This window comes from Mobula birostris, chromosome 2 (assembly GCF_030028105.1).
Source record: "Mobula birostris isolate sMobBir1 chromosome 2, sMobBir1.hap1, whole genome shotgun sequence".
NCBI lineage: Eukaryota > Metazoa > Chordata > Chondrichthyes > Myliobatiformes > Myliobatidae > Mobula > Mobula birostris.
Window position 1 is genome coordinate 239293448 of NC_092371.1, and position 60948 is coordinate 239354395.

Sequence of the window (60948 nt, forward strand, 5' to 3'; positions counted from 1 at the left end):
CTGCAGGCTGAGAATAAACGGGGAAGACATAAAACAAGTACAGAACTTTTGCTACTTAGGAAGCTGGGTGACATCAGATGGCAGGTGCGACATGGACATCAAAAGAAGAATAGGGATGGCAAAAGACACCTTTACGAGAATGAAGAGTATACTGACCAATACCAAACTAGGCATGACAACCCACCTCAGAGTACTGAAATGTTACATTTATCCAGTTATGTTATATAGCTCAGAATGTTGGACAATATCTAGCAACATGAGGAAACAAATTGAAGCAGTAGAGATGTGGTTTTTGAGGAGGATGCAAAGAATATCATGGACAAAACGAATATCTAACGAGGATGTCATGAACAGAGCAAACAAAGAAATAATATATGAGATCACGAAAAGGTAATGTAACTTTTGACATGTGATTAGGAAAGAGGAGTTAGAATGCACGGTAATTATGGGAAAGATTGAAGGGAAGAAAGCAAGAGGAAGACAAATGATGGAGACAACACATCAAAGTTGCTAGTGAACGCAGCAGGCCAGGCAGCATCTCTAGGAAGAGGTACAGTCGACGTTTTAGGCCGAGACCGCAGCCAGAGAACTGGAAATGAATACCAATGAATTGATCCACTTGACCCGAAACAGGATTGTGTGGGCCATGGCAGTCAAAGCTCAAACTGGGCACGGCACCTGATGATGATGATGATGACCTACAGGAAAGATGTAAATAAGATTGAAAGAGTGCAGGGAAAATTTACAAGGATGTTTCCAGGTCTGGAGGACCTGAGTTATAAGGAAAGATTGAATAGGTTAGGACTTCTTTCCTTGGAACATAGAAGATTGAGAGGAGATTGATTGAGAGGTATACAAAATTATGAGGGGTATAGATAGGGTTAATGCAAGCAGGCCTTTTCCACTGAGGTTGAGTGGGACTACAACCAGAGGTCATGGGTTAAGGGTAAAAGATGAGAAGGTTAAGGGGAATGAGGGGAAAATTCTTCACTTGGGATCATGAGAGTGTGGAACGCGCTTCCCAGTGCAAGTGGTACATATGAGCTCGGTCTCAATGTTTACGAGAAGTTTGGATTGGTGTATAGAAGGTAGGGGTATGGAGGGCTATGGTCCTGGAGCAGGTTGATTGGACTAAGCAGTTTAAGTGGGTGGGCATGGAATGGATGGACCAGAGGTCCTGTTTCTGTGCTGTACTTTTCCATGACTCTAAAATACTGGAGGAACTCAGTGGTCAGGCAGCCTCTATGGATGAGTATACGACATTGCAGGCTGAGAGCCTTCATCGGGACTGGAAAGGAAGGGGGCAGAAGGCAGAAAAAAGTGGGTCCCAGTATTGTTGCCAGGGTTGTTACATATTCATTTAGAACTCCCAGCAAATCTGAAGCCTCCTTCGAGACACCCACAGTTGTTCAAACTTCAGTGTTCAAAGTAAATTTATTCTCAATGTACATATGTCACCATATACAATCCTACATTTTCTTGTAGGCAATCACAGTAAATACAAAGAAACAGAATAGAAACAATGAAAAACTGCACACAGCAAAGACAAACAACCAATGTGCAAAAGACAAAATTGTCCAAATACAAAAATGTTACTGGCCTTCTCTACCTCTGATCCCCTGGTGTGAACTGGCTCACGGCCCTTTGAGTTCCTCCTCCTGTGGTCAATAATCAGCTCTTTAGTTTGGCTGACATTGAGTGAGAGGTTGTTGCTGTGGCACCACTCAGCCAGATTTTCAATCTTCCCCCCATGTGCTGATTCACCTTTTACTCGGCCAACAACAGTGGTGTTGTCAGCAAGCTTAAATATGGCATTGAAGCTGCACTTAGCCGCACAGTCATAAGTTTGTTAGATTGTTTGTCTTTGTTTGTTTGTTTATTTATTTATGGATTGCGTAAGATACAGCATGGAATAGACACGTTGCCCAGCAATCCCCTGAGTTACTTCAAGCCTAATCATTAGATAATTTAGAATGACCAATTAACCTACCAACTAGTACATCTTTGGGTTGTGGGAGGAAACTAGAGCACCCAGAGGAAATGCACATGGTCACGGGGAGAACGTTAAAATTCCTTACAGACAGCAGCAGAAATTGAACCCCGGTCACTGGTACTGTAAAGCTTTGTGCTAACCGCTAAAGCGAGAACAGTGGGGCCTAAGCACTTAAGAACATAAGAAATAGGAGCAGGAGTAGGCCATCCGACCCATTGAGCCTGCCCTGCCATTCAATAAGATCATGGCTGATCTGTCTGTAAACTCAGCTCCATCTACCTGCCTTTTCCCCATAGCCCTTAATTCCCCTACTATGTAAAAATCTATCTAACTGTATCTTAAATATATTTAGTGAAGAAGCCTCAACTGCTTCCCTGGGCAGAGAATTCCACAGATTCACCACTCTCTGGGGAAAACAGTTTCTCCTCACCTCCATCCTAAATCTTCTCCCCTGAATCTTGAGGCAATGTCCCCTAGTTCTGGTCTCACCTACCAATGGAAACAACTTTCCTACTTCTATCTTATCTATCCCTTTCAAAATTTTGTATGTTTCTATATGATCCCCCTCTCATTCTTCTGAATTCCAGAGAGTATAGTCCCAGACGACTCAATCTCTCCTCATAGGTTAACCCCTTCATCTCTGGAATCAACCTGGTGAACCTCCTCTACACTGCCTCCAAAGCCAGTATATTCTTCCTCAAGTATGGAGACCAGAACTGCACGCAGTACTCCAGGTGCGACCTCACCAGTACCCTGTATAGTTGCAGCATGATGTCCCTGCTCTTGAATTCAATCCCTCTAGCAATGAAGGCCAACATTCCATTTGCCTTAATAACCTGTTGTACCTGCAAGCTAACTTTTTGCAATTCATGCACAGCCACTCCCAAGTGCCTCTGTACAACAGCATGCTGCAATCTTTCACCATTTAAATAATAATCTGCTCTTCTATTCTTTCCAAAGTGAATGATCTCGCATTGTTGTATTCCATCTGCCAGACCTTGGCCCACTCATTTAACCTATCTATATTCCTCTGCAGATGCTCCACCTCTGTATAATTTGCTTTTCCACTCAGTTTAGTGTAAATCAGCAAATTTTGCTATGCTACACTGTCACCTCTTCCAATGTAAACGGTAAACAGCTGCGTGCCCAGCACCGGCCCCACTCACTACTGACTGCTGTTATGTACTCCGTAACTGGGTTGCCAAACAAGCAGAAATGGAACACTCGTTGAAGTCCGGATTACTAGGTACTAATAAAGTTTTATAAAGAGCTAAGTAATACAGTACTCCAATCGTAAGGATATAAATGTAACAGTTTAGCAATGATAATACACACCTATACACAGAACTAGGGTAATAGGAATCAACCAAGCTCTATCGCAGTCTAGGGATAAAATGATCAGTCTTACAGTGACGCAGAGTTCTTTTCAGCTTAGTGCAGTTTGCAGTAATCGCTGTTGTACCATTAGAGAGAGAGAGGGGGGATGTAATTTGGTTCAGGCAGACCTTTGACTTCTATCCCGCTGTGGTCACCGACTATGACCCCTCCGTTCCGGATATGATCATTCTTCCATGGTGAACCCGGCACCCAGGCTGGGGCGGACACACACACTAGGTTCCCACCGATCGTACCTTTTCACCCTGTGAGCCTATGGTCAGTTCCCATGGACCGGACCTCCAAACTCCCACCACTTGTGGGGGCACACCACTCTTTCTAGGGTCTCGTTGTCTCGTGGTGTGTCGTGCCTTAGCGAACCTGCTCTTTTTATCCCCCTGCTGGGGTATCTCCTGTCCATCAAACTTCAAACAGTTCAGGTTCAAAGCAATCGGTCTGTCAATATTCTGAATTGTTTCTTTTCTGTTCATCCCTCTCTCCTCTCATTAGCATTTTGAATGTTTCTCCATTGTCTCTCATCTCTTTCATTAGCATCAATCGTCCGATAGCTTGGTTTGGCGTCACACCCCTACCCTTCAAAGGATTTTTACCGGGGTAAAAATCATGGGCATGAATGCACATTATTAGATACACACTAATATACAGGGTCATCAGCTATTTGGCTAATACAGAGAACTTTAAGTTTCAACACCTTGACAATCAGCAATCACATTGTCCGTTCCTTTTGTATGTTTTATTTTAATATCAAATTCCTATAAGACCAGGCTCCAACTTAGTAACCTTTTGTTTTTATCCTTCATAGTGGCCAAAAACACTAATGGATTGTGATCAGTGTAAATTATCAGTGGTTTCCGCGCCAGACAAATATAAACCTTAATGTTGTAATGCTAGTATGATGGCTAGTAACTCTTTCTCCAGTGGAATAATTTCTCTGATGGACATTAAACTTCTTAGAAAAATAAGCCACTGGGTGGTCAATCTCCTCTTTGTCTGTCTGCAACAGCACCGCCCTGGTTGCTTCGTCGCTAGCATCTGTTGCTAGGGAGAAGGGTTTTGAAAAGTCAGGCGCATTCAGCACAGGATGGTGACAAAGAATCGCCTTCAGACTCTCGAAGGCCTGTTGACAAAGGTCGTTCCACACAAACTTCGCATTCTTTGGCAACAGCTTAGTAAGAGGGAGGGTAATAGCTGCAAAATTTTTGCAAAACTTCTGATAGTACCCCACCATCCCCAAGAACCTTCTCAGGGCTCTCTTGTCTGTTGGGGTGGGGACTTCAGAGATAGCCTGCACCGGTGCAAGCTGCCCCTGTCTGACCACAAATCCCAGATAAGTCACCTTCGTGCAGCCGAATTCACTTTTTGCGAGGTTCACTGCCAGGTTGGCTTCAGACAGCCGTTTAAATAGTTCTTCTACTGCCACAATGTGCTCCTCCCACGTGTCACTCCAGACCACCAAATCATCAATATATGCTTCTGTGTTCCTTAGCCCTTTTATCACTGAATTAATCATCCTATAGGGGTGTTGCTTATTTGGCTGACCTGATGTGACCGCAACATTATGTACCATCCCTTTGCATTGCCTTGGGACATCTGGACATATGTCTGCACGTCGGTTAATTAGCTTAATCAGCAGCTCGCTCTGTTCGGAGGTTAAGTGAGAGACCTTATCAGCAAAGTTGGCCAAAAAAATAGAGTTCTCCAATCTGGTTGGCATCATATTTATCTTTTCAAGATGGGTTTTCCCCTTATCAGGTGGCACCCCAGCCTCATTAATTTTTGTGATAACACTGACTAGGTCTGCTTTCTTATCATGGTAAGCTGTTAACATATTAATAGGCTCTAACTGTGTCGGCTCATGTCTACAATACTCAATAATATTCTCCCTCATGCTCGGCCAGTAAAACTCTTTCATAATTCTATCGACTGTCTTCCTGACCCCAAAATGTCCACCGAGGGGTATCTGGTGGGCCAGGTTAAAAATCTCATCCCCATAAATTTTTGGCACTACCACCTGGTGCACCACCCTCCATCCCTCATCTGCGGGCACGGTACTTGGTCTCCATTTTCTCATTAGTACTCCCTCCTTCACATAATAGCCCATTGGCTCCCTTGTTAATTCTGCTTCAGAGAGAGCTGCCTCCGCCAAAACCATCAGCTCCTTGTCTCGTTCCTATGCCTGTACAAATTCCTTCCTTGCTAATGATAAGTCTACCTCAACTCCTTCACTTCCTTCCACTCCACTATGCTCCTCCTCACTTTCTAACCCCCCTTGGTACAAGGCTGGTAAAAGCATCTCAGCTAAATCTACATTTGCTTTGGCAGCCTTTCTCGACATGCGCTGGGTCACTGCGCAAATGGAATAAACCTGTGAGCCCATGGGCAGGTCCTTGATCCTGGCAGGCTTGCTTGTCAGCTTTACTGCTGAGCACACATCGCCGCCTGCAAGGTCATTACCGAGTAAGACCTCCACGTCTTCCATCGGTAATTCGGGCCTCACCCCTATCGTGACTGGTCCGGAGACCAAGTCGCTTTTTAGGTGTATCTGGTGTAAAGGTACTGCTTCAGTCCCTTTCCCAATACCTTTTATCACACTGACCTCCCCAGTCTCGGTCTCTGAACTAAAGTCTAACGCACTCCTTAAGATCAATGACTGACAAGCTCCAGTGTCTCTCCAGATCCGTATGGGAACTGGGTTTGAGCCCCCCTTCACTGACACCAATCCGGCTGAAATAAACTTCTTGCGCCCTTCCTGAACTCTATCAGACCTCTCCTCCCCTAGCAGTTTGTTTGCCGGCTCAATACAGCCAGTTGGAGTCGTCGTTTTTCCTTTCCCCGTCTCCTTTGGGGCAAAGCACCTGGATGCAAAGTGACCCGCTTTCCCACAATTATAGCATACGACCCCAGGAGACTTCCTACCAAATTGCTTCCTGTCTTCCTTATCCTTCTTACTAGTCCCCGGCTTACTTTCTGGCTTTTCCAATGGACTCTCTCTGCCCTCTCGACTACCCTTCTGGTAGCTTTTACTCGGGATAAACTTCGTTTTGTGTGTTAACGTGTACTCATCCGCTAACTTAGCAGTTGCAGCTAAGGTTTCTGCTTCTTGCTCATCTAGATAGGGCCTCATACCTTCAGGGACACAACCTTTAAAATGCTCAATCAGTATTAGCTGTAGCAGTCTGTCATAATCCCCATTGACCCCTTTCGGGGCGCACCAACGCTCACAGTACATCTGCATCTCAGGGCAAACTCTAAACACTGCTTCCTCACATTCCGGAACCTCTGCCGGTATGCCTCCGGGACCAACTCATAAATCCTGAGTATCGCCTCTTTCACCACATCATACCTCTGGACATCTTCTGTGGACAATGCCAAGTAAGCTTGCTGAGCCTTCCCTTTAAGTACACTCTGAAGCAAAACAGTCCACTTATCCCTTGGCCAGTCCTAACTTGCAGCGACCTTTTCAAAATGTAGGAAGTACTGATCAACATTGGCCTCCTCAAATGGAGGAACCAGCCTAACCTCCTGGGTTGCCCTGAGCCCTCCACCTTGGTTCGGCATGGGGCCCTGCACTAGTGTCATCCTTAACTTCTCCAGCTCAAATTCCCTGTCCTTCTGCTTCTCTCTCTATTCTTGTTCTAACTGCCTGTCTCTCTCTTCTCGTTCCAGCTGTTTTACCCGGAACTCGTGTTCGAGTCTCAATTTTTCCATCTGCAACTATACTGCTCCACCAGGTTTGCCCATAGATACCACCTCCAGCTCCCCTTGGGGAAACACACCTTTAGATACATAATGCTCAATGATAGCTCTGTGCATCTCCACTCTCCTCATTGTCGACTTCCCCTTAAAAAGATTCAACCGTTTGGCAACAGTTGCCAATTCTGATTTGCTGGCATCCTTTAATGCCACCAAGGTTGGCGCCTTTAGAAATTCCTTAATCTCCATTTCTGCTGTTTGCCCTTTCTTTCTTTTGGGAATTTTAACCCAATCAATTTACCCAGTCCCAAATTTGGCATTCAAAATCCTGGACGAGATCCCCACTTACGTTATGTACCCCATAACTGGGTTGCCAAACCAGCAGAAATGGAATGCTCGTTGGAGTCTGGATTACTAGGAACTAATAAAGTTTTATTAAAGACATAAGTAATACAGTACTCTAATCGTAAGGATATAAATGTAACAGGTTAGCAATGATAATACACACCTATACACAGAACTAGAGTAATAGGAATCAACCAAGCTCTATCGTAGTCTAGGGGTAAAATGATCAGTCTTACAGTGACGCAGAGATTTTTTCAGCTTAGTGCAGTTCGCAGTAATCGCTGTTGTACTGTTGGAGGGGGGGGGGGATGCAATTTGGTTCAGGCAGACCTTTGATGACTTCTATCCCGCTGTGGTCACCAACTGTGACCCCTCCGTTCCGGATACGATCGTTCTTCCGCGGTGAACCCGGCACCCAGGCTGTGGTAGACACACACACTAGGTTCCCACCGATCGTACCTTTTCACCCTGTGAGCCTATGTCGGTTCCCGCAAACCAGACATCCAAACTCCCACCACTTGTGGGGGCACACCGCTCTTTCCAGGGTCTCGTTGTCTTGTGGTGTGTCATGCCTTAGCGAACCTGCTCTTTTTATCCCCCTGCTGGGGTATCACCTGTCCATCAGACTTCAAACAGTTCAGGTTCAAAGCAATCGGTCTGTCAATATTCTGAATTGTGTTTCTTTTCTGTTCATCCCTCTCTCCTCTCATTAGCATTTTGAATGTTTCTCCATTGTCTCTCTTATCTCTCTCATTAGCATCAATCGTCCGATAGCTTGGTTTGGCGTCACACTGCCAACTGGAGAAACACCCATTCATACCAACTCTCTGCCTTCTATTGGTTAACCAATACACTATCATGCCAATACACTTCCTCCGACTCCATGCATCCATATCTTATTTATAAGTCTCTTGTGTGGCACCTTATCGAACGCCTTCTGGAATTCCAAGTATGACATCCACCTGTTCCCCTCTATCCACCACACTCATTGTCCTCAAAGAACTCCAGCAGGTTTGTCAAACAGGACCCGCCCTTTCTGAATCCATGCTGTGTCTGTCTAAATGGAACCACTCCTTTCTAAATACTTCGCTATTTTTTCCTTAATGACAGCTTCCCGACTACAGATGTTAAGCTAACTGGCCTATAGTTGCCTGTCTTTTGCCTAAATCCTTTTTTAAAAAGTGGCATGACATTTGCTGTCTTCCAATCTGCTGGGACCAGAGTCTAGAGAATTTTGGTAAATGATTAACAATGTGTTTACTATAACCTCTGCCAATTCCCTCAGTACCCTGGGGTGCATCCCATCAGGACCAGGGGACTTATCTACCTGCAGGCCCTCTAGTTTACTCATCACTTTCTCTTTAGTAACAGTGATTTTATCGAGGTCCTCACCTCCCATTTCGTCCATAACATCATTCTTTGGCATATTAGACGTGTCCTCCACCGTGAAGACCGACACAAAATAGTTGTTCAATGCCTCAGCCATTTCCTTATCACCCAATATCAATTTCTCCTTCTCGTCTTCCAAGGGACCTACATTGACTTTAGCCACCCTCTTCTGCTTTATATATTTATAAAAACTTTTGCTATCTGTTCTTATATTTTGTGCTAATTTACTTTCACACTCTATCTTCTCTTTCCTTATTTCTTGTTTAGTTGTTCTTCGCTGCTTTTTAAAGTTTTCCCAATCCTCCAGTCTCCCACTTTGTGACTTTGTACACGATAGTAATTTGATACTATCTTTTATTTCCTTCGTTATCCAAGGTTGGCTCTCCCCACACTTACTGTCCTTACTTTTGACTGGGATATACTTTTGAGCACAGTGAAAAATCCCTTTGAAAGTATTCCACAGTTCCTCAACTGTCCTACCAAATAGCCTGTGCTCCCAATCCACATTAGCCGACTCCTCCCTCATCCCCTCATCCCATTGTAGTCCTCCTTGTTCAAGCATAATACACTAGTTTTAGATCTAACTATTTCTTCCTCAATCTGTATGCGAAATTCAATCATACTATGACCAGATTTTCCAAGAAGATCCCTGACTACAAGATTGCACAGGACGAGGTCAAAGATAACATTTTTCCTTGTAGGTTCACTAACATGCTCCTCAAGAAAGCCGTCATGGATGCATTCTATGAAGTCCTCCTCAAGAACTCCTTGACTAACCTGATTCACCCAATCTATGTGGAAGTTAAAATCCCCCATGACAACTGCTGTTCTGTTCTTACAAGCCTCAGTTATTTCTTGGTTAGTTGCCTCTGCCACTGCAATATTTTTATTAGGTGGCCTATAGACAACTCCCACCAGTGATTTTTTTTTTTCCCTTTACTATTCTTAATCTCTACCCAGATGGACTCAACATTCTGTTCTGTAGACTCACAATTGCCCTGATCTCATTCTTAATTAAGAGCACCACCCCACCTCCTTTGCTTTCCTGCCTATCTTTCCGTATTACCTGATACCCTTGGATATTTAATTCCCTGTCATCTCCACCTTGCAACCAGGTTTCTGTAATGGTCACTAAATCATATGCCTTGGTACTGATCTGTGCCACAAGTTCACTACCCTTGTTTCTAATACTATGGGCATTTAGATAAAGTGCCCTTATACTCATTGTCCTTTTAGAATCTAGTGACCTTTGCTTTTTACTTTTATGCACTCTACTCTTACTTCGTTCTTCACTAACTCTAGCTTTGGTCTCTGCATCACTTCCCTCTTCTTTTCTGTGTTGGTTCCCATCCCCCTGACATATTAGTTTAAAACCTCCCCAACAGCACTAGCAAACGATCTCCCTAGGACATTGATCCTGGCCCTGCCCAGATGTAGACCATCTGGATGGTACTGGTCCCACCTTCCCCAGAAGTGGTTCCAATGCCCCAAGAATCTGAAACCCTCCCTCCTGCACCACCGCTCCAGCCAACTATCCTGCTATTCCAACTCTGGTAGCACGTGGCACCGGTAATAATCCTGAAATTATTACCTTTGAGGTCCTACTCTTTAATTTATCTCCTACCTCCCTAAATTCAGCTTGTAGGACCTCATCCCACTTGCTTCCTGTATCGTTAGTACCTACGTGCACCACGACAGCTGGCTGCTCACCCTACCCTTTCAGAATGCCCTGCAGCCTCTCCGAGACATCTCTGACCCTTGCACCCGGGAGGCAACACACCATACAGCCCTGTGGTGCACCTGTGCTGATGGAGGAGATCCAAACTGACGGGTCTGCAAGTGAGGAAATTACACAAGGAGGTATTGAGGCCGATGTCTTGAAGCTTATTGATTAGTTTGAGGGGATGATTATTTGAATGTAGAGCTGTAGTCAATGAAGAGCATCCCGAGGTATGCATCTTCACTGTCCAGATGGTGCGTGCTGTACAAATAGCAAGTTAGGGGTTCATAATATGGAGATGGTAGCAACAATGACAGAGTGGAGGGCTGCCAGGTGAATGAAGGAATACACCAAATCACACATCCAGCACAAAATTTGTTGCTGCTTTAGGACTAGACTGAAAGAGTTGCCTTACAATTTACCTTCTTGAAATATTCCTGAATCTGTTAATTAAGTGTGCAATAGTCCTTATTTACACTTCTTTTAAAATGGCTTGTCTTCTCAGAGACAAACTTGAAATAATCTTTTCAGACAAAAAGGTTTTATTTGTGTGTTCGAACATGACTCAAGGGAGACTGTGTGGGAGAAATTACCCTTTCCGAACCTCAGTCTTATTCCACTCAGAGACACAGAGCCAACTTTCCATTCTTTCATCAAGAGTTCTGCCAGTTAGACACTTAACTGGCCTGTCATTGCCAACAAGGGAGAATAGTTTAACTGTGAGTAAGCGGTTTTAATCCTGCCGTCTGGAAGTGCAATCTCTCACCTCAAAGGAAAATCAGCCTTGCATGTTTCCCATTTAGCTTTATCAGGCAGATGTTTTATGAAAGGCTTACGGGAAATTCATTTCATCACAGTAATATAAAGTTAACAGTTTAACATGTGACTCTTATCCTCTCTGATTTACTGTAAAAAGTTATAACTAGTTTAAAATTCCTTAAATTGAGTCAATAATTATCATTAAAATACACTCAATAACCACTTTATTGGAATAGATTTATTGGACGTAGATTTCATCCTTGCTTTCATGTTATGTATGTTATGTGTGTTATGTATACTACAGTGCTTTACACCCTGGTTCAGAGAAACACTATCTCATTTGATAGCATAAATGTATATAGTGAAATGACAATAAACTTGACTTGATATACTTGTACACCTGCTCGTTAATGCAAGTACAATATCTAATCAGCCAATCATGTGGCAGAAACTCAATGCATAAAGCATGCAGCCATGGTCAAGAGGTTCAGTTGTTTAGCCCAAACATCAGAATGGGGAAGGAATATGATCCAAGTGACTTTGACTGTAGAACTATTGTTGGTGTCAGACAGGGTGGTTTGAGGATCTCAGACAGTGATGATCTCCTGGAATTTTCACACACAACAGTCTCTAGAATTTACAGAGAATGGTGTGGAAAAACAAAAAAAAAAAAAAAAAATTGCATCCAGTGAGTGGCAGTTCTGTAGGTCAAAATGGTTTGTTAATGAGAGAAGTCAGAGGACAATGACCAGGTTGGTTCAAGCTGACAGGAAGGTGACATTAACTCAAATAACCACACGTCACACCAGTGTTGTGTGGAAGAAGTTCTCTGAATGCACGACATGTTGAAACTTGAAGTGGATGGGCTACAGCAGGAGATGACCATGAGCATACAGTCAGTGGCCACTTTATTAGGTACAGGAGTTATTTAGTACCTCAGTAATAAAATATAAAGATAACAGGTTGCTGCAGCTACTGTGCTATACAAAATGTACACCAGCCACAGCCCTGCAGACCTTCGCGCCATACTGCCTTCATCTTACGAGAGACGGCGCACCACACGATCAAGTTTATCTATACCTGCTCATGCTGTTTCTATGCCTGATGCGAGAACCTACACACTGGATAGAAGCTTCCTTCACTGCGCTATCAGAATTTGGAATAGCCTCCCAGATGCTGTGGTTGGAAACATCTGCGACGATGGGGTCCAAGCCTTCAAGAGTCGAGTGCACAAACACCTATCATCTCTGGGAAGGAAGTCACATGCTTCTTCATAAGCTGTCATGAGGGGGACCAGGATGGCAATGCTTGGTTGTTGGTAGGTAGGGTTAATACCTGACGTTCAAGAACACTTGTGAGTTATGGTCTGGCTGGACTTAGTCCTTAAACTGTTGGAGAACAGTGCGGAAAGAACAGGTGCTGTTTTCTCCCGGTAGGGATTAGTTTTGACTTCCAAGAGTTCCTGCCACGTTTTGTCACCCTGCAACCTTATCCTTCAATCTCTTTGAATTATGGAGGACAGCATGTGTATAAATGTCTCTCTCCAGCAGACTTCATCATGATCATCATGACTCCAGTATTTCTACTATTTTTTAATGTTTCTTAATTGTACATATGATTTTTTTGTGTTCTATCGCTGAGCAGCAGTGAACCATCTGATTGTCCTATCAGAGTTCTCTTTGGGAACTAGTTGACTTGATCAGCATTTCTGATCTGGCTATTGTTCACGATTGCACTTAATAAAAAATAGCATAATAAACAGTAAATTTATCAAGCAGTTGAATGGTTTATTGCTGTGTAACACAAATCCTGAGTCACTGACAAACATATTAAGGTTTTAAATCAGAATCAGGTTTAATATCACTGACATGTGATCTTTTTGTTTGGTAAATTTGTAGCTTTGTGGCAGTAGTACATTTCTTAAGTTAAATTAGTGCAAAAAGAGTGGGATAATGTTCATGAGTTCATTGTCCGTTCAGAAATCTGATGGCAGAAGGGATCTGCCTAAAGCTTCAGGCTTCTGTACCTCATCCATGATGGTACCAAGAGAAAAAGGAATTTCCTGGGTGATGGATGCTGCCTTTCTGAGACATCGCCTTTTGAAGATGTCCTTAATGTACGGGAGGCCAGTGCCCATGATGCAGTTTTTTCCAGTCCTGTGCAGTGGCCCCTCCATATCAGATGTTGATGAAACCAGTTAGAATGCTCTCCACGGCACATCTATAGTAATCTATGAGCGTCTTTGGTTCCTTTGGTGTTTCTTACATATGTTTATCATCATCTCAGGAGATGCCCACAACTTTTTTTGAACTGGTAACTTCATGAAAGTCAGAACTTGTGACTAGTTAGGGTATTGTTTATAGAAATAGCCTACGCTCTTTTAGCCCTTTCTCTGATCTCCACTTCAATCTAGCAATGAAATCCTCCTTAATTTTACCCTCTTTTGCAATTCACATTATTCTGTCAAAAAGTGCCAAGAATTTAGTTCCAGTGGGCGTAGATGGAATTAGTCTGAAGTAGATTTAGAACACATTTCAGGAAAAATGCCTTTACTACATAAATACAGAGACTGTGAGGAAAGTACCGTTTTTGACTTAAGTTCTTGAATAATAGGCACCTTATTTTGTTTTATTCCTTGATGAAGATTAACGTGTACATCAAAATATACTGTGAAGTGTGTCATCTGTGTCAAATCAGATCAGTGAGGATTGTATTGGGCAGCCCACAAGTGCTGCCATGTTTCTTGTGCCAATGTGGCATGCCCACTGCTTACTAACCCTGACCCACATGTTTCTTGTGCCAGTGTGGCATGCCCGCTGCTTACTAACCCTGACCCACATGTTTCTTGTGCCAGTGTGGCAAGCCCTGGTGAGACCACACCTGGAGTACTGTCTGCAGTTTTGGTCTCCAAATTTGAGGAGGGACATTCTTGCTATTGAGGGAGTGCAGCGTAGGTTCACAAGGTTAATTCCCGGGATGGTGGGACTGTCATATGTTGAAAGATTGGAGCGACTGGGCTTGTATACTCTGGAACTTAGGAGGCTGAGAGAGGATCTTATTGAAACCTATAAGATTATTAAGGGATTGGACACGCTGGAGGCAGGAAGCATGTTCCCGCTGATGGGTGAGTCCAGAACCAGAGGCCACAGTTTAAGAATTAGGGGTAGGCCATTTAGAACTGAGTTGAGGAAAAACTTTTTCACCCAGAGAGTGGTGGATATGTGGAATGCTCTGTCCCAGAAGGCTGTGGAGGCCAAGTCTCTGGGTGCTTTCAAAAAAGAGATGGATAGAGCTCTTAAAGATAGTGGAATCAAGGGTTATGGGGATAGGGCAGGAACTGGATACTGATTGTGGATGATCAGCCATGATCACAGTGAATGGCAGTGCTGGCTCGAAGGGCTGAATGGCCTACTCCTGCACCTATTGCCCACCGCTTACTAACCCTGACCCACATGATTTTGGAATGTGGAAGGAAACAGGAGCAGCTGAAGGAAACTACGTGATTTCAGGGAGAATGTACAAACTCCTCGCAGTGGCGGGAATCAAACTCCGATCTTCCAGCCAGCACATGGCAAAGTGTTGTAGTAACTACTGTGCTGTCCCTGGACTGTTGTTATAGCTGGATAGATTAGCTGCCTCAAATGTCAGAACTGATCCCACACTTAAGATCTCCATAATCATTAAACCACATTTCACTTCTATCTGTCAGGGTTCATAACTTTGGCATTTTAACCTCCTAGCAAGATCAAAGCCTCCCACTCAACAGTCTTCTAATCTGCAGAGAGGGGATTTCCTGTGTGTGCACGTGAACCTAAAAATTCATAACGTGCACTGAAGACAGCTTAGCCACTGAAGACATTGAAGTCTGCTAAGAGGGTCATTGGGTGGTCTCTTTTCCACTCAGCCAAGATATTTATCAGGAATGATGCATATGCAGGGCTCTTTCCATTTCAGGGATCCATCCCACAATCTCCTTGACCCCCTACCATCAGGCAGCAGGTGCCATATCATTAGGACAAGGACTGTGAGGATGGGAAACAGCACTTTCCCCCAGTCTGTGAGACAACTGAACGCCTTGGCACCACCAAGGTCTCATCACTCATGACATACCAGTAGCATTATACGTTTTACCTTGAGTTGTAAATGCACTTCCTGCTGATATTGGTCTTCTGGAATATATTATATTACTTGCTAACTTAGTTGTGGTAATATTATTTTATGCGTTGTGTGTGAGTTATATATTGTGTGTCGTGTACCTTGGTCTGGAGGAACATTGTTTGGTTTCAGGATATACATGTGTATGGTTGAATGACAATACACTTGAACTTGCTGTAAAATCAGCCTCATGATGCTACAATATGCAGTGTTGCTGCCCCATAGCTCTACCAATTCAGGGTTGATTTGAATCTCTGGTGTTTGCTGCGTAGAGTTTACAGGTTTTCTCTGAGGTTGCGCAGTTTTCTACCCACACTCACTCCATCCACAACTTGGTTTCTTCCTGCACCCCAGAGACGTCCGACCCAGGTTCAATTCCCACCGCTGTTTGTCCGTTCTCCCCATGACGTGTGGGTTTCCTCCGGGTGCTCCGGTTTCCCCTCACATTCCAAAGATGGGTGGTTAGGATTAGTAAGCTCTGGACGTGCTCCATTGGTGCTGAAAACGTGACACCTGATGGGCTTCCCCCCAGCACAGTCCTTGGACTATGTTGGCCATTGACGCAAACAATGCGTGTCACTGTATGTTTCGATGTACATGTTACAAATAAATAAAGCTAATCTCTTAATTTTGTGGGCATGTGGCCAAGTGGTTAAGGCATTGGACTAGCGACCTGAAGGTTGTGAGTTCGAGCCCCAGTGGAGGCAACGTGTTGTGTCCTTGAGCAAGGCACTTAATCACACAATGCTCTGTGACGACACTGGTGCCAAGCTTTATGGGTCCTAATGCCCTTCCCTTGGACAACATCAGTGTGGAGAGGGGAGACTTGCAGCATGGGCAACTGCTGGTCTTCCATACAACCTTGCCCAGGCCTGCGCCCTGGAGAGTGAAGACTTTCCAGACGCAGATCCATGGTCTGACAAGACTAACGGATGCCTTACTCTCTTAATTTTAATGGGGGGGGGGTGGTAGGCAGGTAGGATCAGGAGGGCGAAGTAGAAGGAAATAGAGTAATGCATGTTGGGGTGTAGTGGGTGAAGTGTGTTGTGCAGGAGTTCTTGATTGGATCGGAAAGGAACAATGGGTTACCCAAAAACTGGAGAATTCATTGTTCATGCCATTGCATTGTAAAGTACCCAGGTAGAGGACGAGGTGCTGGTCCTCTACTCAGTGGAGGCTGAGGGCAAATAGGTCTGTGTGGGAATGGAGAGAGGAGTTGAAATGTCTATGTATGTTCCAGTAAAGCCATCTGCTTCTCTGCACACAATGAGGCAACCCTGACATCATATTAGTTGATTGCCACTATGGAGTTCTTCAGGTGAGACTGAGTCAAGGGTCACAGCGTACGGGTGTGAGGTGAAGTCAGGGTGAGATCAAGGCATTTTTGAACCAAAGTCAGGGTGAGCGGAGCGGAAGAGAGGCCGATTTGAGACCCGGCCACATAAACTGAGAGTGAGCTCTGATCGATCTAAGTGAAAAGGTCAGGTACTGGCTAAAATGTGGCAGTGGGGTCTAGGCCCAGAGCATATCGATGTGACAGGACCCAGGTCTTAAAACGGGGAACAATCCAACGTTCAGACAATTTAAACACTGGGCCAGATGGATTGAAAAGGCCTGGTGTCAGGTCTGGAGGTGAGGGTCGGGCTGGTTCTGCTCACTGCTCTGTGATGATTACTCGGCTCTGCACTGCACTGAGGCTGGGGTTGTGGCCTGTTCATGCTGCTCCGGGCTTCGTGGCTGAGGACTCACTTTCATTCTAAATGCACGCGCTCTCTCTGTCTCTCTCTGTCTCTCTCTCCCCCCCAGTTGGATGATTGTCAATCTTCTTTCTTTATGGCTTCTTTTGGGTTTCTTTATTTTGTGGCTGCTTGTAAGGAGACGAATCTCAAGGTTGTATAATGTATACATACTTTGATAATAAATGTACTTTGAATTTTGAACTTTGGACAGCGAAGAATTGTGGTAGACCTACTTGGAATGCCTTTCACCCATACTATGACATTAGGCAAATTAAACCTCTATTTTGGGACATGACCCTTTAAACTTTCACTTGTTTGTGTTCTAGATCCCAATCCAACCCTCTGAGAGACAATGTCTGCAATCAGTCTGACTTTTGGGCAGGGACCAAACTAGGAAAATAGTGTAGAGTCACGGCATGTGTGAAAGACATTATGTGAGCTGATATGCCACAGTTCAATGCTGTTTAATTGATGACACATTCAATAGCTCTTGTGGATGTGTTAATCTACTGTACATAATACATTATCAGGCCTGCAGCAGTTTGAATTTTTAGTTTTTATTGCTCTTGCCTTCACTATACCCACCACAGATCGACACTGGTAATATCACGGTAGCGTACCGGTTACTGCGATGGCTTTACAGCATCAGCGATCGTCGATTGGTGTTTGATTCCTGTTGCTGTCTGTGAAGAGCTTGTACGCTCTCATCATAACCATGTGGGTTTCCTCTGGGTGCTCTGGTTTCCTCCCACGTTTCAAAGATGTACGGTCAAGGTTATTGCGCTGTGGGCATGCTACATTGGCGCTGCTCCATGTGGACCACAACCTTGTTGTGATTTGGAGGCTTACGTGCCTCAGTGACCCGGGAAGCTGTGTTGGCCGGAGTCAGGGCTTTGGTTCTTGGTAGGGTCACCCATGCCGAACAGGTCAAGGGTAGAGGCCAGACTAAGAGCGGTCCACTTGTCTTCTAGATTTGGGGGTTCAGCTCAGAGCTAACAATCCTGACTGTTCAGGAAACAGCAATGAAGAGTCCTTCTACATCTGAGTGGACAAAGACAGAGATGGAGGACCTTCATTGTTGCCCTGAATGCCAGCAGACATAACAGACAGTAAGTAAATATGTCAGTGATGAAAATGTGACACCTGTGGGTTGCCTCAGCACAGTCCTCAGACTGTGTCGCTGAGCAAAATGATGTATTTCACTGTATGTTTTGATGTACATGTGACAAATAGTGGGAAGTGCAAAGCACACAGGTCCACAGATAGTTAATCACTGAATTTGAGTGGCAAGAAGATTAAGTGTTCTTGACCAACTTTTCCTTTTCAGAATTGCAACACTGAGCTCTCAAACACTATTACTGGCTTTTCTGCATATTTTCTCCATTCATTCACTTCCCCCGATTGATGTTTTCCTCAGTGCTTTCATACCACACAAGTCACCACAGGGCTGGTTGCAAAATTCGACATAAACCCACAGCTGAAGGGAAGATTCTTGAACACTGACTATTGAAAACCATTTTCAATTGGAGTTTATTTCCTAAAATGTTTACGGAAAATTCAAATGACAAAATATTGTCCCACAAATGCATAATGATGATCGAAAGTCAGCTTACAGGAACAGAATAAAGAACTCCTGGAAATTGAAAGTGATCATTTACATAATAGTAAAGGCAGAATTCATAAATTTCCATATAGAACCTTATGATCTGGGAGTGGATGTTAGGAATATGTGTACAATGAAGGATGTTCCATATTAGACTAATTTAGTGAAATGTAGCATGCAACATTTCAAGATATCAAACCTAGAGAAGTGAAATTACCTTACCTTACTGTCCAATATGTCACTGGTGTTTAGAGAAGTTCCATCTCTGTCTGCCTTCACTATCAAAATCAATTTTGGTCTTGGTCTTGGTGTGTTCAGGACTTCCTTCCTCATGCCAGTTGGTTCTTCTCAGTTTTCGTTGCTATCTGTCATGCAAGTCTCGGATGGAGACTCAGGAAAACCCATCGGACTCAGATGTAGAAAGACTCTCCATTGATGTTTCCATAACAATTTTGTTTGACCAGTCAGGGTTGCTAGCTCTGAGTTGAATGCCTGAAACTGGAGGACCTGTGGACCACTCTTAGCCTGGCCTCTACCCTTTGACCTGTTTGGCACGGATGATCCTAGCAAGACACTGATAAGCACAAGGCCTGCCTCCAGACAGCAAAGCTCTCCAGGTCATTGAGGCATGCAAGCCTCCAAACCCTAAGACAGGGTTGTGGTCCTCTTGGAGGGAAGATGAAATACCATGCGTTAAAAAGAAGCACACACAAAATGCTGGAGGAACTCAGCAGGTCAGGCAGTATCTGTGGAAAAGGATAGAGTGAGTTGACAGTTTGGACTGAGACCCTTCCTCAGGTCCTGAAGAAGGGTCTTGGCCCGAAAAGTGAACTCTATACTCTTCTCTATAGATGTTTCTTGACCTGTAGAGTTCCTCTGGTATTTTGTGTGTATTACTCTGGATTTCCAGCCTCTGCAGAATCTCTTGTGCTAAAGAGAAACATACTCAAATAGGCAGTTATATGAAAACTTGACATTTGAGCAGGTGTATTAGATGAAGAATGCAGTGTCACATGAATCTGGTAACTCGATGGCCATTCTCCTTGGATGCATAAAATATTGTTCATGGGCTTCATACTTATCTTGGAATTATACTGGCATCACACCAAGAAATTCATCTATCTTAAAATATAGAACACACACTCAGTAGAGCACGTTATTAGGTACTTTCGGGACCACAAGATCATAGAACATGGGAGCAGACGTAAGCCATTGGCCCCTGCTCTTGCATTCCATCATAGCTGATTTATTACCCTTCTCAACTCCATTCACCCGCCTTCTCCCCATAACCCAATTACCTGATTAATCAAGAGTATATTAACCTCACCCCATGACTTGGCCTGCATAACCATCTGTGGCAATGAATTCCACAGATTCACCACCCTCTGTCTAAAGAAATCTTTTTCTCATCTCTGTTCTAACTGCATGTCAAGACCTTTCAATATTTGATAGGTTACATTGAGATTACCCCATCATTCTTCTAAACTCCAGCAAGTACAGGCTCAGAGGCATGAAACGCTTCTCATACATTGACCCTTTCATCCCTGGCATCATCCCCGTGAACCTCCTCTGGACCTCCAATGTCAGCATATCTTTTCTTAGATAATAGGCTCAAATTTGCTGCCTCTACTCCCACTGCTATCTGATAAAGCCTCAGCATTACATCTTTGCTTTTGTATTCTAGTTCTTTCGAAATGAATGCTAACATTGTACTTGCCACTGACTCAACCTGCAAATTAACCTTTAGGGAATCCTGCATGAGGTCTCCCAAGTCCCTTTACACCGCTGATTTTCAAATTTTCTCCCATTTAAGAAATAGTTCATGTCTCTGTTCCTTCTACCAAAATGCATGGCCATGCACTTCCCTACATTATAATCCATCTGCTGCTTCTTTCCCAATTCCTCCAATCTGTCTAAATCCTAATGCAGACACCCTGCTTCCTTAACACTACCTGCCCTTCTATGTATCTTGGCCACAAAGGCATCAATTCCTTCATCCAAACCATCGACCTATAATGTGAAATTTAGCCATCTGAACACAGACTTCTGTGGAACATCACTGTGGGAGCCAACCAGAAAAGGCCTCCTTTACTCCCACTCATTGCCTTCTGCCATTCAGCCAATCTTCCATCCGTGCTAGCACTTTTCTTGTAATATCATTGACTCTTGCTAAGCAGACTCATGTATGACACCTTGTCAAAGGCCTTCTGAAAGTTCAAATAAACAACATCCTCTAACTCTCTGTTGTCTATCCTCAAAGAATTCTGTACATAATAAAGTGGCCACTGAATGTATGTTCGTGGTCTTCTGCTGTAGCCCATCCACTTCAAGGTTTGACATGTGCATTCAAAAATGTTCTTCTGCACACCTCTGCTTGTAATGTATAGTTATTTGAGTTACTGTCACCTTGAACTACTCTGGACATTCTCTTCTGACCTCTCTCATGAACAAGACATTTTCACCCACAGAACTGCCACTCACTAGATTTTTTTTTCCCGCACCATTCTCTGCAAACTCTGTTGTGTGTGAAAATCTCAAGAGATCAGCAGTTTCTGAGATACTCAAATCATCCCATCTGGCACCAACGACCACTCCACAGTCAAAGTTACAGACCACATTTCTTTCCCATTCTGATATTTAGTCTGCACAACAACTGAACCTCTTGACCACGTCTGCATGCTTTTATGCCTTGAGTTGCTGCCACATGATTGGCTGATCAGATATTTGCTTTAGCAAGCAGGTATACAAGTAATAAAGTTGCCACTGAGAGTATGTTCTAAGATAGTCCTATCCTAGATGAATTGATCTTATAACATAAAACATATCATCTATCTTGCTCTGATAATTTCTTACAGTCCTGTGTTACTTACATTTTATCGAGTTCTTTATTGATATCTTCATCATTTTCAAAGTCTTTGCACAGTTGTTGTACAACAGTTCCATATGTGAGTATAATAAGCTCGATGCCCTGCAGATTAACAACACTTTAGCAAACTAACATTTTGATAGAAATAATTAATTTATTATTTTTGTAAATGATGTAGATTTTGCCAGTCAAAGTCCTCAATGTGTTACAAAATAAGTAAGGCTCACCTATCTAGAACATAGAACATCGCTTTGATAGTGCAGAGTTTGCTGAGCTCGGCATTTAGCGTGCAGGTGTTTCATCACTAGTTGAGGTGACATTCTCAGTGCGCAGTTGTTGGAGTTTCTCTCTGTGAGTGCTCGTGTTTATATAGACCCCTGTCCACTTGGCTCGGTCCTGATTGGCTATCCGTTTAGTTGACCTTGATCTCTATTGGCTTACATTTCTTTGGTTCTTAGAGGTTCACCACCATCCTACAGAACATTACTGCCTAGAACAGGCCCTTCAGCCCACAGTATTGTGCTGACCTTTTAACCTACTCTAAGATCAATCTAACCCTTCCTTCCCACATAGCATTTTCTGTCATCCATGTGCCTATCTATGTGTTAAATTCCCTAATGTATCTGACTCTCCCAAGACCTCTGGCAGTGCATTCCATGTAGCCAAATGTCATCCCTCCTGGAACTTGTCAAGATCTGACATCCTCCCTATACTTTCCTCCAATCATATATTATACCTCCTTGTGTTAGCCATTTCTGCCATGGGAAAAAAAGACTCTGACTATCTATGCTGGAAATGGCCCATTGCCAGGACTGGGCACACACGCCTATACTAACTGGTTACAGATGGATGAGGCCTCCTGATCTGGGAATAGTCCAGCTCGATGTTACTTGGCCTCTGCAGTAACTCAGTTTCAGGGATATGATTCCACTCAACACCACCCCCTGATCACCCTGGTGGGATTTGTCAAAATGCAAATCCGAAGATAGAACTTTGCCTTCTGCCAAAGATATTTAGAAACTATTCATGTCGATGGTTATTATATTAAACATAGAAATATTTATTAATCAGATGTATTAAACTGAAGAAAAACAATTAAAAAATAAATCAATTCCCTGCATTGCAGCCTGGTATGCAAACACTGATGCCCTTGAACGATGGAGAATTCCACAAAAAGTAATGGGTAAGGCCCAGTCCATCACAGGTGAAGCTCTCTCCATCATTGAGCACACTGTCGCAGGAAAGCAGCATACATCACCAGGGATCCCCACTACCCAGGTCATGCTCTCTTCTCACTGCTGCCATCAGGAGGAAGGTACAGGAGCCTCAGGACTCACACCAGGTTCGGGAACAGTTATTACCCCTCAATCATCAGGCTCTTGAACCAGAGGGGATAACTTCACTCAACTTCAGTTACCTCATCAGTGAAATATTCCCACAGCCTATGGATTCACCTTCAAGGATTCTTCAAATCATCTTCTCAATATTTATTTATTATTGTTATCATTTATTTCTTTTGTATTTGACCACCTTATTGACTTTTGCACGCTGGTTGAATGCACGGTTGGTGTGGTCTTTCATTGATTTATTATGGCCATTATTCTAATGGGGGACAAAGAAATAGATGAATTTAATAACGCAAACAACAGGAATTCTGCAGATGCTGGAAATTCAAGCAACACACATCAAAGTTGCTGGTGAATGCAGCAGGCCAGGCAGCATCTCTAGGAAGAGGTGCAGTCAACGTTTCAGGCCAAGACCCTTCCTGACGAGGGTCTCGGCCTGAAACGTCGACTGCACCTCTTCCTAGAGATGCTGCCTGGCCTGCTGTGTTCACCAGCAACTTCGATGTGTGTTACATGAGTTTAAAAAGTACTTTGTTTCACTCTTTACTATGGAAGACACTAGCAGTGTGCCAGAGGTCCGTGAGTGTCAGGGAGCAGGAGTGAGTGCCATTGCTATTACAAAGGAAAAAGTGCTCGGCAGACTCAAAGGTCTTAAGGTGGATAAGTCACCTAGACCAGATGGACTACCTTCCAGCACCCTGAGAGAGGATGCAATGGTGATGATCTTTCAAGAATCACTTGATTCTGGCATGGTCCTGGAGGACTGGAAGATTGCAAATGTCATTCCATTCTTTAAGACGGGAGGAAGGCAAAAGAAAGGAAATTATAGGCTGGTTAGCCTATCTTCAGTTGTTGGGAAAGTGTTGGAGTCCATTATTAAGGATGAGGTTTCGGGGGTTCTTGGAGACTAATGATAAAAAGTCAAAGTCAGCATGGTTTCTGTAAAGGGAAATCTTGCCTGACAAGTCTGTTAAAGTTCTTGGAGGAAGTAACAAGTAGGATGGACAAATGAGAGGCAGTGGATGTCAATTACTTGGATTTGCAGGAGGCATTTGTGCCACACAGGAGACTACTTACATGATCAAATCCCACGGCATTACAGGAAAGATACTGGCATGGATAGAGGAATGGCTGACAGACAGGAGGCAGCAAGTGGGAATAAAAGGGGCCTTTTCTGGTTAGCTGCCAGTGACTAGTCGTGTTCCTCAGGGGTCAGTATTGGGACTGCTAATTTTCACGTTGTTTGTCAATGATTTAGATAGTGGAATTGATGGCTTTGTGGCAAAGTTTGTGGATGATATGAAGATAGGTGTAGGGGTAGATAGTGCTGAGGGAGTAATGCGATTGCAGCAGGACTTCGACAGATTGAAAGAATGGGCAAAAAAGGTGGCAGAAGGAATACAGTGTTGGGAAATGTATGATAAGGCATTTTGGTAAAAGGAACAATTGTGCAGACTTTTATCTAAATGGGGAGACGGTTCAAACATCTGAAGTGCAGAAGAACTTAGGAGTCCTTCTGCAAGACTCCCAGAAGTTTAATTTACAGGTCAAGAAGGCAAATGCAATGTTGGCATTTATTTCAAAGGGAATAAAATATAAAAACAAGGAGTCAATCCTGAGGCTTTATAAGATACTAGTCAGGCTGCACTTGGAGTATTGTAAACAGTTCTGGCCCCTTATCTCAGAATGGATGTGTTGTCATTGGAGAGAGCCCAGAGGAGTTTCATGAGAATGTTTCCAGGAATGAAGGGGTTAACATATGAGGACTGTTTGGCAGCTTTGGGCCTGTACTCACTGGAATTTAGAAGAATGCAGGGGGATCTCATTGAATATTACTAAATGTTGAAATGTCTAGATAAAGTGGCTGTGGAGAGGATGTTTCCTATGGTGGGGTTATCCAGAACGAGAGGGCACACCTCAAATTTGAGGGGGGGGGGGCGACCTTTCAGAACGGAGGTAAGGAAGACATTTTTTGCAAATGATTGATGGATCTATGGAATGCTCTGTCACAAACTGCGATGGAGGCCAGGTCCGTGGGTATATTCAAAGTGGAAGTTGATAGATTCCTGATTGGTTGGGATCTCAAGGGATATTGTAGAGGGCAGTGTATGGGGCTGAATGAGAATTGGGATCAGTCATGATGAAATGATGGAGCAGACTCGATGGGCTGAATGGCCTAATTCTGCTCTTACATCTTATCTGTGGTCCACATTCTAGCTTCTGTTGGGAGGCCTATACATAATTGCCATCAGGGTCCTTTTACCCTTGCAGTTTCTTAAATCAGCTCACAAAGATTCAACCTCTTCCAACCAATGTCAGATCTTTCTACTGACTTGATGCCATTCTATACCAGAAGAGCCACACCACCTCCTCTACCTACCTTCCTATCCCTCTGATATAACATGGATATTCAGCTCCCAACTACAACCATCCTTTAGCCACGACTCAGTGATGTCCACAACATCATACCTGACAATCTGTAATAGTGCCGCAAGATCATCTGCCTTATTCCTTATACTCCGGGCATTGAGACCTAACACTTTGAGTACAGTATATGCTCCCCTTTTGCTTCTGTATCCCTAATGCACTGATACTCACCCTGCTGGCTGCAATTATGTCCTATCATCTGCCTGCCCTTCCTGACAGTCTGACTACTTGCTGTCTTTGCTGATTGAAAGTTTTCGATGTCAGTAAGAAAAAAGATAAACAAATAAAAAATGCTGGAGGTACTCAGCAGGACAGGCAGCATCCACAGAGGGAAATGAATAATCAGCTGACGTTTAGGGCCAAGATCCTTCATCAGGACAGGAAAGTTACCATTACTCGAGAGAGGGTTCTTGGGAAACTGAAAACTCTGAAGGTAGACCAGATGGCATATAGACCATAGTTCTGAAAGAAGTGGTTGAAGAGATTAAGGAGGCATTAGTAATGTTCTTTCAAGAATCACTAGATTCTGGAATGGTTCTTGAAGACTGGAAAATTGCAGATGTCCCTTCAAGAAGGGAGGGAGGCAGAAGAAAGGAAATCAGAGGCCATTTATTCTGACCAGTTAGTCAGTGGTTGGGAGGATGTTAGAGTCAATTATTAAGGATGAGGTCTCAAGGTACTTGGAGGCACATGATAAAATAGGCTCTAGTCAGCATAGTTTCTTCAAGGGAAAATCTTGTCTGACAAATCTTTGAAGAAATAACAAGCACGATAGACAAATGAGAATCAGTGAGTATTGTGCGCTTAGATTTTCAGAAGGTCTTTGACAATGTTCATCACATGAGGCTGCTTAACAAGCTATGAGCCCATGGTATTACAGGAAAGTGTTGCAACAAATGAGGTGAACCCAAGCGCAGGACACAGGCATGGAGGTTGCGTTAGGATGTAGACGCTGGTGTGAGCGTTTAACAGCAAACAGGAGAGAGTGCAGGAAGGCAGGGAACAGGCAGAACTGATCTTGACATGGAGTGTAGAAAGGGAAACAGCAGACAATACTTTTCTTAGTACGGAGAGACGGAGTTACACAGGTAATCCTCAGTGCTGAGTTAAAACTTAAAAGACTTATCTTGACACGGAGAGACCGAGTTTCACAGGTACCTCGGAAAGGATGCGCTGAAACTGGAGAGATTTCAAAGGAGGCTAGTGAAAGTGAATCCAAGATTGAATGGCTTCTCACATGAAGAACATTTGATAACGTTGGGTCTGTATTCACTGGAATTTAGAAGAATGAGGGGTGACTTCATTGAAACACACAAAATGGTGAAAGGCCTTGAGAGAGCGGATGTGGAGAGGATGGTTTCTATGGTGGGAGAGTCTAAGACTAGAGGACACAGCCTCAGAATAGAGGAGAAATAGCTGTTGGGGAGGGTTTAAACTAATCTGGCAGGGGGGTGGGAACCGGAGTGAAGGGACTCAGGATAGGACAGATGGTAAAAAAGTAAAGATAGCATGAGTCAGACTGTCAGGAAGGGCAGACAGGTGAAGGGACTTAGTTGCAGCCAACAGGCTGAGTGTCAGATCATTAGGCATGCAGAATCAAAAAGGATAGCAAATATGGTACTCAAGGTGTTGTATCTAAATGCGCATTGTATTACTAATGATCTTGATCTTGGTGCAATATTACAGATTGCCAGATATGATGTTGTGTCCATCACTGAATTGTGACTGAAGGATGGTTGTAATTGGGAGCTGAATGTCCAAGGTTACATGTTTTATTGGAGGGATAGGAAGGTAGGCAGAGGGGGTGGTGCTGCTCTACTGGTAAAGAATGGCATCAAATCAGTAGAAAGGTGACTTAGATGTCAAATCATTGTGGGTTGAGTTAAGAAATTGCAAGAGTAAAAGGATGTTTGATGGCAGTTATATACTGTACAGGCCTCTTAGCAGTGGCTCTGAGGTGGACCACAGATTACAACATGAAATAGAAAAGGCATGTCAAAAGGGCAATCTTTGGTAGTCATGGAAGGTTTTAACATGCAGGTTGATTGGGAAAATCAGGTTGATAATGGATCTCAAGAGTGAGTTTGTTGAATGCCTAAGAGATGGCTTTTTAGAGTAGTTTGTCATTGAGCATACTAGGGGATCTGTACTCACTGGAATTCAGAAGGATGACGGAGGATCTCATTGAAACATTTTGAATGTTGAAAGGCCTAGATGGGGTAGATGTGGAAAGGATGTTTTCCATGGTGGGAGTCTAGGACAAGAGGGAACAGACTCGGGATAGAGGGGTGCCCTTTCAAAACAGATGTGCGGAAATTTCTTTCACCAAAGGGTGGTGAATTTGTGGAATTTGTTCTCACGTGCATCTGTGGAGGCCAGGTAGTTGGGTGTATTTAAGGCAGAGATTGGTAGGTTCTTGATTGGACATGGCATCAAAGGTTTTAGGGGAAAAGGCCGGGAACTGGGGTTGAGGAGGAGGAAAAAAAAGGATCAGCCATGATTGAATGATGGACCAGATGGCCTAATTCTGCTCCTATGTCTTATGGTCTTATGGTCAATTGTTATGGATGAAGTTATGGAGTACTTGGTGACACAGGACAAGATAGTACAAAGTCAGCATGGTTTCCTTCAGGGAAAATTTTGCCTGACGAACCTGCTGGAATCCCTTGAGGAGATTACAAGTAGGATAGATAAAGGGGATACTGTGGATGTTGTATATTTGGACTTTCAGAAGGCCTTTAACAAGTTTCCTCACATAAGGCTGTTTACCAGTACCTTACCATGGTATTACAGGAAAGGTACTGGCATGATTAGAGCATTGGCTGATTGGTAGGAGGCATTGAGTAGGAATAAAAGGATCCTTTTCTAGTTGGCTGCCAGTCACCAGTGGTGTTCCACAGGTGTCGGTGTTGAGACCACTTCTTTTTATGCTGCATATAAATGATTTAGATAATGGAATAGATGGCTTTGTTGTCAAGTTTGCAGGTGATATGAAGATTGGTGGAGAGGCAGGTAGTGTTGAGGAAACAGGTAGGCTGCAGGAGGACTTTGACAAATTAGGAGAATGGGCAAGAAAGTGGCAAATGAAACACAATATTGGAAAATGCATGGTCATGCACTTTGGTAGGAGAAATAAATGGGAAGAAAGTCCAAAAATCTAAGATACAAAGGGAATTAGGAGTCTTTGTGCAGAACACCCTAAAGGTTAACTTGCAGGTTGAGTCAAGGGTGAGGAAGGCAAATGCAATGTTAGCATTCATTTCAAGAGGTCTAGAATACAAGAGCAGGGATGTAATGCTGAGGCTTTATAAGGCACTGGTGAGGCCTCACCTTGAGCATTGTGAACAGTTTTGCGCTCTTCATCTAAGAAAAGATGTGCTGGCATTGGAGAGGGTCCAGAAGATATTCACAAGGATGATTCCGGGAATGAAAGGGTTATCATATGAGGAATGTTTGATGGCTCTGAGTCTGTCTCACTGGAATTTAAAAGGATAAGGGGGGATCTCATTGAAACCTTTCAAATGTTGAAAGGCCTAGACAGAGTAGATGTGGAAAGGATGTTTCCCATGGTGGGAGGGTCTCAGAAGAGGTTCACATCCTCAGGATAGAGGGGCATTCATTTAAAACAGAGGTGCAGAGAAATTTCGTCATCCAGAGGGTGGTGAATTTGTGGAATTTGTTACCACATTTAGTTGTGGAGGCCAGTTTGTTGGGTGTATTTAAGGCAGAGTTTGATAGGTTCTTGATTGGACATGGCAACAAAGATTACAGGGAGAAGGCTGGGGAGTGGGGCTGAGGAGGGAAAAAAGGGATCCAGCCATAATTGAATAGAGGAGCAGACTCGATGGGCCAAATGGCCTAATTCTGCTCCTATGTCTTATGGTCTTAGCCATGATATAGCACTGGGTGAGTATTTCTGGCCCCTCGAGACGCTCTGGCCAGCAATCCTCCAAGATTTTTAATCCTAGGCCCATCCTGACACAATTTACAATGACCATTAACCTATCCACCAGCAAGTCTTTGGACAGTGGGAGAACCCAGAGCACTGTGAGGAAACCCAGGCAACCACAGGCAGAACATGCAAACTCCTTACAGGTTGCTGTGGAATTTTAATACCTAATCTATCCCATTCTTCAAAAGCCATATCAATCATAGAGGGTTTTAAAAAATAATTAGAAAAGGTGGGACTCGAAAGAGAAAATCTCAATAAGCCGAAGTATTTTCGGAATTGTATCCAAAATCTCAGTGTGTTTAACTACCAGATTATCAGTTAACTTACTCAGAGACAAAAGGAGTGGAGGACACAAGAAGAGAAATAATAGTGAGTTTATTAACAGAGTTAACTTCTGAAAAAAAAACCCACATCGGGCAATCCTCACGATTTATGTAAATATAACCAGAACGTAAAGTTTCTTATATTAACTGCCCAACAATAAAATCTAAAGTTTGATAAGGCTAATCCTCTGTTCTTTTTATCTTTCTGAAGATGAATTTTGTTTAATCTAGAGCGCTTATTCTTCCATATATAAGAAGATATAACAGAGCCAAGAGAATCAAAAAAGGATTTAGGAATAAAAACCGGCAACACCTGAAAAAGATATATAAATTTAGGTAATATACTCATTTTGATAGAGTTGATTGGACCAATCAGCGATAACGAAAGAGGCGACTAATTTGATAGTATCCTTTTTACGTGATTCAATAAGATAAGAAAATTTTCTTTAAGTAGACACTTACAGTTTTTAGTGATTGTTACACCTATGTAGGTAAATTGGTTTCTTACGATTTTAAAAGGAATTTTGTGTGTTCTCCTGGAATTTCAGCAGCTGCAGAATCTCTTGTGTTTATGAGCACTGGTATAGTTTTCAGCTTTCCCAAAAGAAAAACTTGGCCACAACTACAACTGGAATGTCCAGAATGACTGAAGTTTTGGAAGCCACAGTTTCTAAAAGGAGCAGACTGAATTTGAGAAGTTCTTCTCCTACATGGTGTGCATTTCTGTTTATTTGTACAAAAGATTTGGTCAGACATCGCCTACTGTTATTGAATGCAAAACCTTTGCTGAATCACATTCAACACACACACCATGCTGGAGGAACTCAGCAGGCCAGGCAGCATCTATGGAAAAAAAAGTGCAGTCACCTTTTCGGGCCGAGACCCTTCATCAGGGCTGGAAAGAAAGATGAGAAGTCAGCCGATGAAGGTGGGAAGAGGGGAGGAAGAAACACAAGGTGATAGGTGAAACTGGGAGGGAGGAGAAGTGAAGTAAAAAGCTGGGAAGTTGATTGGTGAAAGAGTTAGAGGAGTGGAGAAGTGGGGAATCTGATAGGAGATGATAGATGGCCATGGAGAAAGAAAAGTGGGAGGAGCACCAGAGGGAGGTGATGGGCAAGTAAGGCGAGAGGGGGAAGTGGGAATTGGGGAATGGTGAAGCAAGGGGAGGTGGGGCATTACCAGAAGTTAGAGAAGTCAATATTCATGCCATCAGGTTGGAGGCTACCCAGACAGAATATCAGGTGTTGCTCCTCCAACCAGAGTGTGGCCTCATCGTGGCAGTAGAGGAGGTCACGGAGTGACATGTCAGAATGGGAAAGGGAAGTGGAATTAAAATGGATGGCCACTGGAAGATCCCGCTTTTTCTGATGGATGGAGTGTAGGTGATTGGCAAAGCTGTCTCCCAATCTACGTTCGGTCTCACCGATATATAGGAGGCTGCACGGAGAGCAGTAGATGACCCCATCAAACTCACGGGTGAATATCATCACACCTGGAAGGACAGCTGGGAGACCTGAATGGTAGTGAGGGTGGAAGTGTAGGGGCAGGTGTAGCACTAGCTCCACTTGTATAAGCAGCTGAAGCAAATCACAAGTCCTGGTTATAGACCGCCAATAATCTCTGAAGAGTATTGATAATGGCTGGGGTCACCCGACTTGTAAAGGCATTGCCGAGAAGAAGGCAATGGCAAACCACTTCTGAAGAAACATTTACTCGGAACACTCAAGGTCACTGGTGGGGATGACGGCAGAGCAGATGTAGCTGAAGTTTCTAGGAATAGTTCACAATGCACAGGATCGATATGTCCCACAGAAGAAGTTGTTCTCAAATGGCAGGGGTAGGCAACCATGGCTGACAAGGGAAGTTAAGGACTGCATAAAAGCCAAGGAAAAGGCATATAAGGTAGCATAAGTGAGTGGGAAGTGGATGATTGGGCACCTTCTGAAATCCAACAAAATGCAACTAAAAAAGCTATAAGAAGAGAAAAGATGAAATATGAGTGCAAACTAGCCAATAAGTAGGACAACAAAAGTTTTTTTTTCAATTATATAAAGAGTAAAAGGGAGGTGATCTTGGAAGTTGATGCTGGTGAGGAAGTAATGGGGAACAAAGGAATGGCAGGTGAACTTAATGGATACTTGCACCTGTCTTCACTGTGGAAGATAATAGCAGTGTGCCAGAGGTCCATGAGTGTCAGGAAGCTATTACAAAGGGAAAAGTGCTAGGCAAACTCAAAAGTCTTAAGATGGAAAAGTCACCTGGACCAGATGGACTACATCCCAGAGCCCAGACAAGGGTTCCTGAAGAGATAACAGATGTACTGGTCATGATCTTTCAAGCATCACTTGAGTCTGGCATGGTCCTGGAGGACTGGAAGATTGCAGATGTCACTCCACTCTTTATGAAGGGAGGAAAGTAAAAGAAAGGAAATTATAGGCCAGTTGGCCTAAGCTCAGTGGTTGGGAAAGTGTTGGAGTATATTATCAAGGATGAGGTTTCGGGGTACTTGGAGACTAGTGATAAAATACATCAAAGTCAGTATGGTTTCTGTGAAGGGAAATCTTGCCTGACAAATCTGTTAGAGTTCTTGGAGGAAGTAACAAGCAGGGTGGACAAAGGAGAGGCAGTGGATGTCATTTACTTGGATTTGCAGAAGGCATTTGATAAGATGTCATACATGAGGCTGCTTAACAAGATAAAATCCCATAGTGTTACAGGAAAGATAGTGGCATGGATAGAGGAATGGCTGACAGGCAGGAGGTAGCAAGTGGGAATAAAGGGGGCCTTTTCTTGTTGGCTGCCAGTGACTAGTGGTGTTCCTCAAAGGTCAGTATTGGGACTGTTGCTTTTCATATTGTTTGTCAATGATTTGGATAATGGAATTTGATGGCTTTGTGATACAAAGATAGATGGAAAGATAGGTAGTGCTGAGGAAGCAATGTGATTGCAGCAGGACTTAGTCAAATTGGAAGAATGGGCGAAAGAGTGGCAGATGGAATACAGTGTTGGGAAATGTTTGATAATGCATTTTGGTAAAAGGAAAAATAGTGCGGACTATTATCTAAATGGGGAGAAGGTTCAAATATCAGTGGTGCAGAGGGACTTAAGAGTCCTCATGCAAGACTCCCAGAAGGTTAATTTACAGGTTGAGTCTTTGGTAAAGAAGCCAAACACAATGAGGGCATTTATTTTCCAGTGAGTACAGGTGCAGTGCTACCAAATGCTCCTCATTTAGAAGGATGAGAGGGGATCTGATTGAAACATGTAAGATTATTAAGGGATTGGACACGCTAGAGGCAGGAAACATGTTCCCGATATTGGGGGACTCCAGAACCAGAGGCCACAGTTTAAGAATAAGGGGTAGGCCATTTAGAACGAAGTTGAGGAAAAACTTTTTCACCCAGAGAGTTGTGGATCTGTGGAATGCTCTGCCTCAGAAGGCAGTGGAGACCAATTCTCTGGATGCTTTCAAGAAAGAGTTAGATAGAGCTCTTAAAGATAGCGAATTCAAGGGATATGGGGAGAAGGCAGGAACGGGATACTGATTGTGGATGATCAGCCAGGATCACAGTGAATGGCGGTGCTGGCTCGAAGGGCCGAATGGCCTACTCCTGCACCTATTGTCTATATGTTAACTCCTTCATTCACGGAATCATCTCTGGCCTCTCTCCAATGACAATACATCCTTTCTGAGATAGGGGGCCCACAACTGTTGATAATACTCCAAGTGTGGCCTGACTAGTGTCTTATAAAGCTTCAGCATTACCTCCTTGTTTTTATATTCTATTCCCCTTGAAATAGAAATATAGAAACATAGAACATAGGTGCAGGAGAAGGCCATTTGACCCTTCGAGCCTGCACCGCCATTCAGTATGATCATGGCTGATCATCCAACTCAGAACCAGCCTTCCCTCCATACCCCCTGATCCCTTTAGCCACAAGGGCCATATCTAACTCCCTCTTAAATATAGCCAATGAACTGGCCTCAACTGTTTCCTGTGGCAGAGAATTCCACAGATTCACCACTCTCTGTGTGAAGAAGTTTTTCCTAATCTCGGTCCTAAAAGGCTTCCCCTTTATCCTTAAACTGTGACCCCTCGTTCTGGACTTCCCCAACATCAGGAACAATCTTCCTGCATCTAGCCTGTCCAATCCCTTGAGAATTTTATATGTTTCAACAGAGGTCAGAGTTCAATTCCAGCATTGTGTGTAAGGAGTTTGTATGTTCACCCCGTGAGTGCGTGGGTTTCCTCACAAGTCCAGAGACATACTGGCTAGTAGGTTACTTGGTTGTTGTCAATTGTGCTGTGATTAGGCTTGTGTTAAATAGGTGGGTTACTGGGCTTTGAGGCCCGCTGGGCTGGAAGGGTCTGCTCTGCATTTTATGTCGAAATAAATAAATGAAATAAAACTCCCTCTCTGTTTTCTGCAGGGATTGCTCCCCACTCGATTCCCTTGACCAGTCGTCCCCCCTCAATAATCTCCCTCCTGGCACTCACCCCTGCAAGCAGCCAAAGTGCTACACCTGCCCATTCCCTTCCTCCATTCAGGGCCCCAAGCAGTCCTTCCAGATTGAGGCAACACTTCATCTGTGAACCTGCTGGTGTCATCCTTTGTGTCCGGTGCTCCCAATGCGGCCTCCTCTGGATTGGTGAGACCCATCATAAACTGGGGGATCACTACATCGAGCACCTCCTCACCATTCACAAGTGGGACTTCCCAATGGCCAAACATTTTAATTCCCATTTCAACAGGTCGGTCTATGGCCTCCTCTTGTGGCAAGGTAAGGCCACCCTCAGGGTGGAGGAGCAACACCTTATATTCTGGGCAGCCTCCAACCTGATGGCATGATTATCAATTTCTCCTTCCTGTAAACAAATTCCCTACCCCCTTTCTGTAATCCCACTCTGACCTTTTGCCTCTTCACATCTGCCTATTACTTTACCCCGAGTCCCCCCCCCACCCTTTATCCTATTGTCCACTCTCCTCTCCTATCAGATTTTTAAAAATTCAAAATATACTTTATTCAAAAATAAAATTATGTACAATAAGCCATTCAATGTCTGTCAATCCTTTACAGGTGTTTCCATTACGGTCTATACATTTCCACGCTTTTAGCCACCCATGTGACACTCTGTCGTTTCACCTTTCTACACCATTGTTGGGGGGTATACGCCCCGCCACCCGACCCCTCCCACTCCTGTGGGAGAAGAACCCTAAACTGTGGTCCTTCTCCACCGGGCCCTTGCGGTGGCTGCACCAAGCTTCAGTGCGTCCCTCAGCACGTACTCCTGCAGCCGAGAATGTGCCAGTCGGCAGCATTCTCCCACGGACATCTCCATGCGCTGGCAGATCATCAGGTTTTGGGCCGACCAAAGAGCGTCTTTCACCGAGTTGATGATCTGCCAGCAGCACCGGATGTTGGTCTCCGTGTGCGTCCCCGGGAACAGCCCATAGATCAGAGAGTCCTCTGTTACGCAGCTGCTGGGGATGAAATGTGACACTAGCCCGTCCATCCTCCTCCACACCTTCTCAGCGAACTGGCAGTGTGCAAAGAGGTGGGTCACAGACTCCTCCTCACTGCAGTCCTCCCGTGGGCAGCGGGGTGTGGAGACGACGTTCTGGGCATACAGGAGGGATCTTCTCTTTCTTTTTTTTTCCAAAAATACTTTATTCAGAAATATTACAAACTAAAATAATTACATACAAGAAAAGAAAACCATTTGTTGACTCTCTTTCTTCTCCAGCCCTTGGCCTCTCCCACCCACTTGGCTTCACCTATCACTTTCTGGCTCGCCTTCCTCCCCTCCAACCCACCTTTTTATTCTGGTGTTTACTTCCACCTTCCTTCTCAGTCCTGAAGAAGGGTCTCAGCCTGAAACGTCAGTTGTTTACCCATTTCCATAGATGCTGCCTGACCTGCTGAGTTCCTCTTGTGTTTTGTGTGTGCTTAAATTATTGAAGTAAAGGTAAGAATTGTAACCAATGAAGATTTCACATACCACGTGACGCGCTGAAGCTGTAGATGGCGAAGATGATAAATGCAAATCCTGAAAGGACAGAGCACAGAAGAGAATTGATTGTGAATGACAATCCAGCTCACGTCTTTGCATCTCAAATAGTACCAGTGATCTCTTAATGTGTTCAGTCAAAACACAAGAAAAATATGCAACTAGTTCAATCAGATTGCAAGCTAGAAATTTCAAAGTTCAAAGTAATTTTACTATCAAAATATGTATATGTTATCATATATTACCTTGAGATGCATTTTCTTGCAGGCATTCACAGAAGGAAACAAAAAAAATAGAATTAATGAAAAACTACAAATATTATCTGCTTGGTTTACTAGCATTGTGCGTTTCAATGATTTTTTTATGAAGCTGAACCTAGCTTTATGATAATGTTAATAGTTTCAATTTTTATATTAGTGTCAATTTGTAAACTAATTACTGAAGACATGATAACCTACATGTTAACAGTTAATGATGACCAGGAAATTGTTCTTCTATCTTTGAATAGCTATATAGCTGTGCCAAAAGTTCACCTAATGCTGATTGCAAAATGCTGAAAATGATGGAGACCTTAATAGCAAAATTCACAGATCAATGTTTGACAAGGTTCCTTCTTCTGGTGAACAAATCCCTCCCCACCCCTCCTCCATAATCAACTCTGACTTTTTACTTCTTCACGGAGGCAAAGTGGTTAGTGCGATGTTATTATAGTTCGAGGCATTCCCAAGTTCGGAGTTCTATTCTGCCGCTGTTTGTAAGGAATTTGAACGTTCTCCCCGTGAGTGTGTGAGATCCCTCCAGATGCTCTGGTTTCTTCCCACAGTCCAAAGGCGTGCCCGCTAAACAGCGGGGTTGTTGGACAGTGCAGCTCGTTGGGCTGGAAGGGCATGTTCTGCGATGTATCTCTAAATAAATAAATCAATAAACAAACAAACAAGTAAATAAATAAAGTGGTATGTGTTTCAGGCACTGTGTATCCAGGTACTATCTGCAGCAAGCACTTTAAAATATTCTGCTGACAGGCACGGTGACAGGCCCTTCCAGCCCAGTGGCTCCCTGCCACCCAGTTACAACCACATGACCAACCAACCTACCAACCAGTGCATCGTGGGACTGTGGGAGGAAACCAGAGCACCCGGAGGAAACCTACCCGGTCACAGGGGGAATGTACAAACCCCTTGGATGGATTGAACCTGGGTTGCTGGTGCTGTAATAGTGTTACACTAACCACTACACCATAGGTGATTGATTTTCTGGATGTAAAATCAATGCAAGGATGGATGGAACTGAGTATAGGTATTGTATAGTCAGAGGGATTTGTCTTGCACTGTTGCACATTTGGAGTGGACTTTTGGGAAAATTGCAGGTGAGCTCCCCAAGAACTTCCTTTTCTATGTCTCACCCTAATGAATTCTGTTTTTTGAACTTTAAGGCTGAGAAGATGGGAGTTTATTGAAGTCTTTAGGCATCTTGATAAATATAGTCTTCTGAAGTGATTTTCAGTAAGATAGGGTTTACATTCCAGACAGATTGATGCACTGGACAGCAAATTCTTCAAACGTATTGCTTCCTCAGAAATATCTTCTGTTTATGATAGACTGCTTCAAGCTGAACATAAATATAATTTCAGACTATATGTATCACGTAGGAATTTAGAGAAACCAGAAATGAACTTTTATTGAATTATAATGTGTTTAATTGCATTATATGTGCTGACTCTTTGCAGTAGTTCAACTAAGCTAAACATGTTTGTTGATGATTTTCATTTGTACTCAGTGTCTGAGGCTTCTCGCTTAAGCGTCCAACAATAATCAGCCAGCATTGATGGATTCCAGTTGCCCTGATACTGTTTCTTCATGACCGCAATGTCCTGGTGAAACCTTTCACCATGCTCGTCACTAACAACACCAAGATTTGCAGGGAAGAAGTCTAAATGGGAATGCAGAAGATGAATCTTCAGTGACACGTTGCATTTCATGGTTTTGTATGCTTGAAGAAAGTTGTTAACCAGCTGCATGTAGTTTGGTGATCTGTAGTTGTCAGGAAAATTTTCAGCAACATCCTTTAATGCCTTCCAAGCGATTTTCTCCAATCCCACTAGAAGTTCTTTGAATTGCCTGTCATTGATGACCTGTTTGATTTATGGACCAACAAAGATGCCTTCCTTAACCTTGGTATCAGTTATTTTGGGAAATACCTGTCTCAAGTATCAAAATACTTCACGGAAATTTTTGTGCCTGGTGACGGCAGATTAAATCCTTGCAGTCTTGAATCCAGTAATTCAGTTTTTGCCTTTGACAAACCCAAGTCTCTGACTAGCTCATTTAACTCAGATTGAATTATCAGATGAGGCTTAGTCAACATAAAAGGTTCAAAATCTGTATCAGTATCAGTGTTGTTTTCCACTCCTGGCTCGTGCATTCAGGGCATCTTCACCTCCATGTCTCTGGTGGCTTCCGTACAGGAAGACTACTGTCATGCAGCAAGGGTCTCATGGCTGAAAGGAGATTGTGGTATTCAGTGGATTTCTTGTTTTTAGCAGAGAAACCAGACACACTGGTCAGACAGAAGTAGCAGTCTGTCGCATGATCTTCCTGCTCTCACCATATCATCGAGATAGCTAACAGCATTGACGTCTGAGTACCTCTGAGCCAAGGTCTAAGATTGACAGTGCATGGTGTGCAACACGTGAGGAGCCCAGGCTTTGTTTTGGTCACTAATTTTAGCTGACAGGCTTTCTCAATAAGAGTAGTCAGGTTCCGTCTTTGAAATTTAAGAGTGTACTTGTCACAAATATAACAAAGTATCACGGCTAATGCAACATTGGCAAGACATTTTGATATCATAGATACAGTACTCCTGAAAATACAATTTCTTTATTAGAATGAGTACACACAATATGTTCTGCACATAGAGTATGTGATCGCAAATGGATGTACACGTGAACGCAATGCGTGAGAGATGCTTTTCCAGCCTTTCTAAAACCTGTCCTGTCACGCAGGATCCACCCTGCTTTCAGCATGCCTGGACAAGATAGAAAATTTTTCAGCTTACATTGAAGGCAACATTTTAATTGACTTGAATTATGAATTGAAATAGCAAATATAGGCAATTTTTAAAAAAATGGTGTCCGAATGGGAAGTTTCATGATGATTTTCACGATCAGCAGCCCAAAATCCGTAAGATACACCCAAAGGTATTCGGGAAGCAAAATCTTTGTTGTCCAGTGTAATGAAAGGTTAATGTATACTTAGCTGTAACCTAATCACTTTCAGTTTCACTGTTCAAAAAGTAATGTAATGGAGCAGGTCATACATCTGTTGTAAAAGCTACTCAGTAGTGCTTCTAGTAAAATCAATGGAACAGAAATCTAATACATTCTGTAAAAGTGGCTTTTGCCAGGTTATAGTCACAGAGTCATGGAGCATTATAGCACAAAAACAGGCTCTTTAGCCCATCTAGTCCAAGCCAAACTATTAATCTGCCTCGTCTGATTAACCTGCACCCTGACCATCCCCCTCCACACCCCTCCCATCCGTGTACCTATCCAAACTTCTCCTAAATGCTGAAATCAAACCTGCATCTACCCCTTTCGCTAACAGCTTGTTCCACACTCTCACTGCCCTCTGAGTGACGACGTTCCCCTTAAATATTTCACCTTTCACCATTAACCCATGACCTCTAATTCTAGTCCCACCCAACCTCAGTGGAAAAAGCCTGCTTGCATTTAGCCCTATCTATACCCCCCATAATTTTGTATACCTCCATCGCATCGCCCCTCAATCTCCTGCGTTCTAAGGAATAAAGTCCTAACCTATTCAACCTTTCCTTATTTGGAACAATTTTCTGCAGCCCACAGATGATCACCGGCGCCACCTTGTGTTGAGCGACTCAGGTTCTCCAGTCCCAGCAACATCCGTATAACAGAGTCGAAAGTTAAGCCCAAAACAGTCAGAAAATGAATTTACACCATCAGGAGAAAGCATAAGTGTATGGTATTATTTTTTCAAAGTAAGGTGATACTTTTTTTTTTAGGTAATATGTGTATCTGGTGCACTGTGCCCACTTGAAGCTGTAATAACATTATATTTAGAACAGGAACTCCTGGCATCCTCAGAATCAGAAACAGGTTGATTGCCACTGGCGTATGTTGTGAAATGTGTTATGTGGCAGCGGTACATTGAAACACATCATCAATATGTGCTGTGTCGTATGACATCATCATTCCGTGCCGTGCGGCATGGGCGATCATGGTCACGTGACCATGACTGTTCTTGGCAAATTGCAAAACACAAAAAAATTAAAAACTATAAAGTAAAATCAATTAATGAATAAACCCATGAATACTATCTTTTTGCACAACCTATTTAATATGTATACAATAAGGCACAGCAAGAAGGCACAGCAGTGCCTTCACTTGCTAAGAAGATTGGGGCAAGCAAGGTTCCTTCCCCCATTTTACAGGAGTACCATTGAGAGCATCCTGACCAGTTGCAACTCCACCTGGTATGGGAGCAAAAAAAATACATTGGAACATTGGACCTGATGTCCCTACAAAGGATTGTGAGAACAGCTGAAAGGATCATAGGGGTCTCCCTACCAACCATTAGGGGGTATTTATCAGGAGTGCTGCGTATGCAGGGCCCTCAGTATTATTAAAGATCCCACCCATCCCTCCAGCATCCTCTCTGACTTTCTATCATCAGGAAGGAGACTACGATGCATAAAACAAGAACAGTCAGGATGAGAAACAGTTTCTTCCCCCCAGGCCATTAGGATTCTGAACTCCCTGCCACATCTTATTCAAAGTGTCACTGGTTAATCTGTTCCGTACCTTACAAAATTTAATATTCATGTACTTTAGTTTGTTATTTATGTGATTCATCTGTAGATTTTATCCTTACCTGCAGAAGTTATTGTGTGGTATGTATGTTATGTGTACTACTGTGCTTTACAAAAGTAGAGCACAGAAACAGGCTACTCATCCCATCTAGTCCATGCAGAAAACTTTTAAGCTGCCTATTCTCAATGACCTGCGCTGGGACCAAAACCCTTCATAGCCCTACTACCCATGTACCTAACTTCACTTAAACGTTGAAATCAAGCTCACATGCACCACTTGTACCGGCAACTCACTCCACACTCTCACAACCCTCAGAGTGAAGAAGTTTCCCTTCATGTTCCCCTTAAACATTTAACCTTCCACCCTTGACCTATGACCTCTGGTTGCAGGGTGACCATGATTGTTCTTGGCAAATTTCTCAACAGCAGAGGTTCACTATTGTCTTCTTCTGGGCAGTGTCTTTACAAGTGTCTTCACGCTCCTGTATCACCTCCCTGATGGTAGCAATGAGAAGAGGACATGTGCTGGGTGATGGGGGTCCTTAATGCAGGATGCCACCTTATTCTTTTGGATTCTTATTTTTGATGTGACAAAATGGAATAAAACTCTTGTGGTAATTATGTGTTTTCATCAGATCTCAGTAAAGCACTGAATTGCCTTTGCCTGTTAAGTGCAAAGCATGTTTCAAAGGAAGTCTGAAGTCTTAAGTCTTTAGTCTTAGCTCAAAAAAAGTGGCAATCTTTAGCTTTCATAATAAAAAAAATGAATAACTAGATTTTGATTAATTTGAGATTCCCTGAGTCTGGACTATTAAAGTTCAAAGCAAGTCTATTCTCAAAGCACGTATATGTCACCACGTACCACCCTGGGATTCGTTTTCATGCAGGCATTCACAGTAGAACAAAGAAATACAATGGAAACAATGAAAACTACACACAAATGATCAATGTGCAAAAGGAGAAGTACTGTGCAAATACAAACATGAAACAAGTAATAATAATAAGTAAGTCAACAAATAAAAGAAGAGGTTGCATTACTGTCATTAAAAGCTGCAATATCCTTTTCCGTTTTTCAAATTAAAATAATATTTCTATATTGGACTCAGTCAGCTCTGTGGATAACAATGCCTACCGTCTGTCTAATGCAAATCTGTCAAGTATTTCTGTACTTCCTAATATCCATTCTGTGCCATTCTTTCCAGTTGCTTTCAACCCTATGTGCTGTTAATATCAGAAACAGGTTCTAGAAAAATCAATACAACACTCTGCATAGAACAAAAACATTCTTAAGTATAAGGGAACACACTTCAAAGATTTAACAATATTTCTTCATGTATTTTTCATCTAAAATTAGTTGATTTATTTTAGATCTATGGCAATATGATTGTTGATTGTCTATTTTATTTATGCTAGTTGTAAGAATACTTCCTCAGTATCTACTATTTGTCTTAACGCTCATACCCGCTCGGAACAAAATACTAAGATGCTTTTAAAGCTGGTTCCTGTATTGAATGCAATATTGCAAGCATTAAACTCTTAAAACAGGCAGTATTCACATGCAGTAAGATGACAGATCTTACTGTTTTCTGCTTTTCTGATCTTCTACTTGATGGTCGAGACATGGTTTGTTGAAATCTATCCTATCAAAGTCACCGTCAAGCAGATTGGTTTAAGTATATCTGTTCCTGTGACCAGTTGGGAGACGGGCAGCCTCTTCCGATTTGTTTTCGTATCGAAGGTATCAAGAGCATTGAAGACATGAAAGCACACTGGTGTCACAAATGATGCCAAAATATCAATGAAAACCAAAGAAACATCTCCCTCTATAGGCCCAAAGAACCAAAATTAGTTCAATTTTCTGATAGAATCAGTAAGAATTAAAATGAATAGAAGAATATCCACAAAATTATACAACTATTATGTTATATAAGATTTATCAGAACAAAGACCATCATCCTCGACCTCGAGGGATAGCCACGACGATGACAATGTAAGACTTATATCAAAACAACAGTGTATTGCTTTGAAAGATAGATTTCACTAAGCTGAACAAAACAAAAGCTTTTGAATATCATACCCATAATACCATGCTACTGAATGTTTCAGGCCTCCTTCATCATGTCAGTAAATTCTCTCGGTTTCCAGTATTATCAGCCATGCAGGTTCCGGTTGGAGACTCAGGAATACCATTGCAGTCAGATGTAGAAAGATTCTTCATTGCTCTTTCCATAACAATATTGTTTTACCAGTCAGGTTGTTAGCCCCAAGGCACACCCCAGAACCTGGAGGAGCAGTGCAGCACTCTCAGTCTGGCCTCTACCCTATGACCTGTTTGGCATGGGTAACTCTACCAAGAGCCTGACTCCAGGCAACATCGCTCTCTGGGTCGTGGAGGCATGAGAGCCTCCAAACCCAACAACAAGGCTGTGGTCCTCTTGGAGTTAATTAGTGTGCAGAATCATCGAATTCATGAGGATCACCAAATTAAAAGGCATTTTTAAGGTAACAACTTTGTAATTATAATCATTGAAATAAATGTCAATTTGAATGCAGTTATCCACGTTTCAAATCCAAAGTGAATTGTCTGGATGAAAATTGTATGGTTGGGTGTCTTAATTTTTTGAGGCATAAATTCAATTTGACAGATGCAAAGAACATTCAATTGTAATGATTTAACCAATTTAAAGAAGGGACTTCTGCTCTTCGTTTTCTATTCTATGACATTCTACAACTAATATATTATTATTTTTGTGAGCCAATAGTGAGGCTGATCTTAGAAACACAGAACATAGAAAACATACAGCACAACACAGGCCCTTTGGCCAACAAAGCTGTGCCGAACATGTCCCTACCTTAGAACTACCTAGGCTTTACCCATAGCCCTCGATTTTTCTAAGCTCCATGTAGCCACCCAGGAGTCTCTTAAAAGACCCTTTCATTTCCACCTCCAGCACTGCCACCGGCAGCCCATTGCACACACTCGCCACTCTCACTGTAAAAAACTTACCCCTGACATCTCCTCTGTACCTGCTTCCAAGCACCTTAAAACTATGCCCTCTCGTGCCATCCATTTCAGCCCTGGGAAAAAGCCTCTGACTAGCCACGCGATCAATGCCTCTCATTATCTCGTACACCTCTGTCAGGTCACCTCTCATCCTCCGTCGCTCCAAGGAGAAAAGGCCGAGTTCACTCAACCTATTCTCATAAGGCATGCTCCCGAATCCAGGCAACATCCTTGTAAATCTCCTCTGCACCCTTTCTATGGTCTCCGTGTTCTTCCTATAGTGAGGTGACCTGAATTGAGTACAGTACTCCAAGTGGGATCTGACCAGGGTCCGATATAGCTGCAACAATCTGAAGCACTTTGCCTCGAAATGAATGCTAACAAAGCATTTACCTTCCTCACCAGGGATTCAACCTGCAAGTTAGCCTTCAGGAAATCCTGTGTGATAGGATAGGTATATGGATGGGAGGGCTATGGAGGGTTATGGGAAGGAGGTGCAGGTTAATCGGACTGGGCAGGTTAAATGGTTTGGTACAGACTAGATGGGATGAAGGGCCTGTTTCTGCACTGTAGTGTTCTATGACTCTATGACTATACTGCTGCAAGTAACTGGGAGTGATGTTGATACATGTAAGACCACAAGACCACGCGCCATAGGGCAGAATTCGGCCATTCAGCTCATCGATTCTATTCCACCATTTCGTCATGGCTGATCCATTTCCTCACAACCCCATTCTCTTGCCTTCTCCCCATAACCTTTCATGCCCTGACTAATCAAGAACCTATCAACCTCTTCCTTAAATACATCCAATGACTTGGCCTCCACAGCTGCCCGTGGCAATGAATTCCACAAATTTACCACCCTCTGCCTAAAGAGATTCTTCTCAGAACGCCAAAATTGTCCTGAGGTCTGAACAGAAAACTGATGTTTTTATACAGAATTGTCTTATCAGTTATGGATATATTCCATTTGGTAAATTGTATATGTTTGAATTCCTTACTTGCAAGATCAATCACCATTCACAATAGAGGTGTTAAAAGTCAATCAAACCTTCAAGCTAATGACTGTTGACATTTTGAAGTTAGTAAAGCAATGGCCCCTAGTTGCTGGGTGTAGTCCATTATTGCTGCCTCATCTGCCTCCAGCACCCTACTGTGTCGAGGGAAGCTATGTTCTTGGGTGATTATACACTGCCATAATCATTCTCATCCACCTGTCTGCAGTCATCAACACCGGTTCTGGTGGTCTCACTTCAAAAGTCTCCCTTGCCTGGGTTTGACTATACACTGCCACAGTCACCCTCTCCTAGATGTTGTCTTTAACCCTTGCCTTACCACAACTTCCACACAAGATTATACTTTGTGTTGATTTACACTGGAAGATTTGTAAATGGCAATGAATAATACTCAGAAAGGAAAAATTAACTCAAATTTAAATGAAAGCATAGACTATTTTCTAAATGGATAGAAAATTCAAAAATCTGAGGTGCAAAGGGACTTGGAAGTCCTTGTGCAGGATTCTCTAAAGGTTAATTTGCAGATTGAGCCTGTGGTGAGTAAGGCAAATGCAATGTTAGCATTCACTTCAATTGGACTAGAATATAAAAGCAGGGATGTACTGTTGAGGCTTTATAAAGAACTAGTGAGGCCTCAGTTGGAGTATTGTCAGCAGATTTGGGCCCCTTATCTAAGATAGGATGTGCTGAAACTAGGAAGGGTTCAAAGGAGGTTCACGAAAATGATTCTGGGAATGAAAAGCTTGTCATATGAAGAGCGTTTGATGGCTCTGGGCCTGTATTCACTGGAATTCAGAAGAATGGCGGGGACGGGGGGAATCTCACGTAAACCTATTGAAAGTTGAAAGGCCTTGATAGAGTGGATATGAAGAGAATGTTTCCTATGGTGAAATACACCCAGCAACTAAGGGACAATTGCTTTACCAATGTCAAATCATCACCAGGTGTCAGCTTGGTTTCCTATGGTCTAAGACCAGAGGGCACAGCCTCAGAATAGAGGAGCGTGTTTTTAGAATGGAGAGGACCATGAATTTCTTCAGCCAGAGACTGGTGAATCTGTGGAATTCATTGCCACGGCTGGCTGTGGAAGCCAAGTCATTCGGTATATTTAGGGCAGAGGTAGATTATTCAGGACATGAAGGGATACAGGGAGAAGGCAGGAGACTGGGGCTGAGAGGGAGAATGGATCAGCCATGATGAAATGGCAGAGCAGACTCGAGGGGACAAGTGGCCTAATTCTGCTCCTATCTCTTATGGTCTTATTGTCTTAAAAATTTGAAGAATAACCTTAAAGATCAATTAAGTGGGATGCAATTATCAGTGAGGTCACAAGACTAATAGTTAGAATTCTTCCAAAAACAGAAATTGCTCAGTGTATAAGATTTACAGTTAATGGATAGTTCCTGAGGAAAATAATTACTTAAAGCACCGTTGCTAAATGTATTTTCTCCATCGTCTTTTTTTCCATTAATTCCAACAAAATACTTGGAAAAATGCAGTCATATTTCCGAATGCAAAACCTTTAGGTAATAAAACAAAAAAGATGCAAATATTCACCACATTAGGCATCATATAACTGAGGGAGAAACAAATAATATTTCAGGTTAGTGATCTCCCATCAGGACTAAGATATGCTGGAAATGTACTTGCAGAAAAAGATAGGTGTGTTTGGGGGGCTGGGGGGGGTAAAATTTATGGTAAACAACCATTGAGGAAGTGAGCGGAGGCAAGGCAGCATTGAGGGTCGAAGCAAACGGAGGCAAGACAGAGTTGAGGCGAGGCCAAGGCAGAGTCGAGGCCTCAACCGAGAGTGAAGAAGGACCCAAGGTTTGAATGGTCTCAGCACCCAGCCGATTGGGAAAGATCAGGTAGAGGGAGAAACATGGTGGCAGGTTCCAGGCCCAGAGTATATCACAGCAACAGGGCCCAGGTGGTAGTGGAAGGAAAGACCCGATGTGTAGATGATTTAAATGCTGGGCCAGATTGAAAGGCAGGGTGTCGTGACTAGAGGCGAGGACTGGAACGGTTCTAACGCAGCTCTGTGACATTTACTCGGCTCTGCACTGAACTGAAGTTGTGGCCTGCTCTGGCTGCTCCTGAATGCTATTTGCTTACTTTTATTCTTTGCATGATTTGTTTTTCTCTCTCTCTCTCAGCACATTTCAGGTTTGATAGTCATCTTGTTTCTCATGGGTTCTTTTGGGCTTCATGTTTTGTGGCTTCCTGAGAGGAGAGAAATCGCAAGGTGGCATAAAGTATATATACTTGATATTAAATGTACCTTGAACTTTGAACTTGGTAAGAAAAAAATGTTTGGCCCAAAGCATTGCAACTTTTTGGTGTGCATCAAATCAAGGGGAGGAGATGTATGTCAATCACAAACACGAGAGATTCTGCAGATGCCAGAAATCCAAAGCAACACACACAAAAAGTTGGAGGAACTCAGCAGGCCATAAATACGTATAAATATCGATTTCTCCTTCTGGCGAACAAAATTTCCTCCCTCCCCACCCCAACCTGCATTCCTCCCTCTGACTTTTTATTCTTCTCACCTGCCTATTACTTCACCAGGTTCCCACCCCCTTCCTTTTCTATTGTCCACTCTCCTTTCCTATCAGATTCTTTCTTCTCCAGCCCTTGATCATTCCTACCCACCTGGTTCACCTACCACCTTCCAGCTAGCCTCCTTAAGCCTCCAACCACTTTGTAACTCAGGCATCTTCCCCCCGCCCCACCCCTTCCCTCTCAGTCCTGAAGAAGGGTCCCGGCCCAAAACATCGACTGTTTACTCTTTTCTAGAGATGCTGCCTGGACCTGCTGAGTTCCTCAAGGAGAGGAGTTGGAAGCTTTCAGATAGCCCATTCTAAAGTGTCTGCCAGGGGCTTCACCATAGCAACCAGAATAGGGGCTTCACAACAGCAGTAGCTGAAGACATAAAAAAACAGTTCCCACAGGTGCATGATGGGATAGGAGACAAAACAACATGGGCAATAATGGACCAAGATTTGGGGCTTATGCGAGGATCCATAACAAAATGTATTGGTTGGAATTTATGTCCAGATTCTCTGCTATAGTTCCACGTCATTTTATTCTTTGTTGTCGGTTGTTGTTGTCTAATTCAGCATTACCACAGGAGTGCTCTAAAACATACTGTAGAGAATTGGATCAATAGGGAAGAGGAGGAGCCAAAGCTTTTAGCTGAAGGATGTACGTTCGTATCTTCAGGACGAATGATGTTAAGTAAGTGTTGGTCCCACTGGTTGAATGATATTTGCTGAAATAAATAATTCAACCACAAAGCACTGAAATTTTTTCCTTTAAAGATCGAAAAGTGTTAGCAGCTGCATTGGAACAGGCAGTGATAGGCCTCATTTGATGAAGGATCCTGATTCAGAAAGATTAATTGTTTCTTTTTCCTCTGATGGTGCCTGTTTGTGTTTCCAGCATTTTGTGCCTTCAGTTTAGTTCTTATGAAGTAAATTTGACCTGAAATATTGTGGTTTCTTTTCCTGAACATTTCATGCATTTTCTATTTATGTTTTCTCAGATCTCCTGCACTTGCATATTACTTTTGCTTTTTGCTCTGTTATTTTCTCATAAGAACTGCATACATTACTGTTACATTCCTTGTTGAAAACGCAGGTACATCAAGTAGAACAGAAATTGTAGGAGACTGAGTACCCGGCACGTCATTCATGGGTATATTCCAGTGGGTGGAAGAGTGGAGATAAGTCTCTATCAAAGGAGATGCAAGGTGCTCCTTCCCTCCACTAGCCTGCAGGTCACCCCTGGGGAAGGTGTAGCACCTGCTTAGCCATGCTCCCCACCCCTTCAATAAGGGTCATGTGAAGCCATGGGAGTAGGAGGTGCATGGTCGTATGAGCCGCTGGTGCAGATCACAAGTTATGTTACCACTGATGCCAGGCAGACAATCTCTGTAGAGTATTGATAATGGCTGGCGTCACCTGTCTTGTAAAGCCACTGCTGAAAAGAAAGCACGTCTGTCGAGAAATTTGCCAAGAACCATCTAGGCATGGATAGAGCATGATCAACCACGTCATACAACACAGCACACAATGGTGATGATGCTGAATTATACATACATAACTGTTACATTCCTTGTGAAAACACAGGCACATCAAGCAAAAATGAAATTGTAGAGGATTGGTTATCTGTCACTTTGTTAATGGTAACCAACGCTTCAGATATCAGGACAGCACTCAGGGACACCTGGGCTGACACTGGTAGAGTATGGAGGGAAGGTCCAGACAATAGAACATTTACTGACTCCTGTCGTCTGACATCCTGCCTGCAGAGGATAACAAAGCATTTACTGCATTAGACCTCGTCTTACCTTATGTAACAGTAGTGGTAGTGAGCCGAGTATGAAGTTCTCCTAAGGGGAGGTTAGGCTGGATTCCCTTAATGGAGAATGGGTATTTCTATGTAAAATTGCTGCCAAGTTTCAGAATTGACTTTAACATTCACAATTATTACCAGTTTAAATAGTTGTAGTGTGATTACTTGAGCCAAGTATGATGTTTTCCGAAGGGTTTCTTAAGGAGGGTTCCCTTAATGAAAAAGCCTGTGCGTGACTTTGTTTAACAAGGGAAGGCTGATGCACAGGCAGCTACCGTATGGTCTTTGACAGATCAGGTCAGGGTCCACTGGCATAGAGTGTTAGACAACTGCTGCAGCCTTCCTCTGCCCTCACTGCCGTGTGATACGTTATTCATTTCTACCAGCTCCACTGTTGAGGTCCGAGTTGCATTGCTCTTTGTCTGGAAGTGCCCCTTTGACCTTACCACTATGGGTGACCCTCCAGACAGCAATGAGCTCAGGGTCCCAGAAACTCACCACCCTCTCCACCACTGCGAGGTGAAGATCCTCGGAGAAGTGTAACTTATGACAATAGTGTAAAACTGGCAATTTCAGTTTAGTGAATTCCACATTTTTTCCTTCATTTGGATCCACATTGATTTGAGAAAAGCTTAGGACAGGTGGTATATTTAATATCCATTTTACACCAAAAAAATACATGAAAGTGAAGATTTCCTGAGTTAAAAGATGCCAAAAAATTACTGACCCTTGCAGCTACGTGGCCAAGATTCTGCAATAGTAATTTCAACTTTCACAACAACCCCTTAAGTAATACTTTGCACCTTATTCAGCAGGTTCTGCTAACCCGAACCGTTTTTTTCCGTTAATGATGTAATATCATTAGAATCTAAGGAAGTGGATGGTTCGGGGAATTGGGGAATGATGATGTCAGTCCATTTAAAATGGAATTTTCAAATATTTACTGAAGAGAAAGTAGAAACTTTATACTTGGAACTTAATCCGTTTCTTTCCCCAGGCAAGTTGGACTTCAACTCTCTGCTGCCACCCAGCACACATGTACACCCTGTCTGAGAGCCCTGCCCTCCCCAGTCCCCAACTCACAGTCACCCTCTCATCCTGCGCTGGTTAATTTTTATCTTGAATTGCTGCTGTTTCACATGTTTGTTTTATTATAGTAGTGACATTTTACTGTCTGACAGAATCATGCACCTCACACTTCATGTCAACCTGCCAACCTTCTGGCCATATAGAATAGAACAGTACAGCACAGTACAGGCCCTTTGGCCCACAATGTTGTGCCGACCCTCAAACCCTGCATCCCATATAACCTCCCACCTTAAATTCCTTCATATACCTGTCTAGTAGTCTCTTAAACTTCACTAGTGTATCTGCCTCCACCACTGACTCAGGCAGCGCATTCCACGCACCAACCACTCTCTGAGTAAAAAACCTTCCTCTAATATCCCCCTTGAACTTCCCACCCCTTACCTTAAAGCCATGTCCTCTTGTATTGAGCAGTGGTGCCCTGGGGAAGAGGCGCTGGCTAGCCACTCTATCTATTCCTCTTATTATCTTGTATACCTCTATCATGTCTCCTCTCATCCTCCTTCTCTCCAAAGAGTAAAGCCCTAGCTCCCTTAATCTCTGATCATAATGCATACTCTCTAAACCAGGCAGCATCCTGGTAAATCTCCTCTGTACCCTTTCCAATGCTTCCACATCCTTCCTATAGTGAGGTGAGAAGTCACTCACTAATATCACTCACAAACTTATGCTAATCTGGTAAGGTGGTGGCACGACTGATCGCAGCGGTTTCTACGGGGTCAACCAAAGGTGTTATTTTTTAAAAAAATTTTTATGATCACTAGATCCTGCTGGGCACCAAGAGCTTAAGGTACTGCAATTCTACCCCATTAGTGAGGTGCTCTTCGACAAAGTAACTGAGGAGCTGGACATGGCGCAGATCATGCAGATCGTGTGCAAAGGTAGTGTGTAGTTTAACAACGAGTGACCGCCTCAATTGCTTTTCTTGTGATTGCAAGACCCTGTTGGACATTGTTAATGTGGAATCACTGATTTATTGTCAGACGGCTGGGGAGCTGCGTGGCCCCCAGTGAAGACTAGGCCTCAGGCCTCAGTGTCGCCTGTGTGCAGCTGCCCAGGAGAAAGGCTCCACTGGAGGTGGTGTGGTGCAGTGTCCATGCTGGAGTCAGTGCTTCCCCCCAGCGCAGGGCAGAAGACAAGCTTGTATTGTGTTCGACTGCGGACTGTTGCAACATTCATGGACTGTATTTTTTGTGTGACTGTATTTTACTGATATCTGATGTGTGCTACATGAGGCTTGTGCTGTGTATGACTGTTGGTGTTGTGTGTTGCACATTGGTCGTTGTTTCACTTAGCCGTATTCATGAGTAGCATTTTAGGCATCGAGGGAGAGAGGAAGAGGAGAGCCATCCGCAGTACCACCGATGAGGCAGAGAGGGCCTCAAGATGGCTGTGGCTCAAAAGAGGGGAGCTAGCCACCTGGACACAAGCTGGGGTCTGATCAGCCCTGGCTGGCTCACCTGGAGGAGGTTGTATGATGTTGAAAGACCCGAAACACCCGATGATTCCAGGAACATCACTGAAGATGTGTCCAGAAGCATCAATAGATGAATGTACACAGTATTCATGTATGGTTGAATGATAATTAAACTTGCACTAATAGTATTTTGTGTCAGTATGTGCCGGATTATAACTATATGTGCTGTGTGCGACTGTTTTTGCATCTTGGTCCCGGGGGAGCAATGTTTCATTTAGCCATTCAGTCAAATGACAATAATCTTAAGTTTGAACTTGAACCCCACTGGAATGATTGAAGTGATGCCTTAGGTTGGAATCCTGACAGATCTAATCCTGCAGGTCCAAATCCAACAAGCCTTATCCCTGCCCAGGGATTCAGTTGTGCTTTTGGGATTTATTGTGGGGCTTGAAGTTCCATGCTATTCAAGGTGGGTATTTCAATCAATTTCACAATTACCTGGAGGTAGGGGAGGACAGAAGTTTAGAGAAGTGTTGGCTGAAACATGGCTGTAAATTCTTCAGCTGCTCAGCTATTAGAAGATTTCCCTATCAAAATGTTGCTTAATTTTGCTGTAAATCAATATTAAATCCCACAGAAATGAAATCTTAATTTGGGAGAACTGAAGTAGAGAGTTGAGCCTACGAATGGTGTTGGACACAGCCCAATCGGTCACAGGGAAGGCCCACCCTCTGCTGAACACATCTAAAAGGAGCGCTGCCACAGGAAAGCAGCATCCATTGTCAAGGGCCCCCACAATCCGGCCACGTTAGTGAGACCCACCATCACAAGGAAGACCCCCACACCTGGGGCTGGGTGAAGAGAGAATTGATCATCTGGCCAGCAGAGATCCCCTGTTCTGGTGTTATAAATCGGAAAAGTGGTCTGAGCAAGTATTGGTACAAAGAGAACAGCAGAATTCATGTTTTAAGTTGTTGGCCTAGTTACATTGTTCTTTGTACAGAGACAATAAAGTAACTTTGGGGTAACTTTGGTCTGAGCTTTTGCTATTGCTCAGGACGTGCTTGGGCTCGGTGATTGTACCAATGCACTTATTTTTGCTGGTGGGGGAGGATGGTTGCTTGCTGCCACCTATGCACGGAAGGGGGGAGCGGGGGGGTTGGAGTTTGGGGTTCTCATGTTTAACTGTCGTTCACTTTTTGGGCACTTCTCTGTTTTTGAGGATGGTTGCAAAGAAAAAACATTTCAGGATGTATATTGTATACATTTGTCTGACATTAAATTCGACCTTTGAACATAGGGAGGTGGAGCGTCGGAGGATGATAGTGCCTAACGGTGAATCCTTTGCTTGCATCTTCAGAAACAGCTCTAATTCTATCTTTGATATCTCTTTTTTCCCTTTTCGAGATTCCTTTGAAGACCCTGACCTGGAGTTACACGCTGACTTCGGTTCTTTGCAAGAATGAGACCCGCTCTCAGGGCATCACAACCAGCCACTTTCCGATATGCTAAGGATGCGGCCTAGAAGACTAGCGATTCTTTAGGGTGCCGGATTTTTGTGGCTCTGGAGACGGAGCCACCTGATGCATCGTGGGAGATGGAAGATCATAAGCAGCTGTGTGCCCAGAGATCCGAGTTCTTTGGGGACAGAGCTCGGAAGAAGCGATGCAACAGACTTTTAACGCCATAAATCAGTGAATTGATTTGTTATGTCTCCTGTCTCGCTGTGAGATGGGGACACCCCTTTTTCCATTATTAGGGCGAGAGAGAGAGCCTGTTGTACGTCGAATTACTGGATGAATGAGTAGTCTTTGTGGTACTGCTAGTCTGTGTCTTCATTGCATGCTTGAGTTCTCGGTGGGGGTGCGGCCATTGCTTTGCTGTTGCTTGTGCGTGGGAGGGGGAGCTGGGGGGGCTTTGGGGTTCTAACACTTAACTGTCATTCATTCTTTGGGGCACTCCTCTGTTTTTGTGGATGTTTGCGAAGAAAAAGAATTTCAGGATGTATATTGTATACATTTCTCTGACATTAAATGTATCTATTGACATGGAGTCCTTACCTTTGGATTATAGTGCCAAATATATCCAAATAATTCTCAGTTTGAGGTTTTACCTCTATTGAGTGAAAGAATTAATATCCAGCAAAAGATCTAGAAAAGATTAGAGTTGTTAGTCCTACAGCATAGAAACAGGCGGCCTATGCCCACTATGCCCAGGCCAACCTATCTACTATCCCATGGTTCATGGCCTTCTATGTGGTGACAATACAAGTCCTATTATACACCTGCCCATTCACCTCCTCACTCATCTCCAGTCCCTCCAGGTGAGGCAACACTTCCCCTGCAAATCCGCTGGGGTCATCTATTGTGTCCAGTGTTCCCAATGAAGCCTCCTCTACCTTCTACATTGGTGAGCCCATCGTAAATTGGGGGACCACTTCATTGAGCGGCCAAAGGTGGAAATTCCCAGTGGCCAAACATTTTAATTCCAAATCCCATTCCTGTTTCAACATGTCAGTCCATGGACATCTCTTGTGCTATGATGAGGTCACCCTCAGGGTGGAAGATCAACACCTTATATTCTGTCTCGGAAGCCTCCCAACTTGATGGCATGAAAATCAATTTCTTCTTCTGGTGAAAAGAAATTCCCTTCCCCTCCCCTCTTCTTCTGTTCTCCACTGTGGCTTCTTACCTCTTCTAAAACTGCCTATCACGTCCCCCTGGGTCCACTCCCCTTTCTCCTATGATCCACACTCTTTACCTATCAGATTCCTTCCTCTCCAGCCCTCTACCTTTCCTTCCCTCTGCTAGCCTTCCGGTCACTCTTGAGCAACGTGAATGTGTTGTTCCTCTCTGCGCCTTGTGATACATTGGGCAGCAAACTTGCCATTTCTTTAGTATTTATCTGATTTTCACGAGGCTAAGTTGCTAGCTCGACGCTCAACTCAGCACAGATGGGAAGCGTGCATGGAACCGATGGGATTCGAACCCAGGACCACGCGCCTCGAAGTCCGGTGCGGATGCAACTACGCCACCAGCCAGCAATTGGGCAAGGTGCAGCGCCTGTTTCAACCCCGCTCAGGGTCACGTGAAGGCATGGGGGCAGGTGGTGGATGGTCGTATGAGCAGCCAGTGCATAGCACAAGTCCTGGTTATGTGACCACTGACACTAGTCAGACAATCTCTGCAGAGTATTGATAATGGCTGGGGTTGCCCGCCTTGCAATGATGCTACCCAGAGGAAGGGAATGGCAAGTCACTTTTGTAGAAAAATCTGCCATGATTGCTCACATTATACAACACAGCACATAATGATGATAATGCTGATTTTAAAGTCCTATTGTAAAATTCAGTAACTTTGTCAACAGAAGATGCAAGTTAAGAAGACTGCATTCAATAATACTAAGAGTCCATTGAATTGAAGCATCAAAATCATTTGGAGGACCTGCTTAAGCAGCCTGATATTTCTCATATGTTCTTAAAACATGATCGAGTTCCAAAACTTTGAAATATCTTTCACATTCCCCATAATTTACATATTACTATTTAACTATTTATGGTTTTATTACTATTTATTATTTATGGTGCAATTGTAACGAAAACCAATTTCCCCCGGGATCAATAAAGTATGACTATGACTAGACAATATCAGACATCTCACCCTGCAAAAACTCATTTCAGGGAGGTAACTCCATCAATTTGCGGGAGACTCCCGGAACTTCCGGGAGAGGTGGGATGTCTGCAGTACAGTAGCTCCTTAGCAGCTAGTCAGCTAGTTTAAATAACTTTGGCTATGCTAATGAATGAATGATACCTGTTAAGCTCACCTCAACATATCTTTTACAGTCTTACAACACACATCAAAGTTGCTGGTGAACGCAGCAGCCCAGGCAGCATCTGTAGGAAGAGGTGCAGTCAACGCTTCAGGCCGAGACCCTTCGTCAGGACTAACTGAAGGAAGAGTGAGTAAGGGATTTGAAAGTTGGAGGGGGAGGGGGAGATCCAACTTAACCCACCATGGGCAATAGAAAAGTCACTGTTGCAAACAATGCAGCGAGCAACAGTGTCATTATTTTTGACCCCTATTAGACAGGGGTACACTTTAGTGTAGTCTGAGTACGTTTTATACTTTCTTTTCTTTGGAACACTCTGCCATGGTGCTGGCTGGCGCTCTCTCTCTCTCTCACTCTCCAGCTCGCTCGCTCTAAAAAAAAAAAATCGATTTCCGGGATATTGTATACAATTTGCAGGCATCAGTGAACAACTATCAGTATGCAGGAGACTCCCGGAACTTCTGGGAGAGGTGGGATGTCTGCAATATAGTTATGTTATCCTACAACACAATCAACAGTGAAAAGACATTACACGGATACAGCCAACCTGATATTTGAACATTATTAAAGCAGGTATACACTCAGTGGCCACTTTACTTGGTCCAGGAGTGGAACCCGGTGAGGTCTTCTGCTGCTGTAGCCCGTCCACTTGAAGGTTCAACGTGTTGTGCGTTCTGCACACCACTGTTGTAAAGTGTGGTTATCTGAGTTACCGTCACCTTCCTGTCAACTTGACTCAGACTGGCCACTCTCCTCTGACCTCTCTCATCAATGAGGCATTTCTGCCCACAGGACTGCTGTTCTCTGGAAGTTTTTTTTTGTTTATTGCTCCATTCTATGTAAAGTCTAGAGGATGTTGTATGTGAAAATCCCCGGAGATCAGCAGTTTCTGAACATCGTGTCTGGCACTGACAATCATTCCACGATCAATGTCACTTAGATCACATTTCTTCCCAATTCTAATGTTTGATCTGAAGAACGACTGAACCTCTTGGCCATGTCTGCATGCTTTTAAGCATTGAGTTGCTGCCACGTGATTGGCTGATGAGATATTTGCATTAACGAGCAGGTGCACTTAGTGGCCACATACTCATTTAAGATCGTTTTTCTTGCAGACATTTAGAGAAAAATAAAGAAATGCAATAGGATTTATGAAACTCTATAAATAACCAATGTGCAAAAGAAGACAAATAGAGCAAATAATAAAAAAGTAAATAAATAATACAGAAAACATAAGTTTTAGAGTTCTTGAAAGACAGTCCGTAGATTGTCAGTTCAGTGCTGTAGACAGTGAAGTTATCCACACTAGTTCAGGAGTCTGATGATTGTAGATTAATAACTATCCTGAACCAGACAGTGTGCTGACTTCCCATTAAAGGAGACATTAACAAAAAGCCAAAGCATCATTTCACCAAAGGCAAGGAAATAGACTCCATCTCAAGGTCAATCTTTATCCCTCAATCGATAGCTAGCTACGGCTAGATAACTGTGCTTATTAACACAGTTGTACGTTGCTGTGGGAAATAGGCAGTCAAATGTCTTGCATTACAATTGTGAATGTTTCAAAAGTACTTTGTTGATGGTAAAAAAGTTTGACATATTTCTCCGAGGATCATCATCTTGTCGTGATCGAGAGGGTTGAAAGTTCCTGAAATCCCATAAGACCATAACACATGGGAGCAGAATTTGACAACTCTGTCCATCCACCATTCTATCATGGGTAAGTTATTATGCCTCTCAACCTCTTTCTGCCTTCTCCCCATAAACATTGATGCCCTTAATCAAAAACCTCATATATTAACCTTTTCATTCCTGGAATAATTCTTGCGGACCTCCTCTAGACCCTCTCTAATGCTAATGCATCTTTTTTTTAGATAAGGGGCCCAAAACTGCTCACAATTCCAAGTGTAGTCTGACCAATGTCTTATAAAGCCTCAACATTACATCCTTGCTCTTATATTTTAGTCCTCTCAAAATGAATGCGAACATTGCATTTGTCTTCCTTGCTAATTAACCTCAAAGGAATCCTGCACAAGGACTCCCAGATCCCTTTGCACCTCCGATTTTGTTCCCATTTGGAAAATAGTCTATGCCTTTACTCTTTGTATCAAAGTGCATGACTATACAATTCCCTACACTATATTCCAGCTGCCACATCTTTGACCATTCTTCCAATCTATCTAAGTCCTTCTAAAGACTCCCTGCTTCCTCAACACTACCTTTGTACCATCTATCTTTGTACCATCTGAGAACTTGGCTGCAAGGCATCAATTTAGTCATCCAAGTCATTCACATATAACTTGAAAAGAAGTGGTCCCAATACTTACCCCTGAGGAACACCACTAGTCACCGGCAGCCAACCAGAATATACCCTGTTTATTCCCACTGTTTGCCTCCTGCCATTCAGCCGACCTTCGACCCATGCTAGTATCTTTCCTCTAATACAATGAACTCTTCTCTTGCTGAGCAGCCTCACGTGTCACACTTTGTCAAAGGCCTTTTGAAAATCCAAGTAAACACCAGACTCTCCTTTGTCTACCTTGTTTGTTATTTCCTCAAAAAATTCTGACATATATAAGTCCATAATTCATTAAAAGTGGTGTCATAGGTAGATGGAGTCGCAAAGAAAGCTTTTGGCACATTGGCCTTCATAAGTCAAAGTGCTGAGTACAGGAGACAGGATGTTACTTTGAAGTTGTATAAGACAGTGGTGAGGACTAATTTGGAGTATTGTGCTCCGATTTGGTCACCTACCTACAGGAAAGATGTAAATAAGGTTGAAAGAGTGCAGAGAAAATTTACCAGGATGATGCCAGACTGGAGGACCTGAGTTATAAGGAAAGATTGAGTAGGTTATCTCTGTATTCTTTAGAACATAGAAGATTGACAGGAGATTTGATAGAGGTATTCAAAATTATGAGGATTATAGATAGTGTAGATGCAAGCAGGCTTTTTCCACTGAGGTTGGATGGGACTACAAACTGAGGTCATGGGTTAAGGGTGAAAGGTGAGAAGTTTTAGAGGAACATGAGAGGAAACTTCTTCACTCAGAAGGCTGTGAGAGAGTGGAATAAGCTGCCAGCGTGAGTGGTGCATGTGAGTTTGATTTCAATGTTTAAGTGAAGTTTGGATAGGTACCTGGATGGTAGGGGTATGGAGTGCTGTGGTCGAGGTGCAGGTTGATGGGAGCAGGCAGTTTAAATGGTTTGGTATGGACTAAATGGGCCAAAGGGCCTGTTTCTGTGTTGTACTCTATGACTCTATATTTGTCTGGCAGGATTTCCCCTTAAGGAAACCAGGCTGACTTTGGCCTATTTTGTCATGTACCTCCAAATACCACAAATGTTCATCCTAAATAATGGACTCCAACATCTTTCTAACCACTGAGGTCAGCCTAACAGGCCTGTAGTTTCCTTTCTTCTGCCTCCCTCCCTTCTTAAAGCGTGGCATGACATTCGCAATTTTCCAGTTCTATAGAACCATTCCAAGATCTAGTGATTCTTGAAAGATCATTACCAATGCCTCCAGAATGTCGTTTCTACCCATAGGTAACTGAACTTGTGAGTAAATAAATTGTTTTATGCTAAATTAGCTGATTTGAGGCCAGTTAGTTAAAGCTGTCCTGAAAATGGCCTCCTTACTTAAAACATAAGAAATAGGAGCAGGAGGAGGCTATCCGGTCCATCTAACCTGCTCCACCGTTCAATAAGATCATGGCCGATCTGCCCGTGGATTCACCTCCACTACCTGCCTTTTCCCCATAATCCTTAATTTCCCCACTATGCAAAAATCTATCCAAACTTGTGTTAAATATATTTACTGAGCTAGCCTCCACTGCTTCATTGGGCAGAGAATTTCACAGATTCACCACTCTCTGGGAAAAGCAGTTCCTCCTCATATCCATCCTAAATACATTCCCCTGAATCTTGAGGCTATGTGTTCTAGTCTCACTACTAGTGGAAACAAATTTCCTGCTTTTATCTTATCTATCCCTTTCATAGTTTTATATGTTTCTATAAGATTTCCTCTCATTCTTCTGAATTCTAGTGAAGAGTAGAGTCCCAAGTGGCTCAATTTCTCCTCATTGTCTAACCCCCTCATCTCAGGAATCTCCTCTGCACTGCCTCCAAAGCCAATATATCCTTCGTCAAGTAAGGAGACCAGAACTGCAAGCAGTACTCCAGGTACAGCCTCACCAGCACAATTTCAGCATAATCCCCCTGCTCTTAAATTCAATCCCTCTAGCAATGAAGGCCAATATTATATTTGCCTTCTTGATAACCTGCTGCACCTGCAAACCAACCTTTCGTGATTCATGCACAAGCACTCCCAAGTCCCTCTGCACAGCAGCCTGCTGCAATTTTTTTACCATTTAAATAATTACCTGTTTTTTTCCTTCCATTGTAGTCCATCTGCCAGACCCTTGCCCACTCACTTAACCTATATATATCTCTCTGCAGACTCACTATAATTTGCTTTTCCACTCAATTTAGTATCATCAGCAAACTTAGATACCCTACACTCGGTCCCCTCTTCCAGATCGTTAATGTAAAATGTGAACAGTTGCGGGCCCCGCACTAAAGCCCTGCGACATGCCGCTCACCACTGATTGCCAACCTGAAAAACACCCATGTATCCCAACTCCTGCTTTCTATCACTTAACCAATCCTCTATCCATGCTACCACATCACCCCCAACTCCATGCACCCTTATGGATAAGTCTTTTATGTGGCACCTTATCAAACGCCTTCTGGAAATCCAAGTAAATAACGTCCATCTGTTCCCCTCTATCCACTACGTTTGTTATATCATCAAAGACCTCCAGTAAGTTTGTCAAACAGGACCTACCTTTGTTGAATCCATGCTGCGTCTGCCTGATGAATCCATTTCTTCCCAGATGCCTCGTTATTTCTTCTTTAATGATAGTGTCAAGCGTTTTCCCAACTACAGCTGTTAAGCAAACTGGCCTATAGTTACCTGCCTTTTGTCTACATCCTTTTTTGAACAGTGGTGTGAGATTCGCCATCTTCCAGTCCGCCGGGACCTGCCCAGAGTCAGAGAATTTTGGTAAATCATCACGAATGCTTCCACTATAACTTCTGCTTTTTCTTTCAGTACCCTGGGATGCATTCCATCAGGACCAGGGTCTATCTTTAGGCCCACTTGGTGGGAGAGGAAACCTGATCTCATTTTGTGTGGGTTAGCCTTCCTATGTTAAACAAAGTTATGTACAGACGTTCACCATTAAGGAAATAATAGACAACACCTTAGGAGAACATCACACTCGACTCGAGTAATCACACTAATACTAGTTTGGGATATATTGAGGCTTCCTCCATTTAGGGAGTCCAAAAGTGGGAAGGATAAGAAAGGGAGCCTGAATGGACAGCAACCGTTTGTACTGGTTAGTGGACAGTAGATGAATCCTTTAGGTGAACGTCTTGAAAGACTAAAAGACTGCACACTCAGAAGTTGGATGCCAAATCACTTTAAGCTAGGGAAAATCACTTTTCCGGCCATTTGAGATGAGTTCTTCCAAAGTGAAGAATTCAATTAAGTACTTCTGGTAATCCATGTTATCATGTCTGACAATATTTTGTCAACAGAAGGTCTAATGATATCAGTGATCATTGAGTGCAATATTTTGGTATTATTGACATACACTGGAGCCTGCAGG

General features: G+C 43.3%; 1 long non-coding RNA gene across 1 annotated transcript; it reads right to left on the minus strand.

The window, feature by feature from the left end:
* Positions 1-21707: 21707 nt before the first annotated feature.
* Positions 21708-60174, minus strand: LOC140210401 (uncharacterized). Its single transcript, XR_011889231.1, has 3 exons — positions 60120-60174; positions 35708-35755; positions 21708-21759 (listed from the first exon to the last, which is right to left on the minus strand). It is a non-coding gene; the product is annotated as an uncharacterized lncRNA (long non-coding RNA).
* Positions 60175-60948: the final 774 nt, after the last annotated feature.